Source organism: Cebidichthys violaceus, unplaced genomic scaffold (assembly GCF_023349555.1).
Source record: "Cebidichthys violaceus isolate CVI_PGR_0920_01 unplaced genomic scaffold, fCebVio1.0.p SCAF_8, whole genome shotgun sequence".
Classification (NCBI taxonomy): domain Eukaryota; kingdom Metazoa; phylum Chordata; class Actinopteri; order Perciformes; family Stichaeidae; genus Cebidichthys; species Cebidichthys violaceus.
The window spans coordinates 2,030,420-2,091,367 of NW_027176964.1; the positions used below are offsets into that span (position 1 = coordinate 2,030,420).

General features: G+C 40.4%; 6 protein-coding genes across 6 annotated transcripts in view; 5 read left to right on the forward strand and 1 right to left on the reverse strand.

Moving 5' to 3' along the window:
* Nucleotides 1-1,456, forward strand: part of cyp7a1 (cytochrome P450, family 7, subfamily A, polypeptide 1) — a 7,053-nt gene extending 5,597 nt beyond the window's left edge. Inside the window, exon 8 of the mRNA XM_068737925.1 lies at nt 1-1,456. This exon is cut by the window's left edge and continues 836 nt beyond it. The gene's annotated coding sequence lies outside the window, so the exon portion shown is untranslated.
* Nucleotides 1,457-12,037: 10,581 nt separating this feature from the next.
* LOC137892644 (zinc finger and SCAN domain-containing protein 2-like) lies at nt 12,038-14,391 on the forward strand. The gene is made up of 2 exons (XM_068737935.1): nt 12,038-12,312; nt 13,270-14,391. Exons 1-2 carry the CDS (start codon nt 12,138-12,140, stop codon nt 14,037-14,039), a joined length of 945 nt encoding a protein of 314 aa, XP_068594036.1. The 5' UTR covers nt 12,038-12,137; the 3' UTR covers nt 14,040-14,391.
* Nucleotides 14,392-18,605: 4,214 nt separating this feature from the next.
* LOC137892638 (uncharacterized) lies at nt 18,606-26,571 on the forward strand. The gene is made up of 5 exons (XM_068737924.1): nt 18,606-18,815; nt 19,973-20,973; nt 22,484-22,639; nt 24,855-24,953; nt 25,686-26,571. Exons 1-5 carry the CDS (start codon nt 18,647-18,649, stop codon nt 25,983-25,985), a joined length of 1,725 nt encoding a protein of 574 aa, XP_068594025.1. The 5' UTR covers nt 18,606-18,646; the 3' UTR covers nt 25,986-26,571.
* A 400-nt stretch (nt 26,572-26,971) lies between these two features.
* On the reverse strand, nt 26,972-33,913 carry blvra (biliverdin reductase A). The gene is made up of 7 exons (XM_068737939.1): nt 33,732-33,913; nt 32,414-32,537; nt 31,538-31,657; nt 28,692-28,789; nt 27,897-28,004; nt 27,463-27,631; nt 26,972-27,378 (listed from the first exon to the last, which is right to left on the reverse strand). The coding sequence occupies exons 2-7, from the start codon at nt 32,530-32,532 to the stop codon at nt 27,123-27,125; spliced, it is 870 nt and encodes a 289-aa protein (XP_068594040.1). The 5' UTR covers nt 32,533-32,537; nt 33,732-33,913; the 3' UTR covers nt 26,972-27,122.
* A 1,335-nt stretch (nt 33,914-35,248) lies between these two features.
* On the forward strand, nt 35,249-46,961 carry coa1 (cytochrome C oxidase assembly factor 1). Its single transcript, XM_068737940.1, has 5 exons — nt 35,249-35,294; nt 38,041-38,155; nt 40,593-40,744; nt 41,987-42,063; nt 46,622-46,961. Exons 2-5 carry the CDS (start codon nt 38,062-38,064, stop codon nt 46,737-46,739), a joined length of 441 nt encoding a protein of 146 aa, XP_068594041.1. The 5' UTR covers nt 35,249-35,294; nt 38,041-38,061; the 3' UTR covers nt 46,740-46,961.
* A 6,968-nt stretch (nt 46,962-53,929) lies between these two features.
* On the forward strand, nt 53,930-60,305 carry LOC137892643 (C-C chemokine receptor type 4-like). The gene is made up of 2 exons (XM_068737934.1): nt 53,930-54,308; nt 57,840-60,305. The coding sequence occupies exon 2, from the start codon at nt 57,854-57,856 to the stop codon at nt 58,940-58,942; it is 1,089 nt and encodes a 362-aa protein (XP_068594035.1). The 5' UTR covers nt 53,930-54,308; nt 57,840-57,853; the 3' UTR covers nt 58,943-60,305.
* The last annotated feature ends 643 nt before the right edge of the window (nt 60,306-60,948 follow it).

Consider the following 60,948-nt stretch of genomic DNA (forward strand, 5'->3'; position numbering starts at 1 on the left):
CTTGTCTGTGCTGGTACAGGCGTGTTTGACTCTGGACAGAAGTGTTTTATTTCCGCAACGCCTGACACAAGAACATTTTCTATTGCACATAGACCAACATATTGTAACTACTGAAACTATAGGGTTTCCCATGTTACCACAGTGGTATAAAACTGATGGAGAGCTGAGAGATGTTTTAAATCTTTTCCAGCGCTTCAATTTCTCTCTTACAAGTTTCAGCGTATCTCCTTTCTTTTTTGTCTTTCCTCTCTATCCTGTCCATCTCTTCTAACTGCTCATCCAGACCTATCCCACCCAGTACATTCAAATTCACAGCAAAGTCTGACATTTTGTAACAATTTGTTTGGCACAATAATACTACTGTAATGGGGTCACAACTGTGTTTTTACAAGGGCTTTCATCGCAGCTCGGCCAATCATAATCAAGGATTGATACTATATATTTATATTGTTACATCAAGAGGAAGGTCTAATTGATGTTTCCATGTCTTCTCCTCACTCCCAGGAGTAAAGTTCTTTCATTGATGGATGTAAACTCTGCTCAAGAAGCTAAAATTGCCATATTATCAAAAATGTACATGACCTGTGTCCTCAGTGACAAGGCATTTTTCAAGTTTTTGAAAGATGATTTTTACGTCAACAGTGCCAACAGTACCATCTAAAAATATAGTGTTCTGGGGAAATGTCATCAGTAAAGTATATTGTACATGACTTTTAGTAAATGGGCTTAACATGCAAAAACACTGGTGTTCCATTCATCCCTAGAGCTACTGGAAGTTCATATTTCTGCACTTTTGAAATACTACTACTTTAATGTGTGTTAGCATTGACTATCACAGCCAACTGTGTGCAGTGAAACATGTTCTGTGTATTTATCATAGCATATAGAAAAACTGTTAGCTCACCTATTCTGCTCTATCACCACTTGTTTGGTACTTTGCTATTTCACGTCAGCTAGTTTATTCTGCGAGGTGATATTGCTGAGTGCAGCATTACCAAACTCCTTTTTTATCAATGAATGCATGACTGTAATCAGTACCCTATCATTTACTGACTTCACCTTGAAGTGGAAGATAGAGACTCCATCAACTTTGGAGTTTGCTCTCTCTGGCTGTCTCACTCTCAAACACTGCTGTCCCTAAAGCTGCGTCTGATTGTTGGCCAATGCTAATCTATCTAACTGTAGAACAAGGCAGGTATTCAGGTGCTTCACATAAAGGGTAAAACATTCATAACTCTGGATACAATATTTAGACAATGAGTGAAAACAGTGAGTGAGTCTGAGACCCTTATTATTCTTGGGAGCAGAATGTAACGAACATGGAAGCGAGAACACCATTGTAAGCATGCACAGCTGTTTTAATTATATTGCCTGACAATCTGAAGGGTATTCACTGAACACTGATGTGTAAATGCTGTACAAACAGAAAATAAATCAATACATTTGTACACTCGTCTGTGTGGCGTTCAGATGTCTCTATTTGTTCAACTCAGTGCAAATACAACAGAAAAGCGTTGTCATCCTTTCTCTTTCTCTCTATACATATACTAATCATGTAATAAAGTAATAATGTAGATAACAGGGGATTGTGGCTGAAAGCTCCAGAAGAAATCCAATAATTAGACCTTGAGTTCATTGTTTGTCATAGAAACAGTTCAAAAGTATTCTTTCTTTAAACAATGTATAGTGATTACTGGTAACATGTGTTAAATGTAACAATTAATAGAAAGATTCAAGTTTATTTTTGGAGCACAGTCTACAAAAGCAATTGAAAGTACTTTACGCAGTGATTAAAAAAGTAAGTTATGACAAAAATACAGACAACTAATTGCGTAGGTGCAAACCTTTAATCAGCTTCCAGGCTGAATCCTGTTTTCACCCGATTTTTGTATTGTGGTCTGCTTAGTTGATAAACTGTAAACAGGTCATATTTATATCCAACAACACTGCATGCTCTGTTCACACCCTATTCAGTGTTCATAGTTGTGCATTGTGCAATGCTTTGTTCCTCACAGCTGGGTGTGGTCACATGTACAACAAAACACATGTGACGACTGTTTAACCCACTGAGGTCAGTGCAGCAAAGCTTCATTTCCATGATTTATTTTGTCCTTTGCTTTACATTCAAGCTGACTAAACACATATAAAGTAGAAAAATGGAAAAAGAAAATAATAATAGTATATCATATAGAATATGTTTTTACGCTTTAATAACTGACACTATATGGTTATTAATTATTTTCAGTTTATTTTTTATGGGACATTTCTTGCGGCCTGTTACACACTTTGCAGATACTTTACTCCTGTTACTCTGCTTATTAGCTTGTTGCTGCTTTATAGTTTATGTTAGCTTATATGTAACTCCATAACCTATGTTCCTGCATTAAGTTAATCCACAACTGCCGTAATTAACTATTAACTATACAATTTGTAAAATTGCTTGATGAGCTGTCATATATTTAAATTGAGAGCTTTTATTTTTCAGACAGACTGATGGGATGAGAAAAAAGGAAACTCAGGATGTAACAACAGACAGAAACTAAATTTAAAACACAAGATTGAAACTGTCAAATGAGCAACAGATCCTTTAGTACAAGGACCAACACTACAAAACGCTATTTATGATATATCAGCATTTTTTGTAAACAGTGTTAAAATGTCAGTTTTGATCAATTGACAAACACAAACTGTTCACTTCTGTATGTGATTTTGCTGTAAATTAAACAATCTCCACATCAATCAATTTGTTGAGTGTTCCGATGTAATCCAAACATATATCTATAATAAGGACGGTGCAGATTGTGTTTGATTCGATATTGGTTGTTGACATAGAACCTGAAAGGTCCATCTTTCTATCATAACTGTCCTAGTGGCCTACAATAAAGTAGCTGAGGAAAGGCCTGATTTTATTTTACCACCCTGTTCATACAGAAAAAACATGCCAGGATTAAACCACAAGGACCCCGGTCTGCTGGCCCCCCATTCACCTATGTTCCTTGAATCCCCCCACTCCCTAAGTCATGTATAGATTCTCTATACTGGATGATAATCAGAAAGTTCTTGAAGCTACTTTTTTGTCATCAGATTCCCTCCTCAAGACAGTACCTGGAAGTAAACAAGGGCCCTCATCATGTCAATGGATATTGTGCTTTAGTGGTTTATCTTTGCTCAGTTGGTAAATCAGTCAAAATGTATTGATGTGGAAATCCATGCTAGCTAACCAAACGTTTTCAAACTCTCTCTCAGGTTTAATCATTGATGAACGCTGACAAACAAGGCAAGGCCCATCTGGGGAAATCAGATGCCTATCCAAGATGGTTCCTCTGGATCTGGGACCAGTGGTATGTAGAGGAGCTTAAAACTTGAGTTTTGCAAAAACAAGTTCTCAAGTAGAAGTTAAAGTAGTCATCAAATTAACTACAGTACTTGAGTGAGAGTACAAAAGCAAGTAAAACATTTTATATTTTGAATTAAATTTGCAGATAAATCAGCAAGTTGCGTGCATATGCACATGCATGACCTGACTGTCAAATAGTAAATAGAAAGAGTGTCAACATGTTAGTGTCCATAACTTTGATCATTCCAGTATAGTCCTTTGTCCCACATCCCATCACACCCAGGTCTCTCCAATCACATGATGACAATAAGATTAGAGAAGTTGACAAAGCAGTACCTTTCTGAAAATGTCTAATATCAGATGACTCATTTAGGCAAATAAGGAGATAATGATGTCATGTATCGTCATGAATTCCCTGTTAAATATACATGTGTTCACTTCTTCACTTTGACCTCAGAAAGATCATCTGTGGTTGAAACATTAGTCATGTCCACATAAAAGAAAAGCAGTTTTTGTGCATGATTTGGTCTCCACTTTTCTATCTCTCTTCATCAGGCTTCACAAAGCATGACTAGTTAATGGACACCAATTGCATACCCATTGCATATAATTATGGTCACACCATAACTCAAGCGTTATGTTAGAAAAATTCACTCAAGGCCGATGTAAAAATCAATAATCAGGACATTTATTCTTGCAAGAAGGAGACAGAGTTGAAACACATACAGGTCATGTATCAAGGCTGCTCGAAGAACTGTCTCAATATATATACAAGATAACACACAAGTGCGCTGACAGAGTAATTTGCATATGTTCTGGATCTCGTCACACTTCATCTTCACACAGTGTAGACTACACAGAGTGCCTGGAACATCACTTCACACTTTGTTACAGTATAAAGATCACTTTATCGTAATCAGGAAGTCAGGGTTGCAATTCAGCTCTGCATAAGTATTTGACGTCTTCTACATGTTTATTATCATTCTTATGTACCCAGGTCGCAAGTAGCCTAAGACAACCAGCTGAAATACTCATTTAAGAAAGACAGCTGTGATACCTAATCAAAAACACAGCTGAGACAGTTAGTGTGGACAGAGGTTCACACAAAGTTTCACACGAGAGCACAGACTTTATAGAGCCTTGTATTTTAAACGAAAAGAACAGATCATTCTAAAAGTTATTTTTTCTCCAACACGTTCCTAGTGTTTTCCCTGTGTTCCCATCCTTAGTGCTCCTGTCAGTCTCTCTTCCTGTGTTTGTCTCTTCTCAGCTGGCTTGGGCGTGGTCCCCTGCTTCACCTCCCTAGCGTCCAGCTTCACTCTGCCTACACTCCTGCCTGCAATCATCACTCAGCTCACCAATCATCTAATCAGCTCTGCAGTGAATATATCCATGCTCTCCTTCCATTCTTTGCAAAATTGTTGTCTACTCTCCTGCGGTGAACAGCTGACGGCCAAACTGTGGAATCCTCCATGTGTTACTTCTTGCTCTTGTGTTTTTTCCCTGTCCAGAGTGGACAAGAAGGATGCAGAGTTATGCAGAAAACTGAATTATTGAGTTATAGGTTACACACACACAGAACACACGCAGAACACACACAGAACACAGAACACACACTACACAAAACACAAACAGAACACGGAACACAAACGGAACACGGAACGGAACACACACAGAACACACACAGAATACAGAACAGAACACACACTACACAAAACACAAACAGAACACGGAACACAGAACGGAACACACACAGAACACACACAGAATACAGAACACAGAACATGGAACGGAACACAGAACAGGGAACACACACAGAATACAGAACACAGAACACACACAACACGGAACAGAACACAGAACACGGAACACGGAACATGATCATGAAGGCATAAAATAATAAATAGAAGTAGCGTAATTCATGTATCCAAATTCAAGGGAGTAAACTCCTCTCAAGTAAAGTAAAAAGCATGCTTCACTACTCTGACCCTCAGTATTTTCAAAATCTGTTTTACTTGAGGACATGTCACGGAGTTAATGCGCCCCCTCACTATTTCAGCGTAGTCATAGTTAGCTAGCAATAATCTACTATTGCGAATGGTTATTATGTAACCTTCAATAACACCATTAGCCTGAAGTAACCTCTACAGTCCCGGCAGACTGACTGAGTGGACAAGAAGGATGCAGAGTTATCCAGCAAACTGAATTATTGAGTCACAGGTTATGTGTGTTGCTGATAACAAACACAGTGTCAAGTCAAGGCCAGCTGATCAGACACGTGTATCTATTCATTACTCTGTGGAGAATGTCACAGTCACATTGTGATGATGTAAAATACCTGAAAACAAGATAAGAGTACATATGTGTGAGCCATTATCAGTGAAGGGAAATGATACATAGTTTTAATACTTATAAAAAAATATATATATAAATAAAATAAATTGATATCTTCTTTATCACTTTGTGTTTTGTCTTTTTGTCTTTTCTGTTGAGAAGATAACAGACTTTTGTGGGTTTTGAGGCACTGATGGTCTTTCAATGTCATTTATAAATGCGTTGGCATAGATAGTCCTCACTTTAGATGAGGTCACACAAAATACTTAAAAAATGACTTGTAACCACCTGAATTAATCACAAATTGCAGTATTAATACGCATTTATAAAACATATATTAACATAGTCCCTAACCATTAGTGCATATCTAAATCATTATGAATGCATGAATAATGTACATCTAAATAAGTTCTTAATCATTTACTAACACTTTATAAAGGATGTTATTAATCATCTACAACTCCTTAATATTTGGTTTGTAATATATATAATACATAATTTAGAAATGGGGAATCTCTCATTCATAAAGTATGAAAACACAATCACCAAACACATAATAGACGAGCTTATTAATCAAGAATAAAACATTTATAACTGTTGTTACAAATTGCATACTAATGAGTGTTAATGTAGGAACAATGCTTTATAAATGATGCATTAAGTGTTTACTCATACTTAACTAATGCTTCATAGTTTGTAGTTATTATAAAGTGTTACCTAATATGTTTTAAAAAGATGAAAACCTTGTAAATGTATTAGAATCATGTTCAATAAGTTTTAATTTCACTATTGGGTAAACAGTATTTAACAGCTTATTCCATTTTTCTTTTAGCCTTCTATCTCCATGTCTCAGCCTTCCGTGGTTTTGGAAATGGATGTAAATTAAGAGAAAAATAACAGCACTGCTTCATCTAGAGCATGATAGATCTGACTATAACTACTTCTGTGCATTCTGTTAAATTAATGTGTTGCAGATGTATTCTGATGGTGTGTATGACAATGTTTAACCCTTATTTTTTCAGCCTTATAAATTATATTTAGGGGTGTAACAAGACACGTATTCGTATTGAACCGTTCGATACGACGCTCACGGTTCGGTACGCAATACAAAACCGAACAATACGTTTGAATAATACTATTGCAATTGGAAAATGCAGAAGCTTAAATTGTGGGAAATATAATGCACTCAACGTAACAGACAACGTGCCGTCTGACACTCCCACCACGGAAGACAAACATTCTACTCTGGTGAGGAACGTTTGTTCTGGGAGGAATGCTACGCTAAACTAGCTTACAGCAGCACTCACACTCTCCCCGCAGCGTTTAGGTAGCTACTCCCTACCGATTACAACAGGGCTAATATTTACAGCCGCGGATATGAGACTCTACTCTGGAGTAGAAAACCAGGCTGTACGAACATGCTTAATGCTATTGAACTACTCCTTCATAAGCCCATTTCTCCAGACCATAATTCCTGCTTTGTTAAAAAAAAAGGTCCAAATAGAGAATCAAATGTCCGAAGCACCTGATGCTGCTCTGACAAAAGACGGCACTGACTATACAAAGCTACCTGACTGTAACGCAGTGGCGGGCCATATATTTTATACCTGGGCCTTCAGTGCTGTCCTACTACAGTTGAACCTCCTCCTAATAACCTCATTACGACGCCAGCATTACAGGATGCTTCGTCATTAACGGACAATTTCAATGTAATTAACACAGTGACAAGAACAAACTCACAAGAAACAGTCACATGTATTTATATGACAACAAAGCAGGTAGAATAGCATAAAACCCAATTAATACAATTCAACAGGCCTCTACACATTCCAGCAAAACTGCGGCGCTAAAACACGCATTCCACCACACACTCGAGGGAACGGGCCATTCAAATATTATTCACATCAAAGGGAACAATATTAACTATATCATAAAAACAACTTGATAGAAAAATTAACACAGTAGTAACGCTACTGCAGATGTAAAAACAAAAGCAGTTCACTAAACAGAGAACACAGAACACAGAACACCACAAAACACAGAACACAAACAGAACACCGAGTACAAATGGAACACGGAACACATACAGAACACACTCAGAACACACACATAACACGTAACACTCAAAGAACACACAAAACACAGAACACACAGATTACAGAACACAGAATACAGAACACAAAACACAAACAGAACACGGAACACGGAACATACACAGAACACGGAACACAGAATACAGAACACAAACACAACACAGAACACACACACAAAAGAACACAGCACAGAACACAGAACAGAGAGCACAGAACACAGAACAGAACACAGAACACAGAACATGGAACACGGATCACGGAACAGAACACAGAACACAGAACAGAACACAGAGCACAGAACATGGAACACGGATCACGGAACAGAACACAGAACACAGAACAGAACACGGAACACAGAACACGGATCACAGAACAGAACACAGAACACAAACAGAACACGGAGCACAAATGGAACACGGAACACATACAGAACACACTCAGAACACACACATAACACAAAACACTCAAAGAACACACAAAACACAGAACACACAGATTACAGAACACAAAACAAACAAAACACGGAACACGGAACATACACAGAACACGGAACACAGAATACAGAACACAAACACAACACAGAACACACACACAAAAGAACACAGCACAGAACACAGAACAGAGAGCACAGAACACAGAACACAGAACACAGAACAGAGAGCACAGAACACAGAACTCAGAACAGAACACAGGGCACAGAACACAGAACACAGAACATGGAACACGGATCATGGATCACGGAACAGAACACAGAACAGAACACGGAACACGGAACACTGATCACGAATCACAGAACACAGAACACAGAACAGAACACGGAACACGGAATAGAAAAGAACACAGAACAGAACACGGAGCGCGGAACAGAGCACAAACAGAACACACACAGAACATGGAACACATACAGAACACAGAACACATAGAACACAGAATAAAGAACACAGAACACAGCACATTGAAGACATACAGAACAGAACACGGATCAGAACACGGAGCAGAACAGAGAACACAGAACACGGAACACACAACGCACACAGAAAATGGAACACACAAAGAACACAACACAGAACCGAACACATACACAACACAGAACATACACACAACACGGAACACAGAACACAGGACATGGAACACAGAAGACGGAACAGAACACGGAACACACAGCACACAGAACACAGAACGCACACAGAACATATTAACACACAGAACACAAACAGAACACAGAACACACAACACAGAAAACAGAAAACAGAACACAGAACACAGAACACACACAAGACAGAACAGAACACAGGACATGGAACACAGAAGACGGAACAGAACACGAAACAGAACACAGAACGAGGAATACGGAACAGAACACGGAACAGAACACGGAACACAGCACACGGAATGCACAGCACACAGAAAACAGAACACAGAACACATGTGTGTGTGTGTGTGTGTGTGTGTGTGTGTGTGTTATTATTCTCGCCTTGTTCCAGTCGGGATTAAAACAGTTGAAAGAGCGATTAAAAACTTCTTGATATACATGAAGCATGTGCCTTTAACGACACATTATCTCACTACTGAACGGAGATGAAGAGCCATGTTCTTCAGACACGCACCCTTGAGAGTCTCACCTGCGAGGATTTGGCATTTCTGTTTTTTTGCTGTATTGAAAACGTACCAAACACTTGTGAACCGTTACACCCCTAATTATATTATATACAGTATATATTCTCTTATCATACATTCAAATCATATATTCACTCATGTATGTCAGCGTTACTTTGCTCCTGTTACTTTTTTTATGCTGTGGGTGATTTTATTGAAGAACACCTTCTTACCACTTTGAATCATTTTTTGTATAGTTTTTTAATATGCCCCCAAGTCCATTTCACATGCCGGTGTTGCAGCTGAAAGAATAGGAATACATCTAAGCAACACATTCACTTAACGGAATACACACATGTAATTATATGAAGCAGTGATATTATAAATCTGTTAGTTTACACATTCACACAGTCGGTGATTTCTTGCCAGCTGTCCTTCCTGTATTTGTGATTTTAAACTTTGTTTGAGTCATTATGTGAGCCACACCCGAGTCCGACATATTTAGCTTGAGTGTTAGAATATCCTAAATATCATTTCAACAGGTGGATATTGCACATGTAACAGCTTTTTCTAAATAAGTACATAGAAGCTGTGTATTGAAAACATGTCATTGTGTCATTAAGGTCAAAGTGTCCATGGGTAAGGAGGAAGTTTGATGACACATTTTTATACATCATCAACAGGTTGACACATGTAATATAACTTTTGTCCCCTTCCACAGTCTGTATGTGTCTGTGGGTTTGTGTATGTGACAGGTGGACCGCATGGGCTGCAAAAGCTCCCCATATTTCTGGATGAACTGGAAAAGCCTTCACAGATGACCCTGAGCCCAGTGCCTGAAGCTTAAAACACACTGCTGCTTTTCTAATGTACACAAAATATTGTACTGCTCCATTTTCGAAAATTACATTGTTGTAGTCACGCACACACACACGTGTGCGCTATCAGACGTCACAGAGGCCATTTATGAACAACAATCATTCAACAAGTGTGTAGAAACTGATGTTCACTTGAAAGCAAAATCCATCCTTCTGTCCTTTTGGATGAATTTTTCAATACCCGATCATAAAGCTGATCCCTGGTTTTCAGATCCATGGGAACTTGCTTTTGACTTGCTATGGAAGCTAATTGAGAGTCAGGATTGTCCTGATGTGTTCCTCACATATGTTTTTATGTTTGAGTACGGAAAAAGACCGCACGCTGTGGCGTCCGCAACGAGGACAATGTCTCCAATTATCTTCATAACCAGCCCCAATATGGCCGCAGGTCTGAGACATTGTGGTTGAGACACTTGGAGGGCTCACAGACTGTTGGGCTTGTTGTAAGGTTGTTCTTTTATCTTGTCACTCTATGTGAAGGATTCCTGGGTGCTTCTGGTGACACACATTGCAATCCAAGCGAGTCCTGCAGTCTTTGCTTGTGTGGCCTACTTTCAAGCAACCAAAACAAATACCCTGTTCCTTGATAAAGTTTATTTTATCACAATGTCCTTTCACTTTAAACTGTGAGCATTTATCCAATGAGTGACAACTTTGTGAACAAAACAGACAGTTGTGAAGAGAGGAAGAACTTGGCCTTGTGTCCTGTGTACTGAGTGATGACTCCTTCTTTCACTGCAGTGACATTGGTGGCAAAGCTGCTTCCCTTTTTTCTTTGCCTCAAGTGACTAACGTTGGGGACCTTCAAGTTGGTGGGTTGTGAGTCCTGAATGTTGCAAAAAGTGGATGTGAGGCAATTCTGACTTGTTTTTCAATGAAGGCAACACAATCATTAAACAGTGCTCTCCGGCGACTTTGCTCTTGCAGATTACAAGTAACATTTCTCCACCTTTCCCTTAATTTATAAGGAAGTTTCAAGATGATGCTCCACATATTAGATGGTAGGTCCAGTTCCTTCATATGCATCATTTGCTCTGTTAGATTTGAGCATCCTCGAAGAAACAGGGAAAACGATTGCAATGCTTTAAGATCTTCACTTTTAACAGGTGTCCAGCTGAGAATCTTTTCCATACACATACGCAGATGTAATTTTGTTGTAATTTTGTATTCATTTCCAAAGTGCTCTGCTAGAAGATTTTTAGCTCTGTGGTATCCCTGATCTGAAGGTAGATGTTGACAACTGCACACCAAGTCTCTTGGCTGCCCCCTGGTGTATTGTTCGAGAAAGTGTAAACAGTCACTCCAATTAGTTGTCTTCTCCTCCACTCCATTTTCAAAAGCAAATTTGCAGACAGGATTGCTAAAAGATCACAAAATATGAAGCATATAATGAACATTCCATTTGCACTGATAAAAATAAAACACTATTTCTATTGGGAAAAGTAAAAACACATGTATGTGCACATTGGAATTTAGTTATAAATACTGAACACATGTTTCTGCAAATATATTGAAGAAAGAGTAAGTTTACCCTTACAGGGTGACAGAGGCTTGAATGGGATTTGGAAATGGAGATATGGTGTGGGGAAACTCAGAGAGAGGCAATAGATTCATTATTAATAATTAAGGATTGATAGAATATCGTTTTTGTTTTGTTTTTTAAATCATATTTAATTTTGACAGACGAAGGTAAACTAGATCCCGATCTACACGATCTGCTACGGTAGGTGGCGCTGCGCCCCTAGAAATAAGAAAAAGAAGAAGAAAAAGAAGAAGGAGAAGAAGAAAAAAAGAAAGAAAGAAAAAAGAAGTAGGCGCGTGAGTAAACGCTTTAGCTCAAAGTAACGACACGCGGTCGTCTTTGAGCTTCTTTTTCTCTGCTTTGAACACCGGTAGAAAATGTCGAGACTCCAGAGTGTGAAAGTGTTCGTGTGCCAGCGGCTCACTGCAGCCGTGGAGGAGATAATCGGCCACTTAGAGTCCACAATGACCGAGTATGAAGAGGAGATGGAGTGCCGCCATCGCAAGCTGCTGGATTCCGTTTCCACACGCGAGGAGAAGCTGCAAACAGCCGGTCAGTAAGAACACGTCCGCTGTGTCGGTGCTGCTGCTCTGAGTCAATGACACCGCGACTACAGGATACACGCTGAGCTGCTAGCTCAGGCTAACCACAGTAGTACTGTGATGCTAGCAGTAAACAACTAGTTGTTCTATGAAGCTTTGTTTACGTAGCCCGGCAGGATGTGCGGTCGTGCAGGTGTCTCTGTTGTGCTCACGCACACCAGGTGTTCTCAAACTGTTTGGGACCAGAGGTTTATCCAAGGATGTTTGTGTGTTTTTTATTGGCAATAGGACAATGTACATTAATTAACATGAGCACCTCAGTCAGTTATGTAAATGTACCAGATTTAGCCATATGCTGAGTTTCTCCTGCAGTTCCTGGCACGTGGATGGCTTATTATACACATTACAATTAAACATACAAAAGCACATAAGCACTCTTGCACCAAGCAATCCAGCATTCACAGCAGAGGGGAGGTCATGCAGCATGGCAACACACACAGCAGAGCACGAACATGGATGTGGATGCACCTCAACATCTGATCTAGCCACACGTTAAATGACTGACGAAGTATTAAGACATAAGGTGTATCAAACACTTAACATCACAACGACATAACCACCAACGTTACTCCAGACAATCACGACATCCTCATGGTCAGTTTTTCTAATATTTCTACACCCCATATAAGGTCAAGATGAATTTTATTGTCACGACCAAAGTACACATTTGGCACGTATGCAAATATATCGTTCTCACCAACAACGTATACAACGAGCGAGACACGGTTAAATCAAGTCACTAAGGAACTAGCTAAAAAGAGACAGGTATACAACACGACAAAGTAATCCCAGGTAATACTATAAACAGAAAGTATTAAACAAGATGGTAAGAACTACAGTATATCATTGACGGTGCTTATTGATAGTGATATGGAGTTTGGGTTAACTTGAACTTGATTTTCTGCAGATGTCCAGCTTCATTTGTTGATTAAAGAAGAGCAGCAGGATTTGAGGCCCAGCCTGGACCAGGAGGACGCAGTGCGCCCCCACATTAAAGAGGAACAGGAGGATTTCTGGACCAGTAAAAGCCAGCTACCAGCACTGCAGGAGGATACCTCAGAGCTCCCGTTCACTCCTGTCCCTGTGAAGAGCGAGGATGACCAAGAGAAACCTCAGTCCCTACCGCCTCATCAAAGACAAACTGACCAAGACAGAGAAGCAGAGCCTCCAGCCAGCAGCTCAGCTGAACACATGGAAACAGACGCTGATGGAGAGAACGGTGGAGGATCTCAACCAGACGGGGTTTCACCTGCTTTTAAATGTCTGTCTGGACCTGCTAAAAAGACTTCACAGTGTTCTGGTGCTGTGACTGAAGACCACGATGATGATCAGAAGGAGATCAGGAAACCTGAGACAGATTTAAGTGATGTGGGACATTATACTGGTGATAAATTGTTTAGCTGCTCAAAATGTGGTAAAAGATTTGGCCAGAAGCACCATCTTCAGACACACATGAGATGTCACACTGGAGAGAAACCCTTTAGTTGTTCTCTTTGCGGTAAAAGATTCTCTCAGAAGGGAAATCTGACACAACACATGAGAATCCACACAAGGGACAAACCAATTAGTTGTTCGGTTTGTGGCGAAAGATTTACACAAAAAGGAAATCTGACACAACACATGACGGTCCACAGAAGAGAGAACTTTGTTGGTGAGAGATTGACAAAGGGATGCTGAGAGAACTCGACAGCCTTTGTTCCGAAGCATTCAGTTCACAGTGACGGCAGCAGTAAATGAAGTTAGCGGCTGCTGGTTGAGGTTGTCAGCAGTAGTGAGGCAATGATCTTCTCACTGTCTTAAACTCCATCGGGTCATTCAGATAGTAGTAACAATCCATTTTCAATGTTCAGATGTCGGCCTGTCATCTGCCCAGACAATTGTTGTTGTTTTTTGCTGCAGTTTACGTTCCTTTTTATGCAAATTTCTAGAAAATGCAACTCAGGAATGCACTACTGTTTTATTTTTTAATTTTTTCATGAATTACAAATGAGTGTTAATGACAATAAATGATCCTTGAGTCCTTTATGGATGATCCGAGTCATTTTATCTGATTTTTATACTCTGAACATGGCGCTGCATCCCGTTCTCCTTACACATTTTTTTTTTTTAGTAGTATCAACATAGACATGCAACTGTCGCTCAGGACGTGATAAAAAGAATAAATACAATTAATTTGTCACTTTTCTCAACGAGGCTCCGAAGTGTTTTACAGAAAACAAAAATGGCAGATAAAAATCCAAACCGCAGCTGGAGCCTTTAGTCCACTAATCATACGTTAGTGTTTTATTTTGCTGACTCCTGTCCTTTTGAAATTGTTGACTTGCCTTGTCTTTGGCAAAGATGTAGTCCCCCAAACTGCTCCTGATGGCCAGCACCCAGCACCCCCACATCTGCGCTGTGAATGGGTTTTTGGATAAAAAATACAAAATAAATGCAGTCCATTTAAAAAGACAAATTCTAAAGACAGTTATTACTTCTTTTTTTTTGTAAATTCAACATTTCTGTATAATTGTCTATGGATGATGTCCTTGAGTCCCTTATTAAAGCTCAGGTTTACCTTTCAACATTTGCAATTAACTGAAGGTGAAAATAACTAAAACTCAAAGATGTCTGTTCACCTTTTGTTGGCTGAGAAAACAAAACGCTAAAGTTTTAGAAGCAGCCTAATTAGTGTTCACAACCTGTAACATAATAGTCAGGAATCAAGTTCAAGGTTACTTCTTTTTTTTTTTTTTTTTTATCTTAAAGTTACAAGGAACTTTAATTTTGTGCGGATTTAGGCGGCCCCAACAGACTAAAGTGTTTCTGAACACCAGATTGCCTTTAGAAAACCTCTCATTCTACTGCAGCAGTGTCTGATAGTCTACCCTCATTGACTGTGTTCTGGTTTGCCCGTACCTCCCTTCACTCCAGTAGGCTTAGCAACATGGCCTCAGGCAATGTGGCGTTGGCTCCCAGTGGGGACCGGTGGAGCATTGAGACGACCAAAATGTTAACTCCCAGACCAGACAACGCTGTGGCAGCGACCTAAAGCACGTCCTGCTTTATGGTCTGTTTGACTCTAAATGGAGCATGATTTACTAAATGAACATCATGCTGTATTGAAGAAGACTTGAAACTAGAGATTGAGACCATAAACTCATGTTTACAATGTTTACTGAGGTAATAAATCAAGAGACTTCTTTTTGCCACCACAGGAGTTGCCCCCTAATGGCCATTAGAAAGTATGCAAGTTCAAGGCACTTCTGCTTTGGCTTTTCAGAACTGGAGGTTTCTGCCTGTCTTCAGGGTATAACTGTTGCATAGTGGCCTTATTGTTGACAATATTAGACATAGTGATTTGTGTGCAAAGTGTTGTAATCTATAGCCTAGTGGACTGCCTTGGCTTGCATCCATAGAATCGTGTCGGCCTATGTTGTGCAGAGCAGGTCGTCCTCTAATCGGAAGATCAGGGGCTCATGTCGTCCAGTCCGCTTATGGAAGAATCCATGGGCAAGATACTGAACCCCAAATATCTCCCGGAGGCAGTGCCATCAGTGTGTGAATGTGCTTTAGTTTAGATCCTGAGGGCAGGTGGAAGTATATGCTGAAATGTTTATGTGGCTTCATATTCATAGGCCAAACTAAGCAAACGCTGAAACTGAGATAAGATGAACATAAAGCAGCAATAAGAAATGAAAACCGTGGTTCTGCTGCCTCTCTTAAATTCACAGGTATTGAGAGTCATTCCCAACTCTAGGGGTGACAATAGAGATTTCTTCTTAAATATATTTTGTCTACCTTTATTCTAGTTTTTGGTATGTGTGTTATTATGAGGATATTCATATTCTTTGTAGTCATAGAGTAAATAATAGAGAAGGTATGCTGTGTTGCATTCTGGGTCTACTCATCCTCTGCTGTACTTTGACATTAATTGTATCTCATGGAAATGTTATATGTACAGTATGTCTAATTTTATCCGGTACAACAATTACTGTTGACTTTTTGTGTTGCATTTGTTTTGGGAAATGTTGGATTCTCCGCTAATCAGCATCTGATTATTTAAAGGCAACCTGTGAAACGCATTGTTAGTCCTTCTTGTTGTTGATGTAATCTGTAAATAAAATGGTGTCCTGGTGTGCGCTGAAACTTTGGTTTCTTTTGGTTTATTGCGTATTACCCTGCACCAGCTGCACCCAGGAGAGAAGCACTGCTGTGCACAGTGGTTGTTGGTGTAGGGCCCATCTGGAGCTACAGTCCTGCTTTGTCTGCACTGATTGGAGTGTCTTTGAGGCTGCTGCTACAGACCTGGATGAGCTCACTGACACTGTGACATCGAACATCAGTTTTTGTGAGGACATATGTGTGCCGACTAAAACCTTCTGCACATACAGTATAACAACAATAAACCCTGGCTAAGGAGGAGGCATACAGAAGTGGGGACAGGATTCTGTACAACCAGGCCAGAAACACATTGACGAGGGAGATCAAGGCATCAAAGAGGAGCTACACTGAAAAGCTGGAAAAAAATCGGCCATCGGTCATCGGCCTCATCAGGGACGGTGATGAGTCTGCGTACAGACGGGAGGTTGAACAGCTGGTCCTCTGGTGTGGTCAGAACAACCCAGAGCTAAACAAGCTCAAAACTGTGGAGATGACAGTGGACTTCAGGAGGAGCCCCCCCCCCCCCCATACTCAACAGCGCTGTGTCTGCGGTGGAGACCTTCAGGTTTCTGGGATCCACAATCTCCCAGGACCTGAAGTGGGCCCCAAACATCAACACCATCAGGATAAAGGCCAGCAGAGGTTGTGCTCCCTGCACCAGATCAGGAAGTTCAACCTGCCTCAGGAGCTGCCGATTCTGTTTTACTCAGCCATCATCCAGTCTGCTCTCTGCTCCTCTCTCACTGTGTGGTTTGGATCGGCCACCAAACAGGACAGAAACAGACTACAATGGACTGTCAGGTCTGCAGAGAGGATCATTGGTTCCAGCCTGCCCTCCATCCTGACTCTGGAGGTGTACAACGGGCAGGCTAAAGTAAATACTCAAGTACAGCACTTGAAACGTTTCACCACCAGCTTGTGTCCCATCACACCCTGGACACAAGCTGTTCCAACTCCTCCCCTCTGGTAGGCGCCACAGAGCTCTGTACGCCAAACCCACCAGACACAGGAACAGCTTCTTTCCACTGGCCGTCACTCTGATGAACAATGAATCAGTCATACTGCACTACTACCTCCATTCTGCACAATCACCTTCATTCCATTGACACTGTTGTTGTATTGTTGTATAAGGCTGCGTTCATATATATATATATATATATATATACAGTATATATATATACAGTATATATATATATATATATATATATATATATATATACAGTATATATATATATATATATTGTACATAGTCGTTAAATGTTTATGCTTACATCTGTTCTACTTTTTTTTAATATATATATATTTACATTTTTTCCTGTTTATTTGTAAATTTTGTGTATGTACGTGGAGAGCAACGAAAAACCGGAGTCAAATTCCTTGTATGCGTACGCGTACATGGCCAATAAAGCTGATTCTGATTCTGATGACGGTGACATTAGATAATGTTTTGTGTATGGTGCAGCAGCCAAGACGCACTTAAACAAAATTGATAGAGTACAAAACAAAGCATTGAAAATGCATCCAGTGCAAGTTGGGCAATGTGGATTTTGGGATTCCAGGCAACATTAGGAGAAGTACCCTTTGATCAATGTAATTGGAGCCGTCTGCAGGGGCGTGGGAATGAAAAGACCAGACAGAGTGTATGCTGTGTTGATTCGGTAGCAGTAATTCCCAGTATACAAATTATAAAATCCAATAGGAAGATTTAATGTTGGGGATCCAGCAACGTTTATTTAGAATACGTAGGGGTGGAAGTACATTTATGCTTGGTCCCTGCTTTTATAGGCTCATATTCCTTTTTGTAGAGGGGTGGCTGAGGAGATGCTCAAGAAAGAATGATGACAGAAATATTTAAGTCAATGGTAAGACAGATGGGACAGGGATAACTGGGCTAATAAATATCAGCGTATGCAGAAAAGCATTAATGTGTAAGGTGTGTTTAAAGGAAACAGAAGGGAGGAGAACGTTCTAATTAGATGAAGGTACAACCACACAGGATTAATAACACATTGTCCCCGGCACGGTAGGTGGCGGTATGCACATTACAAGCAGCGGTTGCAACCCAACAAAAACAACAAACGAAGAAGAAGAAGAAGAAGAATATCGCTACCACGTTTTTCACAGCTGCTTTTCTCCTGAAAATGGCCACACTCAAGACGCTGAGAACTTTTATCACCCAGCGGCTCGCTGTGGCTGTGGAGGAGATATCCGGGATGCTGGAAACAACCATATCAAACTACGAAGACGAGATTAACCGCCAGCGCAAACTGCTGGAAGATGAGAGGTCTGAGTTCCAGATCAACAAAGCAGGTTTGAAGAAGTTTCTTTCCGACTGTGTTGACTCTGCTGGTCTCGTTACATGCACATCTCGGTTCTTTACTGTTTATCAAGGTTTGTTATATTTAATCTAACTGACTGAAGCTGGAACGGTGGTTCTGCTGTGTTTGCGAAACGACAGTTTAGCTTCCCGCGGCTGTTTTAAGCCAACCCACAGTAAGGGCGGAAGTTGAGCATTTACAGCCTTCAGAGTAAAAGCGTAAAATAAAACTGAGACCAACAGAGTCGCTGTCGTCGGTAATTCACCAAGAGCTCAGTAGCATCAATCGAAAATGATTTTTTTTTTTTTTTTTTTTTTTTTTATTGGATTGCTAGAATCCTACACTGCGAACTGAAGCCAAGCTGTTATCTTTCACAGTGCCACCGGAAGTAATTCTGAACCTAAAACAACAACATGTCCGCACGAGGTTTGTCTCTGCTAACCTTACAGGAGAAATACATTATATGGACCCTGAACATGTCCATGTTTACAGAAGCAAAATGAGGTGATATATTAGTTAGTCCATGTGGGATGGAGAGGTGACTATATTTAGCAGATGAGCATTTTTGGGTGAAGCAATTTGTGCCTCTGGTTCTGCCCATAGACTGGATTCTGTTGTAGGAATAGACTGAACATAAGAAGTGGACGTATCATTGTGACGTCACCCACTGGTTTGTGATCAAATAACCACTAAGATGACAATAATAAGGTAAAAGGATAACATTAAGAACTTTTGATTGGTTTACATGGACTGAGGGACAGAGCTTTGAAGCCCAGAATGTTATATGGCACCTAAGTGCATTCAATGGGATTAGTTTTGACAGATATTATTGTATGTCATTTTTCCGAAAAGGAAACCCAATTAGTTGTTCCATCTAATTTTTGATGTTGTATATTCAATGTTGCTCCTTAACAATGCAAAAACAATCAATAGCTGCAGCGGCATACTCCCTAATGAATATTTCTAGTACCCAGAAAGACAACAAGTAAACCAACTTTATAAGTCAACTTGGTTGTTTCAAAAGGCCAAAAATGCAGTTTGTAGTTACCTGTTTTTTCTGAGAAAGAGGGATATAATATTGGGAAGCGATTTAAAAGAAACACCTTTAACTCTGTCAATATTTAACAGTTTCTGTTTTTTTTTTTACAGATATGCAACAAGCAATGAGATTTCGAGTCATCATTGATCATGACATCAAGAAGATAACTTTCCAAAATGGCCTCCCCTCATCTGTGGAGGACTTCATTAAAGTGTTAAAACAAGCTTTTTCCATCACCACAGAAATAGGTCTTCAGTACAAAGATGCTGACTTTGATGACTTCTTCACGCTAACCGCTACAAAGCACCTGAAGGATAAAGACACGCTTAAAGTAGTGCACGTGTCTCCGTTCACAATAATGACCATGGTCCCTCGGGAACGCAACCCTGACACATCCGACGTGTCTTCTGTGGATGATATGCTCTCTGTGGATTCACAGGACGCTCTGCTTCTCAGTCCCCCTTCAACTGACAGGCAGAACCAGTGGCCCGCTGTCTTTCCCATTCCAACCTTCTCCTACAACACTGAGATGGCGCTGAGGCAAGGCAACGAAAAGTTCCTAAAAGATGGAATCCCGCTGACGACACCAAGGGACAAATCGGACATCCTGGAGCGTCTGGCGGAGGCCATGTTTTCCTACACAGCTTATCCCAATGATCATCAGAGGACTGCAGTGGCACAGGCACTGATAGAGAAGCATCCCTGCTTGAGGGAGCCCGGCTCCTATAACGGATGTTACGGGTGGCAGCAAAGCCTAAAATTCAAATGTGCAAACTACCGGAACAAACTTAAAGCACACGGAAACCCTGAACTTCTAATAAATTCACTGAAACACAAGCAGGAGGGCGACAGGAAACCTAACAAAAGCCTCAAGAAACCAAGGAAATGTGAGGTGAACTACCTCCCCCCACATCCAGCAGGGGAAACGGACGACAGCCTGGAGAACCTGAGACTTGGGCTCATTGCAGCGCGCACCACAAAAGGCAATGGTCAGATGATGAACGACATGATGTGCAGGACGTACAGCTTCAGAAGAAGGGAGGTGGTCTGCCAGGCCATGCAGGTGTCTGAGCTAAAGGAGAGATGGCCTGTCCTCTTTGATCCAGTACAAGTAAGTAAGCTAACTATAATCACACATTACTCTTGTTGTGTAGAACAGTGGCTCTCAAACTGGAGTTAGGAACCTACAATTGTTTGTGAAGGTGGGAAACTGTAGAAATGTTCATTATGCATAGGGATGGGTATCGTTTGGTTTTTTTCCGATACCGGTGCTAAAACGATACTTTTAAAACGATACCGGTGCCTGAACCAATACTTTAAAAAAAAAACACACAAAACAACAATTGACGACATTAAAGAAAGACTTTTTTTTATTGCCAAGGCAATTTGTTTTCTTCAAATTGAACAATATATTAACTGTTAACAGTATACTTAAATAAAAATAAATAAACTTCAGCAATTCTTTTGCAGAAATATGAACATATTTGCCAAGGCACCGAAAGGAAGCACCGAACATATTTCAATCAACTCAGGCACCGAAAGGAAGCACCGAAATCTGCTTTGCGTTTCGGTCCGGTATGGCACCGGTTTTCGGTACCCAACCCTAATTATGCATATATAATACTAACAAGAGGCTATTTGATAATGTTTTCAATGGCCTTCTATTGGTTGGGGAATTTAGACAGGGTTACAGCACAAAAACATCCAGAGAGCACGGACACAGGCTGAGGCTGGAGTTCAAGATCAGCCGTCCCCCTAGCGTTAGCCTTTAGCTTATTATTAATGGTTTCAATTAGCCGACAGCATTGAAGTCCAAATAGCAATCACCAACTCTGTTGTGTCTGCAGTGTGTGTGGAGCCCTCAGGGCCACGGTAAGCTGCCGGTCAGCAGTGTTAATGCAGTAACAGAATGCTGCAGACCATTCCTGAAGACTGGGTAGCGACGCACAGGAGATTTTATAAGGGTCGCAGAAAACATAGAATATATCCCACTAAATGCCACATACTGGTCCCTTTTAATGTGCATGTGTATAGATTTCCAATAATGCATGCATAACACTAAATAGTGATTTGTCAAAGTTTGAAATGTCTGGTTTACCTGTTTTTTAAGATGTTTTAAGGTGATGCGGAAATGGTCAGGAACAGTAAATGATTCACAAATTCGTCCTTCTCCCGATTTATAGATGAGGCCTATTTGGAATTGGGTTGTGATGGTTTATTTTTAAAAGCGGGTCTACAAGAGGAGACATGGAGGCACAACATAGGGAAATCAGAGGAGCGACGCATTAACCAAAGGAAGATGGAAACCATAACCACATAACCTCTGGTTGGTCTAAGGACAAAGAGGCACATTATTTACATATTTATTCTGTTTACTCGGTACTGACTAGGAGGGGGTTGGCTTGTTGTGGGTCAGATCCCCTTCAGAACAACCCCTCCAGGAGGGTTCTGTTGTACTGGGCCTGAGGAGCAGCTTTCTATTACATGGGCTTAGTGGGGATCAGGTCCTCTGACTCCCAAGCTCAACAAAGTCTGTTCCTACTGCAGCAGTATTGCTACATTATATGGGAACGTGTCTGTGTGACTTTGTACGACTTCTGTACTAAACCTGTGTCTTCCAGATAAATGAAGAGTTCCGGAGGTGCACCACGATCCCCCTGGAGTCCACCTTCACCTCGCAGCTGGACAGGTACACGCCAAAGTTCCTGAAGCTATTCAACTTAAAGGGAGGAGCTGTTGGACTGCGCATGAGGAACGTGTGGATCGACCTGATAAAGGTGAGGTTAAAGTGGGAGAAAGTGACCACGGTCAAATAATAAAGTCAATCTAGATTTGTTTCAATAGATAAAATATCACATTAAGACACCAAGATCTTAAGGAAAAACATGAACAATATCAAAAGGGGGCGACTAGCTCACTAGGCTAAGTGGGTTGTCTGGGAACCGGAGGGTCCCTGGGACGCTGAGCTGAGTCGAAGGGTCCTTGAGCAAGACACTGTCCCCCTAGCGGCTCCCCGGGCGCCTGTCATGGGCAGCCCAAATGCAGAGAAAAATGTCCCCCTCAACGGGATAAAATATAGTGTAATAAAAATAAATAAAAGCTTTTGACATTTGGACAATTCTGCAAGTGTTGCATTTTCGTCAGTCGGATGGTGAGTACTTCTGTTCTGGAACGTGCTCAGAACCCCCTTAAGGTCAATATACAGTGCTGTGAAAAAGTATTTGCCCCCTTCCTGGTTTCTTATTTTTTTGCATATTTGTCACACTTAAATGTTTCAGATCATCAAACTAATTTTTATATTAGACAAAGATAACCCGAGTAAATACAAAATGCAGTTTTTAAATGATGATTTCATTTATTAAGGGAGAAAAGCTATCCAAACCTACTTGGGCCTATGTGAAAAAGTAATTGCCTCCCCCTTGATAAATCATGAATGAACTGTGATTTTTTTGGAAAGCTGAGTTCAATTTCACTATCCACACCCAGCCCTGATTACTGCCAGACCTGTTGAATCAAGAAATCACTTAAATAGAACCTGTCTGACAAAGTGAAGTTGGCTAAAAGATCTCAAAAAGCGACACATCATGCCGCGATGTAAAGAAATTCAAGAACAGATGAGAAACAAAGTAACTGACATGAATCAGTCTGGAAAGACCCCAGAACAACATCTGAAGAACTGCAGGCCTCACTCGCCTCAGTTAAGGTCAGTGTTCATGACTCAACAATAAGAAAGAGACTGGGCACAAATAGCACCCATGGGAGAGTTCCAAGGCGAAAGCCACTGCTGACCAAAAAGAACACAAAGGCTCGTCTCACATTTGCCAAAAAACATCTTGATAATCCCCGAGACTTTTTGGCAAATATTCTGTGGACTGACGAGACAAAAGTTGAACTTTTTGGAAGGTGTGCGTTCCGTTACATCTGGCGTAAAACTGACACAGCATTTCATAAAAACAACATCATACCAACAGTCACACATGGTGGTGGTAGTGTGATGGTTTGGGGCTGCTTTGCAGCTTCAGGACCTGAACGACTTGCCATAATTGATGGAACCATGAATTCTGCTCTCTACCAGAACATCCTGAAGGAGAATGTCCAGCCATCAGTTCGTGACCTCAAACTCAAGCACACTTTGGTTATGCAGCAGGACAATGATCCAAAACACACCAGCAAGTCCACCTCTGAATGGCTCAAAAAAGCAAAATGAAGGTTCTGGAGTGGCGTAGTCAAAGTCTGGACTTAAATCTGATTGAGATGCTGTGGCATGACCTTCAACAAGCCGTTTCTGATCGAAAACCATCCATTGTGGCTGAATTAAAACAATTCTGCAAAGAAGAGTGGGCCAAAATTCCTCCACAGCGACATGAAAGACTCATTGCCAGTTATCGCAAACGCTGGATTGCAATTGTTGCCGCCAAGGGTGACAAAACCAGTTATCAGGTTTAGGGGGCAATTACTTTTTCACATAGGGCCAAGTAGGTTTGGATAGCTTTTCTCCCTTAATAAATGAAATCATCATCTAAAAACTGCATTTTGTATTTACTCGGGTTATCTTTGTCTAATATCAAAATTTGTTTGATGATCTGACACATTTAAGTGTGACAAATATGCAAAACAATAAGAAACCAGGAAGGGGGCAAATACTTCACAGCACTGTAGCTAGGAGAGCCATACATCCTCTGCACAGGGTCTGTAGTTGAGTTTCATGAGGCTGTGATTATCCTAAATCTTACTATGAATGAACACTAGTGGGCCCATTGGAGCCACAAGCTCTCCAGACAACTTGTACAATTCAGTTGCTGACTTTTTAGGAACCCCCTTGTGCTGAAACCCTTTTTAGAACAGGCAACAAATATATTGACGTTCTTTTAGCATTCATGGTTTCATATGATACCAGTACCTTTACTCTAAAACTGAGCCTACGGTTGTTCAAGACCCACTGTTCCATGTCGTTGTCAGCTTATGAAATCTGATTGTGATGATTACCTGCAGGACCCACATGCCTCAGTGGTGAAGAAGAGGGACGTGACTCTGAGGTGCCTCATTGAGTACTTGGGGGAGAACGTGCAGGAGCTCGTCTCTGACTGCTTTGTAAGTACTGTCTTCATTACTGTGTGGTGCTCTGGTGGCACACTAACGGCTTCAGAAATCATCTTCAGGGTCCACCGTTCATTAAACATCACCGTTAGTTCTGGACTATGAAAATACGGCATGCACTTAAAAACATCGCAACACTGAGAATGTAAACACAAACACTCCCATGCACTTCAACATACTGTTTCCATAAGGAAGCTAAACCGGTAATAATCCTCTCTATATCTATTTTATGTATTTCAATTCATTTTGATTCATATGGAACAACAAAATGTTCAATATTAAATTAAAGACATCTGAAATAATCATAAGAAAATGACATTTTGAGATAAAAGCAAACATATCTTTTATGAAATATTGTTATTAAAGAAATAACTAGTAAAGTTTGAATTGCTTCAATTATTTTACAAATCATTTATTTGTTATATTTTTCAGAATGATTTAAAGTTATTTAGTGTGGATGTTTGCAGCCTCTGGATTGAGTCCCTAGAGAACCTGGTCTGACAGTCTACCCGGCTCAGTCCTGGTTCTCCGGTGTCTCACTTGGGCCAGAGTGCAGCTGTAGTTATTACAGTTATTAATAATACAATCGTTGAGTCTAATGTAAACCTATAGCGCAGCCTGGACACTGTAAGAAAGTGGAACCATTTGAATAGTTTTGTCTCTTTACTCTCAACACACTGAAATACATGTTGTGAAGTGGATTACATGAGTATCCATGTTTTCTAGAGCACAGACGAGGATAAAGTGCACCAGGACCTTAAAACGCAGAGCATGAGGATCTATGTGTGTCAGCAGCCGGACGCAGTGGGCATCATCATCAATGGCACTCCGGTGCTGACGGGTCTGGATAGCATGTCCAGAGCCTGCTGCCTCCTCCTGGGCCTGACCTATGCCTTAAATCTGGATTATCCTCCCAAACTTGCCAAAACGTTTGAAGTCTTCCAAAGACTGTTTGTGGGACTTGATACGATGCAGCCGAAACCAACATGCAGGTACATCAGCCTGAAGAACAAACTGCTCACATGAGCCACCACTGTGTGCGTTAGTGCTATATTCAGGAGCTGTAACGGTGTATTTGATATGGATTGTAATGAATGTTCATTGTTTGTAATAACTGATAATGGGCGAGTTCAAACATCGAGCGGTACTTCAGAGTTTTGAGGAACATTTTCAAATATCCAGAGCAGTTCCAGCTGTGACACCTCTGTAATGTGGTTCCCCTTGTCGGTCAGTTCACGCAAATGAGCCCCAACAAAGACTCCACCGGGTTTGGTTATCGTGCGGTTCTTGCTGAGAAGGCGTGTTGTAGAAGCTCTGAAGAGTTTCAGGTGAGCTGCATCTTTACTTATCAGACAGGTTACTGTAAATCACAGCTTTGTATTTAGATGTACTCATTGTTCTATTTGAGGTCAAATAATACTGAAACTTTTTAAAGTTATAGAACGGCTGCTTTTATAAGTTTTGTAAGCTGATTTGTGTTGAGGGTACTGGGGAGACTGTCCACTCTGGTTTACATAATGTAAATGAATAGTTGTTTCAGTATATTAGTGCATGTTTGATAAACCGTTCACTCAACTTGGATTACTCTAAAGACAATTCTGAAAAATGTCAACGGTTGTGAAGACAGTTTTTATTTTTTCACTTTGATGGGTTGGTGATTGAAATGATTAACATAAAATGAATTTGCTAGATGATGAACATATTATGCTATTGTGATGCTTCTGTGCATCAGCCACATGGAAGCTGAGTGTCACGCTGCAGCTCAATCAGTCACACATGAAGAGTTTATATAACAGGTTTATATTCAAAGTGTCATGAAGCCGTACAACTACTGGTAAAACGATACTGCAAATAGCTTCGATGTTGTGTATAAGACGAGCTCTAGTGTGTGTCAGTGAGATACAGTAGATTCTAGAGAACTGGTTCGTATGTTTCCAGTCGTTCTCTCAGGCACCCATGTGGAAATATGTGCGGCTCATGTCAAAGTGTTCAGTTCAATTACTGCTTTCAACCAGTATTCATTCTTTTTTTAATGAAAGATTAAGGAATAATTTTTAAAAAAAAAAATTCAACATACAATGCAAAAACTTAAGGGCATGGTGATGAAATATGAAGATACGCTCATGTTTAAAATTTGAGGGTTATTTCATGGAGACTCCACATTTAACTTGAGCAGACTTCTCGTATCCTCTCTGCTAATTGCAAACAGTGTAGCACCCTGGTTCTCTCTCTCTGGAGCTCCTCGGCACTCACTTGGCCCGCCAGCTTGGCAGAGAAGTGGATCAGGTCCTGCATGAAGAGGCCCACACCCCCTCTAGGTGCCGGTGGGATCTGGGTCAGAGTGCAGGAGTCAAAGCGGAAGTTGATGTTCTTGGCCCTGGGGAGGTCCGGCCCCCGCTCCTCAATCCACGTCAGAGGTCTAGAAGGACACCGATTAAATGAATGGTTAAAACCGTCTCCACAGCCGGCCAATGTACAAGGACACACACACACACCCTCTCACCTGCCGTCAGCAGTTAGCAGTGTTGCAGTCATCTTGCTGTAGTTGTTACTAGAGTCTTCCTCCACGGTTGCTACAGAGACCGACAGCTCACCGAACAACTCGACCAACCAGGTGAGGCGAGCGATGCCACTGAATGCTGGGAAACCAAATCCAGGCTTCAGAGCTCCACCTTCAACAAATGACAGAATGCACACGTGATCACATTTCCCTATTGAGGTTTAGCTGGAGTTCCAACCCTAAAATGCCGTCTTTTCGGACGACTGTCACATTCCCCTGGTGTGACTGTCGGGAGTGTTTTCAACAGTGTGCAGCATGACATGATAAACTGGAAAACACTCCAGCACTTAAACATCACATTACTCTCAACTCCCATTTGAAGACAGATGAATGTTTTGGTGAAAGCTGTGTCAAAGAGAAACAGTCCCGTCTCTTACCTGTGAAATGAAGAGTACCTTCCTGCAGGATTTTACCCTCTACCGCTTTCTTCAGTTCTTTGTAGTCTTCTGTCAGCAGCTCAATGTGCTCCTCGTGGAGAATCACTCCTGAGACAGACAGACAGACAGACAGACAGACAGACAGACAGACAGACAGACACTAACTGTTGGTTGGGTGTGTGTATTTGCAAAAATGTCATTGAACCCAAGCACTGATCTGAGGACGTAGTCATTGATGAAGTGCAATCAGGACTGTGGAATCTTAACCCAAATTGAGTTTGTTTTTGTAATAATGTAAGATGTTCATTACCCCACAAACATGTCATCAATAGTACAGAGTCTGAAACAAATTGATGTACTTCCACTGCGGAGGAGACTTATTACTGCACTGAGCACCACCATTGGATGGTCTATGCAGCTCATCCAGCCCAGCTGGTCCTCCACCTTCCTACGTTTTCTGAAGCTCCTCACACTGCACTGGTTCTGGTTCCTTGGGGCTGCTGAAGTCCTATCCAAGACACCGGTGCTGAGAATGGCCCTGGTCAAACTACAACCCCCAGCAGATCCGCTAGGCTCCGCTACCGTCAGTCAGCATGGATTACCTCACTATCGCTCTACAAAGACTCGACTGTTTGCTGGCTCCACAATGAGGGAGCAGCAGAACCACTACCCATCTTCAGACTGCACTGTGGCCCAGAAAATGAGAAACAAAACCTTTTTTTCTTATTGTTGCACTGGACATAGATCAGCAGGAGCACATGGGAGAACTTACATACTGTTAGAAATTAGCATCACCTTTTGTCTGGGCTAAATCCCAGAGCTCCACAGCAGCCTTGTAGTTCATGGTCATGGGATACTCGACACAGACGTGTTTTCCTGCCTGCAGGAAAGTTCTGATGAGACAAGAGGAAGGAGTTCTCTTTATCAAAATTGGTATGGAAAAAGAGAACCGATCAGCTCCACAACATGTGACGTTGCCTATTTACACGTTGAGCAGCATTAGCTAGGGTCCTTGGTCGTTTTTCTTTATGGATTTTCCCCCAAATTCACCGTTTTACATTTTAATTTTCCTGAATTCTGTGTTATGCAATTTAAGCACATTTGGCCATCACAAAATGTGTGGTGAACATGTGGTGGATGGACTAAATTTTAACAATTAATAAGGCATTATCTAAAATTGAATTAATGTCGATGAATTTGATGTAGCACTAGTTTTCTTTACCAAAGAAAGTCATTCAGTAGTTATAAAACAAGCATTCCATGCTCTAAATCAGGGGTGTCAAACTCATTTTCACCTCAGGCCACATCAGCATCATGGTTGTAACTGTAAGACTCCCGAACACAGACATGTCAAACTCAAGGCCCGCCACGCCATTTTATGTGGCCCGCGAATCCGGCAGCAAAAAAAAAAGTTTTTATTAAAAAAAAATTATGAAAGTTAGACTTAAAATAAAAATATCCCCATGGTCGAAATAATGAGATAGCATTTTGTTGTCTGTGTGCCGACATATCACAACAGGTGGACAGGAGAGGCATCAGCCCCTAAAGCAGTTTTCCAACAAGTAATTGAGTTGAAAATGATCGACAAATAATCCCAAAATGTCCACGAAGAGAACAATTGATGCAGAGGGAAGAAAATGTTATGAAAGATGGGAAAGCGAATACATGTTTGTGCTTCAAGGAGAAAAAAACAGTCTGTCTTCTGTGCTATGAGGCAGAGTCTGTGATGAAGGAATACAATCTACGTCGGCATTTTGACACCAAACGCGGAGCTAAATTTAGCCTCCAAGAAAAAAAAATTAAATTATCCAAGAATTAAAAGGCAGACTGCAATCGCAGCAGAATATATTTACAAAAGCTAGAGCCCAGTGCATGCTAAAGGTCTGTGAGCCGGTGAGCTCCGACCAGATACAGACTTTTACAAATGTCAGTTTGTGAAGAAACACCATCGCAGACCGAGTTCAGGAACTAGCAGGCAATCTAACAACACAGCTAGCTGAAGAGACGAGCAGGTACTGGTCTTTTTCATTAGCTGTTGATGAAAGCACAGACAACATGGACACATCATACATCTATCAGTGTTTATAAGAGGCTGAAGGCAGACCTGACCGTCAGTGAGGAGCTCTTGGATGGAGCTGCATGAACGGGACATTAGTGATGCAGAGAGAGGACAAGAATAGCTTTGAACAAAGTGAATGTAATAACTTGTGCTTGATGATATTTATCTTTGTTATTTTCTTTAAAAGTTTGATCTTTGATAGAGTAATGTGGGTTTCTTAACCCTAAATTAAAAGGATTTATGTTACAATAACAGAAATATAATTTTACATTTATATAACTGCATGTACAATCTTTTTACACTTGAATAAACAATCAAATGCAGAGACCATTATTTAACAGTATGTTAGGGAGTAGTTACATTTATACAGTCTTACAGTTACAACTGGCCCTTTGAGGGCGACCATAATGCTGATGTGGCCCAGAGTGAAAATGAGTTTGACACCCCTGCCCTAACATATTGTTAAATAACGGTCTCTGCATTTGATTATGGGTTTTTTTTAATCCGGAATGAAAAAATAATCGTAAAAGAATATTTAATACATTAGTCATCAGAATAATCTAATGGAAAACATAAACGTGTGAGATTTATTGATAGAAGAATGATGGTTGGGAGCAGCCTTAGGCTCAAGTGGTCTAGTGTGAACGCGCTGCCCGTCTCAGAGGCGTCAGCGTCGTCTGTAGCGGTCTCCAGTCTTATTAGTGCTCCTTGGACAGCAGCTTGACATTGTGTTAATCCTGCCCCTGGCGCTGATTGGCTACTTGTTAGTCCCCCCCCGCTGCTCTTATTGGTCGATAACTTTGTAAATAAGAAACCCATAGACTGTATGTAAGAAGTCATTGTGACGTCACCCATTGGTTCACCATTATTAAGCCTCGAGTTTGTTGATTTCGCCCGTCACCATCGTGGACTACGGCCATCGCCATCTTGTTTTTTTTGCACCCGATGAACAGAAAAAACTATATTTGGAATATGGAGTCGTGACTTCGAGACGCCGGATACGTCTCAGGTAGCGTCAGCAACCTGTCAATCACAGTAGCCCCGCCCTAAAGCATACCCTGCTTTATGGTCTGTTTGACTCTAAATGGACCATAATGTACTAAATGAACATCATGCTGCATTGAAGAAAACTTGAAACTAGAGATTGAGACCATAAACTCATGTTTACAATGTTTACTGAGGTAATAAATCAAGAGAGAAGTAGAGTCATTTTCTCATAGACTTCTATACAACCAGAGGAGTCGCCCCCTGATGGACACTAGAGAGAATGCAGCTTTAAGACACGAAGCATCGGCTTCACTCGGCAGAACCGGAGATTGCCGTCTGGTTCATGCAACAATACCAGACAAATGAGTCGACTTGAACGCGGTGGAGTTGACTGACTGATAAATTGTTCCGGCTCTCATGAGCATACCTGATCCAAAGGGCGCTAGGCACTGAATGGGTTATTTATTATGAGAATGATGCACATCATATACTTTATAACTGAACACCAGAGATTTTGGAACGTCGATTAACTGAACATAACTATTTAATGAGACACAGATCAAGTATAGAGACTTTTTGCAGACTTGCACATTACCTGACGTTGTCCTCGTGCGACGCATTCTCAGTGCAGACGAACGCCACATGAATGTCTTCTCTACCCACAGCTTCTTCTACTGAGATCTGACTCACACCCTGCTGAGGGTCCAAGCTTCTCCTGTTGACAGAAACACAGTCAGCTTGATAACGACAGGAATGCTACTTTGATCAAAGACATTGGCGTCTTTCAAGATGATACAGTGAACTTTATCCGACTATGCATTATAACACTGCTCCTACCATTTCACAAACAGCATGTGGTGAAATAGCTCTATTTTGAAAAAGCCAGATAGGGTTTGTCCATATTAATCATACTGTATTAATAGAATAGCGGGTCTGGGTTAATAAAATATACTGCATGTGTTTTAAGTACTAGTTCTAAGACTCTTTTGGACCGTAAACTACAATGATCGAATCACAGTTTGTAGTTTATTTGGCCCACCTATAGAAATAATGGAATCCAACAGCCCTGCAATAAATTAAGTTTTATTATGTTTTTGTATGTAACTATAAAGCAAGGAGTCTCTGTAGTGTGTGTGTGTGTGTGTGTGTGTGTGTGTGTGTGTGTGTGTGTGTGTGTGTGTGTGTGTGTGTGTGTGTGTGTGTGTGTGTGTGTGTGTGTGTGTGCTCATATCTAGAGAACTGTTCATTCACTCTATTTCACACTTGGCTGGTGTATTGCTGGACAGTAAAGGACATGCAGTGTTGAAGTTGGTGCAATGTTCAATATAAACTTTTAAAAAAAACAAGCGACAGCACTCAGTTCACCCTTGCTGCCGGTTGGTGGATGTACCAATGATAGAACCGCCTCCGCACGGCTAGGACAGGAATGCTTGTGTTTATCTGTGCATGCTGACAGTCGTGTGTGGGTTACCTGGATATGAACCCTCTGACACTGAGTTCTGCTGCAGGACTGCCAAGCAGAGGAGCCAACATATCTCTGATCCTCACCCAGCCTGCTGTGCCGATGCCGACAACCACCGCCCCAAACATTCTGACTGAAAAACAAAGAAATAATAAATAAAAGAGAAGAGATGGAGAGTAAAGTGGGTTAAATCAGGTGTCCCGGATATATGAAGAATATAATTATGGATAGCCAAGTGAACCCTTTTATCTCATAACTTTCCCATTTGGTAAATCATGTGCGGGTAAAACTGGAATTAGAAGTTAGAAGAAGCTAGAAATTAAAACAAGTATAGCAGAGCATCATAGCAACATCAGGCTTAACAATATGAATTCCTCAGTAGCTGACCATTTATTAAAATAGTATCATCTTATTTCATCTGGGCCCAGCTGAACTAAACCTGCCCATCAGGGCTGAGAGTTTGGGTTGCAGGGAGCACTGTTTAAACAGCGTTATGTGAGAACGCGGTGGTGGACCTGGTGCACTATGAGAGCTAACTTAAATCATACATCTATGAAGAGCTTTGTGCTCTCTTAAACAATTGAATCATAAACATGAAAGTGTGAGGAATTTATTGTTTTTGAAGATATCCTTTTATGATTATGCTTTTTTTTTCCAGGGGCTCGAGATGTTTGACAATTCACAAAAACTAGCAGTTATTAGACACTTCAGGACGTGGCAGGTTGGGATAAAGTTACTGCTTTGTTGACAAATGCTCTCTTTAAGAACACATTACAGTTTTTCACATATATATTTTTTTCGCCATTTTGATGATTTTCATTTTTACAACACAAGATAAAACGTCTAAAAAGTGCTGGTGTCTACCCACAATTAAAAACCTGAAATCATAAAGTGCACTTCTGATCAGGGTTCACACGAGACACATCCAGTTCATGCAAAGCCTTTAGTGGAACACACTGTGTGTAAGAGGGACCGCCAGAGTCACATTTGGTGACTCCGCGACATTTTGATGAGTCAATGATGGGAACTATACACGTTACATAATGTGTAGCTGTCTGCTATAGCTGATAACTACACTATAGATTCTTACTCTGTAGGCTCAACCCAGCAAAAGAAGAACAAAGAAATAAAAGCATTTTAACAGCAAGTCACAGCTTGAAATCAGAAAGCCAAACTAGCCAGCAGTGTCCACACGGACCCCGGTAATATGAGGACCCCGTACCAACGTGAACGGCGACAGTTGGAGGTGACTTGCAGCGAGCGGAGTAAAGCTCGTAGGTGCCTTTTGTTCATCGACGTTCAGCGGAACACGTCGCTGTTCGCTTACCTGGTTTTCACGGAGCTCGTTCGCAACTCACAAGAAGAAGAGTTCTATCTGTTACAGTTGTCCGTCTGTAGATGCTTCCTTGCTAGAGATGACATAACAGGTAGCTCGCGCTTGCCGGCGAGAGGGTTAGACGCGCGGAGTGTATCACTCACCCAGTCGGCCGTGGTTATATCACTTCCACGCGCACGCGCGCCTCGCGCCGGATTCACTACGGCGAGTAGTGAAGTTTGAGGCGCGCTCGCTGTGCTGCAGCGGTGAGACCGACCTAGTGCTGGGAAAGGGGCGGAGCTGGGTTTTTAGGTCCCTCCTCATTAATAAACCGGACTGAATAATCAGTTCAATTTAGGAATTCAATAATGGGTGTAAGAACCATTTTGTTAGTTTTGTTTTGTACAACCTCCCACCACTTGGGGGCGTAGTGCCGGTGTAAATTAGGGCACAGGTTATTATAATCAGTGGGGTCATTGGATACAGGTGTTGCTGAACAGAGGGGACCATGCAACAGTTAATGAAGATACAGGTTATGATTTCTTTAGTATATGTGGAGGACATGGATTCAGACAGAGAAAGTGGTTGTCCTCTGTTTATGTTCCTAAAATAAAATACATATGTTGGAAACTGGACTTTGTTATTTGGCACACGTCTAAACAAACAAATCAGCAACCGTGGTGACTTCTTTGAGAAGCAACGGTCACTACAATCAAGTCATTAACCACCAGCCATTTTTTTAAATGTATTTGTTATACCGGGACACAACATGTTAAGAAAAACCACATACAGTCAACTCATGCTTGCTTCTTCTAAGATCATAAGGAATCAGTTAGAGACTCATGGAGTTCTCTGGGCTGTAAACAACAGATAAGAAATATAAGCTACCTGCCCCTCTGCTGTTTGAAGTGAGGCTGGAGTTTTAAGAGTGCATGATGATGTCAGATTAGGGGTATTACCTCATTTTATTGGCCTACTTGTGCAAATGTATCCTGAAAAAGTTAGTTATTTCTTAAAAGTAAAGCAAATTGAAAATGAAAAGCATGTTTTATATGTTATCACTATTATTAATAATCATTGTAATATGTGCACCCTGTAGGAGACTGTCGTATTGATAACCCTGTTTATATAAAGCCTACTATACTATATATTTGTCAAACGTTTGTTTCCATTCCTTTCATATAGAGACACGTGTTGCTACAGTAGTACTCTATAAATAACAGTAGACTCATTTTGTTTTATAAAGTCAGAAGATCCATTTATTTATTTAATGTAGAATATTTAAACGTGCAAACAGTAAATTGTATATATAAATATAATATATATATATATATAATATATATATATATATATATATATATATATGTATATATATATATATATATATATATATATATATATATATATATATATATATATATTACTACTACGACATATAGTACAGACGCCGCCTGCCCGAAAATGAGCGGCACACGCCTGAGAATTAACGGAGCGCACCCACATCCAATTGGCGACGATCCGTGTGACGTATACGGATGTAAACAGAGCCGCGTCCTCTCGCCGCTGTGAAACAAGGTGAGAATGTTTTTAGATTCCGTTTTTAAGTGAGCAACATTTGTGGGAAACGTGCACGTTAAGACACCCAACGTAGAGAGAAGGCGTGTCGCAGGTAGACCACAGCTGCAGACACACCTCAGAGGTGACACACTTCATCAGTTCAATCAACTTGAGTGAGATTCAGCAAGATGACATGCCTCCTCTACAGTGCGAGCATCAAACACGATGTTCTCTGGTTATAAACAGACATGTTGGTTCCAGGTAGCTGCTGTTCTGAAGCGGTTTAGTGAAAGCTCTGATGACCCTCAGGGTGACTCTGTGAGTCCCTCTCATCCAGAACCATGCGCTGTTATTTCCTCTTTGATTCAGGTCGAATCAAAGAAGGTTTACATGAATGTCAGAATAAATCCTGGTTGGATATGAGTTTGTTGCTCTGAGAAATCTAAAGGTGCCTCTTTATGAGCTGTCAGTCATTTCTTTAAACAGCATTTTGTCCTCAATTCAGTGCTTGAAGTGGAAAAAACAATACAGCCTACTCCCCTTATTCACATATTAGGTGTGTATCAGCAATCTCTTGTTACTTAGTTCTACTTATGTATTATGTCATTATTCATGTTCTACTGCGTCGGTCATAAGCAGTTGTGATTTTATTCTTATTTTATTAATCTTGGGATATGCATATTCTATAGTAAACCTATATAATATAATACTCCTATAATATAATTCCAATATAATAATAATTCAAACTTTATTCAAATACACACGTTGTACAATACTGCTCTCCTCAAGTTGTTTCTTCCCGGAATCTTTCACCTTGATATCCAGACTTTTTATGGACTGCATGCTCCAGGGCATTATGGGAAACGCCTGATCAAAGAGCTGATTGGCTCTTAGATTTGACAACAAACACCACGTTTTGTAGAAAATCCTATTTTTCTGTGTAATTGTATATTTAACGCTAGATTGTTGGCAATTAGTCGCATGTTGTGCAACAAAGGTTTAATCTAAATACACATCTTGTGTGATTGATGATAATAAAGCTTATTTATACAACACATATCAAAACGAGCATCAAAGTGTTTCACAGACAGACATAAAAAAAAAAAAAAGATAACATACAATGCAGATACACGCACATTTCCACATGAATCTATATTTGTTTGACGTGACTCCCACTGAGCCGTGAGTTGCTTTTTTAATGTCACAAACTCAATTTGTATGAAAGAACTACAATTCCCTCTCCACTGATACAGAACTTATTCTCAGTTACTTTCAGCATGAGCACGTTTCATTGCTAATGATTGACAGTTCCTTATGAGGCGTTTGACACTGCGGCGTTTGACACTGTGAACCATCAAATCCTCCTCTCCACCCTCGAGGGGATGGGTGTCTCAGGCTCTGCACTCTCCCTGTTTGCATCCTACCTGACAGGTCGATCCTACCAGGTGACCTGGAGGGGGGCCGTGTCGGAACCACGCATGCTGACTACGGGGGTTCCGCAAGGGTCAGTCCTGGGCCCCCTTCTCTTCTCGCTCTACACAACATCTTTGGGTTCTGTTATTCGCTCGCATGACTTCTCCTACCATTGTTATGCCGATGACACCCAGCTGGTCTTGTCATTTCCCCCCGGTGACACCCAAGTGGAGACGCGCATCGCTGTGTGTTTGGCTGACATCTCAAAGTGGATGACGACAAACCACCTCAAGCTCAACCTAGACAAAACTGAGCTACTGTTCCTCCCGGGGAAGGGTTGCCCGCACCTGGACCTGTCCATCACCATTGATGATACCGTGGTGACGCCAACTCGGACTGCGAGGAACCTGGGTGTGACCCTGGATGACCAACTGTCATTCTCGGCAAACATTTCATCCGTTACACGCTCCTGCAGATTCCTGCTCTACAACATCAGGAGGATTCGTCCCTTCCTCACTGACGAGACGGCGCAGGTTCTCATCCAGGCTCTTGTCATCTCCCGCCTGGACTACTGCAACTCTCTACTCGCCGGAGCCCCGGCGTCGGCCATCAGACCTCTGGAGCTTGTCCAGAAAGCCGCAGCTCGCCTGGTGTTCAATCGCCCCATGTTCTCCCACACAACTTCCTTTCTCCGTTCTCTACACTGGCTACCTGTAAGAGCTCGCATCCAGTTTAAGACTCTGGTGCTAGCCTACAGGGCAGTGAAAGGAACAGCTCCTTCGTATCTCCAGGCCATGGTCAAGCCTTACACCCCCGCCCGACCACTTCGCTCTGCTGCCTCGGGGCGATTGGTCGCCCCGTCGCTCAGAGGTCCTGGCGGCCGATCGACCCGGTCACGGCTGTTTTCTGTCCTGGCCCCACAGTGGTGGAATGAACTTCCCACTGACGTCAGGACAGCAGAGTCGCTGCCCATCTTTCGGCGCAGGCTGAAAACCCACTTCTTCAGGAAGTGCTACCCTGAGCCTTCCACTCAGCACTTATTGTATTCATACTAGCTTGTTGCACTTATTGTATTCGTATTACTTATAGCACTAACTGTTTTTCTTGTTTCTGCACTGTACTTTGGCTCTGAGTTATGCTCTGCTTCATGCTCTTAGATGCTAGTTTGGAAAAGGAAATGTACTTATGACTTCTGGTGACTAGTAGTTCTTTTGATTACCAATGTTGAATGCACTTATTGTAAGTCGCTTTGGATAAAAGCGTCTGCTAAATGACTGTAATGTAATGTAATGTTATGAAAAAGATCAAATGAAACAGCTGTTCTGTGTTGTATGCATTGTTCCCATTAAAGTGACCAGACCAGGAAGAGGAGATGAGGGTTTCCACCAGTCAGCTGCAGCAGCTCACCATCTTCACCACCGTGCTGACCGGGGGCGGGATCGGCACCATGTACTATCTGCTGCAGAGTGAGTTCACATGAGCTGTGTGTGTGTGTGTGTGTGTGTGTGTGTGTGTGTGTGTGTGTGTGTGTGTGTACTTAGTAGATATATCGATATGGTAATATGTTTTATTATTTGCAAACTGCCAAATATTTATATTTTTACTAAAACATGCAACGGCTCTAACTTGCTGTATTTGAACGGTTGAAAAGAAGAGACTTAGCTAGGCTACCGTCTTTAGCATAGAGGTTGAGAGGCTCTCTGAGCCCAGGACCTCACGGCTCCAGGAGGGTCCGACTGGAGGTCCCATAAACAACACAATACTACGGTTTATATTTCCACAGCTTTCAACTGGGTCCATACAGCCTGAATGTATACACATCTTGTGTGTGAAATGTCCTCACTACGCTGTATTTTTATAAACTATGATAATCTGGTCATTGGTCACTTCTCTCGCCTGCGTCGAGGCGCCATCTCACTCCCTAGTCCTCTGTGTATAGAAAATGAATACCATTTATAACACAGACACAGTCTTCTTTTACTTATTCGCTAACTTCCTAGCTCACCTATAGTGTGATTAATCGTCGTATCAGTGCTTATTATCTCCAATTAATAAACAACCAGTTCTGCAAGACGTGAACATTGTGGCGCTAAATTGGGCGTGGCACAAAAACACATAAACTGTATAATCGCAGGGAAAACCCTGTTTCTTACAGAATAATAAACAGATTACAAAAAGCAAAGGAAAGGCACTTTCCCACTTACTCAGATTTGCCGCTGGATATGACCTAAAATGATGACATTACATATTGTAACTAATAATGTTTAGAGGAGAAGTAAGTTGACATTTTGCCATGTTGGTTGTTTGTTACAGTAGTTTATTCAGTAGGTAGTCCTTTTATGCTAAATATGTCATATAATAGGATACAGAATATGTCATATCCTATGCTGTATCCTATTGCTGCTTGCAACTAAATAATTTCCCCTCGCGGGATCAATAAAGTTACTATCTATCTATCTATCTATCTATCTATCTATAGGGTTAAATAAGTGCACAATTTATGAATGTTGGTGAACCGTTCAAACTCATAGCAGTTTGTTTTGCTTGAATTAGAAGAAAATCACAACTAAAGAAGTTAGGGTGTCGCAGGGTGAGCTTTAAATTAGAGCGGGTCGTCCTTCAATCAGAGGATCGGCGGATCGATCCCCGGCTCCGCTAGTCCGTGTCCTTGGGCAAGACACTTAAGCCCAAATTGCTCCCGTAGCTGCGGTGTGTGAATGTCAGTCAGTCCTGATGAGCAGGTGGCACCTCGCATGGTAGCGCCTGCCATCAGTGAATAGATTGGTGTGTTTTGGTGAATGGTGTCATGTAATGTTAAAGTGCTCTGAGTGGTCGAGAGACTAGAAAAGTGCAATACAAATACAAGCTTTGAGTTGTTATTCCGACTTGAGGTCGCGCTCACTTCACTTTTTTCAGTCAGGAACTAATGTTTCCGCTGATTCAGAAAATGAATAAATGCAACTCAAATGCCCTATCCCTGTTCTGTTCTGTTAAATGCTCATGAGAGAATTGAAACGTGACTGTTTGGGCTTCTGGTGTTTACACATCAGTGGGCGCTTAAAGGCAGGATTGGTCATAATCTGTAATCTGGCCCAGATGTAATGATTGGACGGATTACCTGCCTGCCTGTGTGTATTCTGCCTCTGCACTCATTGCCCATCACCGGAGACTTCCACAGGCTGCTAGCTTAATAACTGTGACTGCTAACAATAGCCATGTTTGTTATTTACATTCATAATGATATGTTTATGTTCATTATGATCATTTTGGGGGAGTGGCCTGGCGTCTTTCTTGCTAGATTTAGCTCCTTTTATTGGTAAAGAGTTGGCCACACTGGGATGGGCTTTTTAGTTGGATAATTTTTCAAAAATCTAGCGTCCTCTTGCTAGTTTCTGAAGTTTACCAACCTGGCCTTTAAGTACATTTGTTGCTTTTACTTTAATTATAACTGCTTTAACCTCTGGTTCGCACATACTCAACTAGCAGGCTCTCTTATATAGTTGTGTTGCGAGCAGCTGAGCTTCTGTTTCCCGGGGTGAACACAAATAGGATGGAACCACTCCTCTCCAGGTTGTCCCGTAGCAGAGAGTATTAGCCTAAAGATGAACCTTTCTCAGCTTGTCCATGTCGCACCGCAGGGAGCCTTGGCTCAGTGGATGGAGGTGGTAGGCTGCTGTTTGGAGCTTCTTTTCATGGTGAATGTTGTGCCTCTGGTGTTTGAGTCTGGATAAAAGTTACTCTTCAACTTCTGTCAGAGTTGCTACATGTCAACTCACTTTTCAATTCCAGTTCAAAGAGTACTAGTAGAAAGCGGTTAAACTCCTCTGTCATCTGTTTGCAGCACTTTAACATATTATTTTATTTCACTTATTTTTTGTACCTTTCTGTCTACTATCCAATCAGAGAAGTTTGTTGAGTCGGACTACCACCGACTAGCTCTTCAGAAGTTGGAAGCATGTCCGGTCGCCATGGAAAGCCTGGGGGCTCCACCTTTAAAAGTCCACAACATCCATCTGACTGACAGAAACAACCGCATAGATCAACACACTGCACAGGTACACAGGTGTTTAGTGAGTCATCAGAATGATGTGGGCGATGCTGTCTCCTGTGTGTTTGTTTGGTGATCTTGTCCTTGTAATTGTCCTAAACTTCCAAGTTGGATCATTATTACGTAGGAACACGGGTCATGATGTTTGGACTAAGTCAGTGATTCTCAACTGGTGGGTCGCGGACCCGTTTTCAGTGGGTCGTGGACCTTTGCCTGGAAAAAAATTAATTATTGTGCTTTTATTTTGAAGGTTTTTTTTAATGCAGCGGAGTTATTCACACTCCTTAACAGTATTTTGGCATTAATGCCTTGTAATGCTAATACACCCCCGCCATTTCACAGTGTAGAAGAACACCCACAAAGTTTGTTTTCATGCTAAATGAGCGAAGCTCAAGTAGGACACCGACTACATGAGGTTTGGATTTTCTTACATTGAGGACAAAAACCTCAGTGTGTTTTGTGCAGCGAGGTTCTGGCACAAGAAAGCATGAAGCCGTCAAAACTGAAGCGGCGTTTGTTGGGTCAATCTGCAGCGGATAAACTGAAAACTAAACCTCCGTCAAATGACACTGTAATTAGGTGACTGAAGACATGTCGGATGACATCAAACAGACCACAGCTCGATATAAGGCAAGCTGTCATTTTGCATTAGAAATGGATGAAATCTACAGACATAACAAACAAAGCAGTTTTACTCATGTGTGGGACGGGGACTTACAGGAACAATTTCTCTGCACAAAAGAGCTCCCTACTACTATGATGCAGAGGACATTTTCAGCTCAGGTTCAAACTGCACCATCTTTTCATTAAATACATTTGAGAAGTTGAACATTTGGGTCGTGGCTTGTCATTAAGGGGTGATGGTGGGTCCCGCAGCCAGACCAGTTGAGAACCACTGGACTAAGTAACTCCTTTTATTGCTTTTTAATGTAGTGGCTGGGCAGGCCCCCTGCTTTACACTAATATCCTCTTGGAATACGTGTTCATGTTCCTACTATTGTGAGAGTATGTCTTTCATTTGTTGTCCACTGTAAGCTTTTGGACTTGTGTATCTTTTGTTATTGTGCTTGGCTGACCAAACTAGTTTCCACTCTTAGGATTGATAAAGTTATCTGTCTATCTGGCAGTTAAACATGTGATTGGTGTGGGATTCAGGTGATGGGCGGCTGTACCACACAACCATTATGTGAAGAGCTCTGGTACCTGTCTACACACGTGCAGATTGATTTGAATTTGCATTGTGTTGCAGATAAAGATCCCTGTGACTGGTTCACAAACTGGAGGTTATCTGTATACTTCTTCAATTCAAGACCCTGACACGAACAGGTGAGTACATTCTGAGTTAAAAGCAAATCACAATTAAAGGTCACCTATTATGCAAAATGCACTTTTTCATGGCTTTTAAACATGAATATGTCTAGAGACCCTCAGAGTGTCAGAAAAGAACACTTTCAAAAAGAGCTGATCAAAATATGGTCCTGTTTCTACGTTAAAAGAGGTCCCAAAGCGTTGATGTTCAGCTATAACAGTAATAAATACAGAGTGTGAGCATGTTCTGCTCGGACCTAATGTAGAATCTGTGTCCTGTATTGGGCTTTGCAGTCAGCTAAACTCTTCATCATACTCTTCCTCCAAGGAACAGACCAGTGTGTTGTATTTGGACAGGTTTAATACGAAGAAGTGTGAAACTACAAAACAGACAGAAAATATACAAGCACATATTAGTTTTCATCAAACTTAAATACTGTATAGTGATACGAAATAATAGAAACGTACATTGCTGTGCCATCTGCCTATATTCAAATCAGTTACATGTTGCACATGTCATTATATTTACAACAAACTAACAAAATAAACCCTCAGAAATACCTAAAGCTATAAACATAAATCATACTCACTGGCATTGCCACTCAGAAGGCCAGAAAATGCAGGATGGATAAAGATATTGGTGTACAGTCACTCTAGTACAACGGGGCCATGTTGTCACAAAATCAGGAAGAGGAATACAACGTTACTTCCTGTCACATGTCACACATATCGCAGGTGAACACTGCATTAGCTACACTTAACACTAGGCGGCAGTATTTGCACAGTGTGGGCGAAAACTGGCGAAAAACGTAAGACCTTATTTAAACACTAGGTGGCATTAATTCCTTAGAACAAAATACAAGTCATTACAGAGCACATAACATTTATCTTTGAGTCAAACTTAATTTGAGTACAATATGAATTGTATAATATACTATATATAATATTCTTTACAGTATTGTGGAATTGTTTACCGTTGAAACATTTCACATCATATTTGGCAATAACTGTCTGACAAGTAAAACCGTGTCACGTTTACATGAGATCAGTGATTCCACCTTCGATCAATATACCATTAACATGATCACTTTCGTACGTTTATCAAGTGTGTTCTTACCAGAAATAATCACCTGACTGCTGTTTCACATTCATTCTCCACCGCCACACTGATCACTCTGTTTACAATGCAGTTAGCTACATGCTAACATGTTACCTCGGTAACTCACTTGGATGTATAAAGACAAATAATCTCCTCACATCACATGCTGTCTCCTTCACTGGACTCTGTCGATCATTTCTCACAAATGTACCCGTAAAGACAAACGTGAAGCGAGAGAGTATGTCCACTGAGTTTATGCATAACATAAATATCAAGTTAATGTGAAAGAGAGATATGAATAGCATTATTTACCTGGGAAAAATATCAGAGAAAGCTTGGCTCAGAAGCGCTGACCAATCAGAACAGACTGGGCTTTTTTGTGAGTCTGGCTTAAAGAGAGAGATGCTAAACCAGAACTTTTTTGACAGAGGGTAAATACAGGCATACAGTCTGAGAAGAATGAAAGTGATTTTTGAACATCACAGCATGCAAACATGTTTTAGTAGAAAATAAGAATACAACTATGAACCTAACAATTTGATGAAGTCAAAAAAAGAAAAGCAGGAACATAATTAAATCCGTCTGCAGTGATCTCTGAATGAGTATAAATGACTTGCATTATGTGTTCTCCATAGCTGCTTTATACAGTTTGAAAAGCGTCTCCTTCAGTTAAATCTCTGCAGTCATCTTAAGGCAGCAGAACACATGTGGTGATGAATCTACAGCCTTTTATTTGAGAATAACTTGATACGGGTCAGTTATAACTTGATACGGGTCGGTTATAACTTGATACGGGTCGGTTATAACTTGATACTGGTCGGTTATAACTTGATACGGGTCGGTTATAACTTGATACGGGTCGGTTATAACTTGATACGGGTCGGTTATAACTTGATACGGGTCGGTTATAACTTGATACTGGTCGGTTATAACTTGATACGGGTCGGTTATAACTTGATACGGGCCGGTTATATCTTGATACGGGTCGGTTATATCTTGATACTGGTTGGTTATATCTTGATACGGGCCGGTTATAACTTGATACGGGCCGGTTATATCTTGATATGGGCCGGTTATATCTTGATACGGGTCGGTTATAACTTGATACTGGTCGGTTATAACTTGATACGGGTCGGTTATATCTTGATACTGGTCGGTTATATCTTGATACTGGTCGGTTATAACTTGATACGGGTCGGTTATAACTTGATACGGGTCGGTTATAACTTGATACGGGTCGGTTATATCTTGATACTGGTCGGTTATAACTTGATACTGGTCGGTTATAACTTGATACGGGTCAGTTATATCTTGATACTGGTCGGTTATAACTTGATACGGGTCAGTTATATCTTGATACTGGTCGGTTATAACTTGATACGGGTCGGTTATATCTTGATACTGGTCGGTTATAACTTGATACTGGTCGGTTATAACTTGATACGGGTCGGTTATAACTTGATACGGGTCGGTTATAACTTGATACGGGTCGGTTATAACTTGATACGGGTCGGTTATAACTTGATACTGGTCGGTTATAACTTGATACGGGTCAGTTATATCTTGATACGGGTCAGTTATATCTTGATACGGGTCGGTTATAACTTGATACGGGTCGGTTATATCTTGATACTGGTCGGTTATAACTTGATACGGGTCAGTTATATCTTGATACGGGTCGGTTATAACTTGATACGGGTCGGTTATATCTTGATACTGGTCGGTTATATCTTGATACTGGTCGGTTATAACTTGATACGGGTCGGTTATATCTTGATACTGGTCGGTTATAACTTGATACTGGTCGGTTATAACTTGATACGGGTCGGTTATATCTTGATACGGGTCGGTTATAACTTGATACGGGTCAGTTATATCTTGATACTGGTCGGTTATAACTTGATACGGGTCGGTTATATCTTGATACTGGTCGGTTATAACTTGATACGGGTCGGTTATAACTTGATACTGGTCGGTTATAACTTGATACGGGTCGGTTATAACTTGATACTGGTCGGTTATATCTTGATACTGGTCGGTTATAACTTGATACGGGTCGGTTATAACTTGATACGGGTCGGTTATAACTTGATACGGGTCGGTTATAACTTGATACTGGTCGGTTATAACTTGATACGGGTCGGTTATAACTTGATACGGGTCGGTTATAACTTGATACTGGTCGGTTATAACTTGATACGGGTCAGTTATATCTTGATACGGGTCGGTTATATCTTGATACGGGTCGGTTATATCTTGATACGGGTCAGTTATATCTTGATACGGGTCAGTTATATCTTGATACTGGTCGGTTATAACTTGATACGGGTCAGTTATATCTTGATACGGGTCGGTTATAACTTGATACGGGTCGGTTATAACTTGATACTGGTCGGTTATAACTTGATACGGGTCGGTTATAACTTGATACGGGTCAGTTATATCTTGATACGGGTCGGTTATAACTTGATACGGGTCAGTTATATCTTGATACTGGTCGGTTATAACTTGATACGGGTCGGTTATAACTTGATACTGGTCGGTTATAACTTGATACGGGTCGGTTATATCTTGATACTGGTCGGTTATATCTTGATACGGGTCAGTTATATCTTGATACTGGTCGGTTATATCTTGATACTGGTCGGTTATAACTTGATACGGGTCAGTTATATCTTGATACTGGTCGGTTATAACTTGATACGGGTCGGTTATATCTTGATACTGGTCGGTTATATCTTGATACGGGTCGGTTATATCTTGATACTGGTCGGTTATATCTTGATACTGGTCGGTTATAACTTGATACGGGTCAGTTATATCTTGATACTGGTCGGTTATAACTTGATACGGGTCGGTTATAACTTGATACTTTGCCTGTTTCTCATTGGCTCATTAATCATGCATCACTGCATCTTTTCCAACCTTTAAGCTAAAGTGGCGTTTCATATTTGATTCTATCCAGAAATATAGAATGATGCAAACACTGTATCACATCAGTTATGATATATTGTGACCAATTACACATGAGCATTGGCTCAGGTGTTTCAGAGCTAGAAGACCTGTGATGTGACTAGGTGAGAGTGTATTTAGGAATCACTACATCCTCTGATCTATTTCCACTTTTTTCATTTAAATTGTATTAATTTAAACAACTTGTGTGGTGACATAAGGGGAATCATGCAAACTGATGATGCTTGTAAAGTGACCTACAGATTTGAATGACAATTATGTGACAATTATATGTGACATTGGGAGTTTTATGCAAAGCATGCGTTTTGTGCATATTTGATTCCACAAAACCTTTAGGTCGTATGAAACAAAAACAGAATCTATCCAGTAATCCAGATATGTGGAAATCGAACAGACTCAACTCCTTCTGTCTATCTTTTGAAGATCAAAGTTTATGTCACATTGTCAATTTAGCATTTTAAGTGCTTTGTACCCACCATCCCTGACCTGTGTTTTTCCCTGCAGGTGGAGTCTGACGCAGGCAGTTCTGAAGCTCCGGGAAGGACAGACCATCGACCTGCTGAACCCTCCTCCAGCTTCAACAGAGCTCACAGAGGGGCTCGACACCGGCGGCTGGCACTGACCAACTCCATTTAATGACGGCAATGCTCCCACAGCTGTTGAGTAGTAACCAAAATATTAGTATATTTACCAAATGGCAAATCCTCAGCGTCAAACAGCGGTTACCCATGATGCACCGCTCTGTGAGTGTCACTGTGCTTCTAACCAACTGCTCTAGATTGTTCTGTTTCCTCCAGGATTGGTTTTGATTAAATAACATGATGCAGGCATGTTGTTGCACTGACTTATGTCGAGACTTTTCTTTTGTTTATCCTTTCAAAGTATGATGTGCCACAGGTCCAGACATGCAAACCAGGAGAATAAAAGTCAGATCACAGTTGAACATGCATGTACTGTATCAAGGAGTATTTCACCTTCTAACATTATGAATTACCCTCTAGCCATCTATCAGTACACTTTTCAAACAGATTGCCCTTACATGCAATATGACACAAACATGTAGGTTCACTGACTTAATTTACCCCTTGCTTCCTGCAGATGTAGATAAGAGAAATCTAGTCACCTAACCCACATAGAAGATGTTTGTGGCCTTCTCTCTAGTAGATAGAGACTCTCCTGTGAGCTTCTTGTTTTCAAAAAGCAGGTTATTTCTTGGTGATAGAAAGCTCAGTTTCTGTGTTGGACTTTTTCTCCTGGTATCCGTCTTACTTAAACATTTGCAAAGCAGCAAAAGCAAACACAGCATGCTCTGTGTGTTTTGTGTTCTTGAAACTTTTCATACAGTTAAGATATCTTGAAGAAAATATGTTTCTCCCTAACCCTTCAATGAAAAGAGTCAAAATACAAAAAAAAACAACCACATTTAAAACCAGGATTTTACCAGACTTCTAAGAGAATGTGAGCAGGCATGCTTATGGAAGACTTTAGATGCTTAACAGCAAAGCAGTTGTCATTATTAAAAGAACATATTTTGAAAAGTAAAAAGAGGTAGAAACAAGAAACGTCAGAGCACTATGTCCTTACAAACTAATATTTTGATACTTGAATAGCTGTCGGTATGCAGAACTAGTGAAGAGTCGAAAAAACGTACGGAAGAAATAGAGGAATAGAAATTTGGATCTCAGTAGCTCATTGGAATATATAAGGCTTCCAGCCTTGTTGCTAGCAGGCACACTGAATACATGTGTGCTGCTTTATTAGCATTCACATAAAGATTAAACTCTCACCCTGAAACATGCATTTGTAGACATCTTTTACCTTTCTCCGCTCAAAGAGGTTGACGTAAAGCTAATGGTGGCTATACCTACTATATTAGCTGAATCTGTTTATCCAGCCGATTGAAAGTTATTTCAAAAGTTATGTGATTTTCAGAGTTATTACAACTTGTTAGAAATTGTCAAGTTGATGTCACGCTGATGGTCATTTCATGTCATCTCCCAACACTATGCATGAATCTTCAAAATGTACAAATGTAGCTCCTACTGCCTTTGCTTCGCTTAAAGAATTTCAGAAAAGAGAGAAGGGCTTTGATTATTCAAAGTGATCAGCTGAGAACACAGCTGGATCAGCTGTTGGATCCATCCGCAATAGTTTAGGGGGGGGGGAAGTGGAATAAGCAACATACAACATGTGAAGGACCAGGGTACTCAAAGCTGGGAGAACAGGTAAAGTGGGAAAAATAAGGATTGTATTCACCCAAAATATGTACAATAATTAGGATGGGTGAAAAAATCAAGCAAACGTGACAAATTAGAAGAACTGTACAAACTTAACATAATTACACCAGTGGCGGGCCGTGCATTTTATACCTGGGCCTTCTGTGCTGTCCTACTACAGTTGAATAACTTAATTATGAGCCACAGCTACGGTTATTATTTGTTTCTAGGGGTGTAACAATACACGTATTCGTATTAAACCGATCGGTACGAGGCTTACGAACCGAACAATACGTTTGAATAATACTAGTGCGTTTGGAAAATGCAGAAGCTTAAATTGTGGGAAATATGATGTTTTCGGTGGACTGCGCTCACGGAAGAGACAACGGGCTGTGACATCTGAACCCAGAACAGAAAAAAGCACAACAAAAAACAGCTGAGGCACCGCTAAACTAGCTTAACGGGAAAACTACTGTGGCAAACCCCGCGATGACCGGATGCTTCGTCATTAACGGACAATGCATCAATGTAATTAACGCAACAAGAACAAACTCACAAGAACCAGTCACATATATTTATATGACAACAAAGCATGACACATCAATCCAGCGCTAACACGCTAACACACTGCGGTCAAGTGAGCCGGCATCCGCGGAAAGTCGGTCACGTCAGCCGGCGTTTGAAATGTAATGCTCGTCTATTCGTGGCGCTACGGTACGGGTGCTTAGATAGCCCAAAAAGCCCGGAAATAGACCTATATTTAATCAATCATTTGCCCAATTTGTTAAAAAACAACCTAATTTTGTACATTAAATGAAATCCAACAATAATAAAATCTGAAGTTACACTACTGTACTATCTTAAATTGAAGCTTAAATGGAATTCATATTCATAATATCCCCATATTTGACAGGTTATAAAATCAAATCTATAAAAGGTTATATTACACTTTCACTGCATTGTTGTTCATGAGGTCCTCTACTATGTCCATGTCTAATTTCATGACATTTTACTGTACAATCGTTGAGATAATTAAAGGCAAAGTTAGCTCAAATGGAATTCATATTCATAATGTCCCCATATTTGACAGGTTATAAAATCAAATCCATAAGAGGTTATATTACACTTTCACTGGATTGTTGTTCATGAGGTCCTCTACTATGCCCATGTCTAATTTCATGACATTTTACTGTACAATCTCTGAGATAAATGAGGGCAAAGTCAGCTGGAATGACATTTTGATATTAATAATTTCCCCATATTTGACAGGTTATACAATCAAATTTATAAAAGGTTATATTACACTTTCACTGCATTGTTGTTTATGAGGTCCTCTACTATGCCCATGTCTAATTTCATGACATTTTACTGTACAATCTCTGAGATAATTGAGGGCAAAGTCAGCTGAAATTACATTTTGATATTAATAATTTCACCATATTTGACATGTTATAAAATCAAATCTATAAAAGGTTATATTACACTTTCACTGCATTGTTGTTCATGAGGTCCTCTATTATGCCCATGTCTAATTTCATGACATTTTACTGTACAATCTTTGAGATAATTAAAGGCAAAGTTAGCTCAAATGGAATTCATATTCATAATTTCCCCATATTTGACAGTTTATAACATCAAATCCATAAGAGGTTATATTACACTTTCACTGCATTGTTGTTTATGAGGTCCTCTACTATGTCCATGTCTAATTCCATGAGATTTTACTGTACAATCTTTGAGATAACTGAGGGCAAAGTCAGCTGAAATGACATTTTGATATTCATAATATCCCCATATTTGACAGGTTATAAAATCAAATGCATAAGAGGTTATATTACGCTTTCACTGCATTGTTGTTTATGAGGTCCTCTACTATGCCCATGTCTAATTTCATGACATTTTACTGTACAATCTCTGAGATAATTGAGGGCAAAGTCAGCTGAAATGACATTTTGATATTAATAATGTCCTCATATTTGAACTGTTAAATAAACAGTTCCTAAAGAGGTTATATTACAGTTTCAATAGATTCTTGTTCATGATCACTCCGATTATGTCCATTAATGTAATTTTACTGTAATGTTTCGATTGTCTATATTGAAAATCTAGACATTAAGCTTAGTAAAAGCCTTGGTCTTTTGTATCATTTAGGACATATATAGCTCTACCTCCCTCCTTAGTGTAGTGGTGTTTAAAGGCATTGTTGTAAAACTAATGGATTTGGATTTGGATTCAGTTGGAACACATGCACATTAATTGCTTTCTAATTGTCAAGTTTCAAAGAAAAACTTTTAAAGATAAAAACACAACATGAAATGCAAAACATATCTCACCACCCTCTTCACACAGACAGATATAGCAAGAGGGCATATACAAAGAGACAAAAAACATAACAAATACTGTATGTGGATTTAATTGTTGCACAAACAGCATTTCCAGTCAGTATTCTTTATTTTTAAAAGCAGGGATATTTTTCCATCGGCATGGAACCACCTGTTACAGCTGTCACACTGAATCTGAAAAATTTAAACAACTTAGTTTGAGAAAGACAGACTTTCCTTCAAACAGGAATTCACCTCAAAAGCAAATTTTATTCAAATTTGAAATAGTTTTCATTATTTAATCAAATGGGACATTGTTATTGTCATGGTCACAGCTTGTAAAATGTTATTTTGATTGATTGACAATCAACAATAAGACAGGTCCTATTTAATCTGAATTTGCCAGCTGCCATGGTGCAAATGCAAGGAAAACAGCAAGGCAGAGTATATGGACATAGAGGCTTCATTGTCCATCACAGTCTCAAAGAACATTTGCTATCATCTGCACCAAGACACTCTGATATGTCCATATACTCTGCCTTGCTCTTTTCCTTGCATTTGCACCATGGCAGCTGGCAAATTCAGATTAAATGAATAAAAGAATACTGACTGGAAATGCTGTTTGTGCAACAATTAAATCCACATACAGTATTTGTTATGTTTTTTGTCTCTTTGTATATGCCCTCTTGCTATATCTGTCTGTGTGAAGAGGGTGGTGAGATATGTTTTGCATTTCATGTTGTGTTTTTATCTTTAAAAGTTTTTCTTTGAAACTTGACAATTAGAAAGCAATTAATGTGCATGTGTTCCAACTGAATCCAAATCCAAATCCATTAGTTTTACAACAATGCCTTTAAACACCACTACACTAAGGAGGGAGGTAGAGCTATATATGTCCTAAATGATACAAAAGACCAAGGCTTTTACTAAGCTTAATGTCTAGATTTTCAATATAGACAATCGAAACATTACAGTAAAATTACATTAATGGACATAATCGGAGTGATCATGAACAAGAATCTATTGAAACTGTAATATAACCTCTTTAGGAACTGTTTAACAGTTCAAATATGAGGACATTATTAATATCAAAATGTCATTTCAGCTGATTTTGCCTTCAATTATCTCAGAGATTGTACAGTAAAATGTCATGAAATTAGACATGGGCATAGTAGAGGACCTCATGAACAACAATGCAGTAAAAGTGTAATATAACCTATGGATTTGATTTTATAACCTGTCAAATATGGGGAAATTATTAATATCAAAATGTCATTTCAGCTGACTTTGCCTTTAATTTTCTCAAAGATTGTACAGTAAAATCTCATGAAATTAGACATGAACATAGTAGAGGACCTCATGAACAACAATGCAGTGAAAGTGTAATATAACCTTTTATAGATTTGATTTTATAACCTGTCAAATATGGGGATATTATGAATATGAATTCCATTTAAGCTTCAATTTAAGATAGTACAGTAGTGTAACTTCAGATTTTATTATTGTTGGATTTCATTTAATGTACAAAATTAGGTTGTTTTTTTAACAAATTGGGCAAATGATTGATTAAATATAGGTCTATTTCCGGTCTTTTAGGGCTATCAAAGCACCCGTACCGTAGTACCACTAATAGACAAGCATTACATTTCAAACGCCGGCTGACGTGACCGACTTTCCGCGGATGCCGGCTCACTTGACCGCAGTGCTAACACGTGTATTCCGCCGCACACTGAAGAGCACGAGCCATTCAAATATTAATCACATCAGAGGGAACAATATTAACCATATCATAAAAACGACACCATATGTAAGGATAACAGGTACGAGAACCCAAAAGCACAACTCTGAGACAAAACACAAGTAAAGTTCCTTTTACTTAGTTCAAGTAGGGTCAAAACCGGGAGGTCCGTCAAACAGCCAAACAAATCCAATAAGGGGCAGACAGAATCCAAGGTCGAATAACAGGCAGACAGGGTCGGAACAGACTGATCAGGAACGATAGCTCAGGTACGCTGGAGAGCTTGGCAATAGCACACAAGACAATCTGGCAGGGAACAAGTGCAAGTGAAGGGACCTAAATAGTGAGGGCTAATGAGGGAATGGGCTGCAGGTGAGATGGGGTGTGGAGGACCAGGTGAGGGGAATGAGAGGCGTTTGGGTGTGAATGGTAGGATCTGAAATGACAGGAGAGTTAATTAAACAAGCAGACAGGATGAAAACAAACTAATATGAAGGGGAATTCGTGACACCATAGACAAATGAACACGGTAGTAATGCTACTGCAGATGTAAAAACAAAGCAGTTCACATGCTGTTCACTTAAAGACAAAGTCCATCCTCCTTTCTTTGATTACAAAGAGTTTAATAAAAAATAGAATCTACACCAAGCAAAACGCTAAAAATGTATGTCATATAAACATGTCAAACTAAAGATCTGATTGGTTGAATACTATGACAATCAACAGTATCGTCTCCATTTACTTTAATCTGCAAAGTCTACCTAGAGGACATCGGGCCTCTCTCCTTACATAGAGACATAGAGGCTGAATCTGATTGGATAAGAGCTCTACTTAAAACAAGCTGCACTGGAAGCAGAGCTGCAGGCTGGAAGCAGAGCAACAGAGGAAGACAGTAGCTATGCAATGAGAAAATAAGATAATGGAAAAAAAAGAATGTAGTGTATTTATGAAATATTATAAAATAGCTATAAATTCACAATTCTATTTAGGCCAGCAGAGAAGGCTTTGCTGGCCCTGACGGCCCACTACTGAATTACACTAAAATATAAGAAAAACTCTAAAACAGTCTCTTTCAAGAAATCATGAGCCGGTTACTCAAGATAATCCTGACCCCATCCTAGTTTTAGCGTAGTTCATACTTGCCGTTGTAAAGCCGGCGTGAGGCGCATATAGGCTCCACACAGGAACAAGGCAATGCAAAATGGCGGAAGGGCTTATTCCAAGCTTACTAAAACAATTCTTAGTTTAAGGCAATTATACACTAATGACAATATAGTTATGAATATTATATTCCATTTCTGATAATATATCTCCCTAAATCATATACATTGGACCTTTATGTCATGTCTACCAGTTTGTACCTTTTGCTTGTGTGTAAAACCTTGTTTGGGATGTAAGCCTGTAGTTTATTTCTCATACATCTGCCACTCATGCTTGCTCACTCATTATTTCCTTGATGTCATTGTTCGGGGCTGTCAATCATGATATCAGCTGTTTAGATCAGCTGGTCTCTTCTATCCAATAGCACAACAAAACAAAGACATGGTTAGCCTATCATCTTGCTGCTGTCTCTTTAAATATGATTGTCTCTCTACCTTCAATACGTTCATGCTGCTTTTATGCACCCCTCCACCTCCCCATCTCCTCCCAGTCTTCATCAGATTCATCATCTTCATCAACTCATCATTCTATCAGCCTCATCAGCCTCCACCAGTGTCTGGACTCCATGAGGAGGTTTATCTTCTGCTGCTCAGGGCAGACGGCCCTCCATTACAAATCTCCCTGTAGGACTTCCCCTTCAGCAGAGGCCTCTGTCACTAAAACTGTTGAGCTTAGTCAGCTGCAGTGAACGCTCCGGAGTCATTCAGTTCTTCCTCATTGTCCTCCTCTGACTGCACTACCACCAAGCTGCACTGGTGAGTTCAATCAGCCTTCCTCACACTGATATCAAGAGGGGGTTTGTTTGCTTGATTGATTTTTTTTTTTTTTCCACTATAATCTTTATTTAATACTATGTGCTTCTTTATGTAATGCATATATGCATACTTTGCTGGTTCATTCTGTTTTGAAACTGGCATATTTATGGTCTTTATTAAATATCACATGACCGTGGAGTTTTCATCAGATCAACCTCATACAAGTTACTGAAATGACATGAAAACTACTTCTTCATAGTCTGTCACAGAGACAAGCAACAGTTTGATTCAAACTAACTTTACAGTCTTAACAGCTAATGTAAAGCTGCAGAAAGGCAGCTTTCTACTTTGATGTTAAAAGTAAAAGTAAAACTATAATATCACATTCATAGGTCCTTGAGAATAACTATAAAACACATTATGAACATTATTTAATGTAAAATAGGCAAAACTGCTGAGTAGTGAATAAGGCACAAGCCCTAACAAGATATGCTAGTTAATGGCATAATACTACACATATTATACATTTCTTAGATATTTTACTCATAAGGATTACATTTGATTGTTAATACTGCCATTGTCTGGATATTTGTTCCTGATGATACTGGAGGTAATAGAAATGAAGGATAATTAACTTTAACAGTTATGTATACATACAGCATTAACCAACCACACATTATGATAATAGATTAAAAAAAATGTGTTATAATTTTATTTATATACTTATCAATAAAAACTGTAAGATCTTCGAAAAATGCGTAAATAACATTGATAACTACAGATTGTATTGCTAATTATCAATGAGATTTTACCAATCTTAATAAGCAGTGTCAAACAAGTGTACAATAAAATAAACTCTAAACCACAAATAAATGGATATCTTATCATGAGCTCTACATTGCTCTGCTTGCACTACTTGCGCTATGCACAAACTGCCAAGAGGAAGTTGAAGAACCACTTCCTGTTTTATGTAACTATAGTTGATGCAGATCTTAAAGTAAGACTGGTCACTTCAGGAAAGTAGCAACTATTTGTGGCGCAATCAATTCTCCCAATGGAATCGTCGCGATTAAAGGATCCACTTGAGGTGCAATCTTCACAAATGTCCCGCATAAGGTTCAACACTGGTTCATTTTGACATGCAAATGTTTGCAGTTGAGAAATGGCAAAAGGTGGGGAGGGGACAGACAGAGAGGAAATAGAAGGAAATAGATAAAGCTATCATAGATTATTAGGGTTGTTGTGACATTCACTTTTAGCTAACCTGTCAAAGTACTTTTTTAATGATTTTATTGCAAGACAAAACATTAACAGAACAACATGAGAAGGTGTGTGTGTGTGTGTGTGTGTGTGTGTGTGTGTGTGTGTGTGTGTGTGTGTGTGTGTGTGTGTGTGTGCGTGTGCGTGCGTGCGTGCGTGCGTGCATGCTTCCCATTTCTGGGAAGAAGTATTGCACACCAGTTCAGAGAGACAGGATTTTTTTTACTGCTCAATCGGCAATTTCTGTTCTCCATTTTGAGAGAGTAGAATAAGGAATCAACGTAAGAAGACGCATTAGTCATTGGTCAGTTATTTCAAAACACAACTGTACTTGTATCTTTGAAAGCTGTTATTCCGTTATTATACGTTTCTTGGATCCTCATTAGTATTCACAGCTGCTCTTCCTAATTTCTACAGGTGAAAATAAATTGTAAAATACATGTAGTCAATAATAAGAAGCATAGTTATAACCCAGTAAAACACCATCTATCCACATCTAATTCAGCTCTATAAAATAGAAAAGCAGTTTACCTGATGATTGTGTTTGTGTAATACATGGGCCCTGTTCTTTTTGGATATTAAACTCCATCTTGGCCAATAAAGTTGATCCAAAAAAAATTGTTCAGTATACTATGTTATTCCCCGCTTGAGTCTTCTACTCAAGTGGGGAAGGAGCAGGTGAAGCTCTGCTTATTGACTCCTGCTCTGTAGAAGTACCATTGTTAAGGACCAATGATAAGTTTGGCCTCCTTGCAAATTAGCTTCACTTTTTATTTGATTTATCTACTCCAGACTGATCAGTGTGCCACTGTAGAACAGGATAGTAAGGGTAGGATGAATATATAGGATGGTCCTCGTGCTTTAGTGTCGATCAAAACATAGGAAGTCAGATTGTAAAGTCAATAACATACAGCACAGCAAAGCAAGCCCATAGCCGTACGTTTTATTAGTACAGGAGGGAAATATGGAAGAACACATATTAACAATGCAGTCAAAACTCTTGAAATTGCTTATTGTACAGAGCTGCCCTACTCATGCCTGAGAATGATTTGTTTGTGTATAGATAAGGGGACCTTCAGGTGGGCAAATATACCTTGCAGTGATATAAAATGGCCTGTCAGTACATATAGCGCTGTCCACAATAAAATCATAACCTTCACTGTCTAACTAGGCTGCTAATCACCTCCAAATCTATCATCAACCAATCACTATAGCACAGATAACAGCATATCAGCTCAACAACAATATTAACAGGATTGACAAACACATGGCTTTGGTAAGGCACTAGAATGTGTTTTAAACTGGAAATATAACTGAACAGCAAGCTTAGCGCCAGAGAAAAGTCAATACTGATGTTCTGTTTGATGAGTGAGTTTAAACACTTGCCATTTCCTGACACCTAACACATTTGCACTGCGGTGGGAGCAGAGGGGCAGATGAGATTATGTTTGTGCTGATTAGGTGGCACAATGCCAATTTTGGTGCTCGTTTTAGCATGAAATTAGAACCTCAGATAGCTCATTGCAGACGCAGGATCATTTCCTCGGCTTTAATTGACACCTGCACACAGACTTCTCTAACATGCATGTTTAAGCAACTGATCAGGATCATGTCAGGATCATTTCTTGTCAAGTCAGAAACCTCCACGCTGCTGAATGCAGCTTTGCTTTTGGTAGTTGAGCTGCTTCCCTCTGTTGTTCAACGGTTGCTTGCAGCTAGGTTTTTAGTTTCTTACTTTAGCTTGGTATTTTTTTAGATTTTTCTTTAGGTTGTTTTGGGGGATGAACCTGGTGCGACAGCCCACTGCTTGGCTAACTCCTGGCTTCCCCCATCTTTTATTCTTTTTGGATGAGATCTCCAACACTTTGAGTATGGTAACATTTCTCCAGACCATAATAACCCTATTGTTTGTTTGACAAGAAGTCCAGAATGCAGTGGTATAAAGACACAAATGTGCGAGCGTATTGATCAGCCTTTACAGAATGTTGAATGATATAATCTTAAAAGGAACATGTGTACCAAAATATTTAAATATTTAGCAAAGGTCAGGTTCATTTACTATTTAGAGTTAACTTACATGACATTTTAACATGCAGCCACTTACATTTGGCCACCCATCTTACAGGAGAGAAAAAACTGGCTTCTATGTTGTGTCTGAGAGTGTAGCTGAAGTCCAGTACATCTTATGTGATAAGGACCAGCAGTGTTTTATCAGAAATGTATTCAACTACCAGCCAACAGACTAACCTTTATATCTTTATTGTCTCACAGGTGAAACCCCAGCCATGAACTATGAAGACCAATATGAGATGTTCAAGGGTCTTTTCGATGACGCCTATAACATGACTGATCTTACCTATGTGGTCCCTGGATTTGTCCGGTTATGTGAAAAGCAGGCTATCAACAAGTTTGGTGCGAGTTTCATCCCAGTTTTCTACTATGCCAACTTCCTCCTGAGTTACCTTGGTAATGGGCTCATCCTCTTCATTATCTACAAGTTTGAGAAGCTCTGCACAGTGACAAACATCTTCCTCCTGAATTTGGTCCTCTCCAACCTTCTCTTTGCTGCCAGTCTCCCCTTCTGGGCAACCTACCATATGTCTGAGTGGATTTTTGGGATGGTTCTGTGTAAGATGGTCAGCAGTGCCTACTTCATCGGCTTCTACAGCTCCATCCTCTTCCTCACACTCATGACATTTGACCGATACCTTGCAGTGGTTCATGCAGTGTCAGCTGCTAAGAGCAGGAAAAAGGCATATGCCATCGTTGCCTCAGTGGCAGTTTGGTGCATTAGTATTGTAGCGAGTGTGAAAGAGCTGGTTCTCCGAAATGTGTCAAAGAGTCCGTTGAATGGCCTGATATGTGAGGAGTCAGGATACACTGAGAGCATCATGGAGCGCTGGCGTCTGGTCAGTTACTACCAACAATTCCTGCTCTTCTTCCTCCTCCCTCTGGCCATGGTGATGTACTGCTACATCAGCATCACTGTCCGCATCCTATCCACCCGCATGAAGGAGAAGTGTCGCGCCATCAAACTCATTTTTGTCATCATCTTCACCTTCTTCGCCTGCTGGACACCCTACAATGTTGTGATCCTCCTTCGAGCTATTCAAATCTCTCGCTCCAGTGACGGTGACGACTCGTGTTCGGATGAAGAAAGCCTGGACTATGCACTGTACGTGACCCGGAACGTAGCCTATTTGTATTGTTGCATTAGTCCCGTGTTTTACACATTTGTGGGAAAGAAGTTCCAGAGCCACTTCAAAAGGCTGATGGCTAAGAGGATCCCCTGTCTGAAGAGACACATGAGCATCAGCAGCCAGAGCACCAGAACCACATCCCAGAGGACCCCGCACTCTGCTTATGAGTACTAGACAGACAGGCAGACACCAAATTTCACTCCAAACATGGAGTTCACTCTTCAACGCTGTAAAATCTAATTTTCAGTTAGAAACAATCAAGCAACCTATATTCTATGTAAATATATAGGGGAGCAGAGAATGAAGTTGCTCTCTCTCTCTCTCTCTCTCTCTCTCTCTCTCTCTCTCTCTCTCTCTCTCTCTCTGTTGTAATCCGAGCTTCTCTCTGCTCTGTTGACAAAGCCGGGCTGGCCTCATGGGCTTTTAGTGCATGTTCGTGCACGTGAGCGTGCCGCACTAGCTTGCACATGACGGTTACAGCTGATAATGTTCCGGTAGCGTAGCGCCCACCCCCTCAGGTAAACACTGTTAGCTCTGTCATCACTTTTAACATAGTTTGCACTGCTAGCACTGTTAACACTGTTCGCACCGTTAGCTGTAAACTGCTGGCTCAGCCGTTGCCATGTTGAGAGCCGTCAATAGAAATTCTCCCAATCTTGTATATAGCACCTTTAACTTCCTTGGGTAAGTTAATCAGTTTCAAGACTGCAAAACTACGGACTGCTTAACATCTACTTCTTACATTCAAGTTGTTAGCTTTTATCATACTTTTCTTTTTTTAGCATGTTTGTGTTTGTGCAAAATTTCTCAAGAAAGCCTTTTGAAAAAGGTTACATGATGACGGTTTCTTATGCTTCTTATGAGACTCATACTGCTGTTAAATAAAATTCAAGAAAAAGATACAACAAAAGAAATATGGTTTTCTCAGGTGGCTGATAGGTGACTCTTATCTGACACGATAAGGGTCTTAAAGTCTAAGACTAACTTATATATTTTTCTTCTGTCAAAGAATCCAACACAAAAAGCATGTGTTAGACTGTCTCTCACTACATTCTGGCTCTGTACCCTAACTGTGGCCCTCATTCCCAAACATACATACAACTCACAAATGAATATGTTCTCTTTTAAAAGGGCTTAAAGGATCTGTGTAGGATGCAGTGGCATCTCACAGTGAGGTCAAAAATTGCAACCAACTGAACACCCCTCTGGTCACACCTTAGCAAGCGTTATTTGAACACCTGCCCCCCATACCAGGATTTGTCCAGGAACCTTAATGTCAGTGTGAGTTGAGGCAGACCTCCAGCAACCCAGTGAAGGACATAGAATGTTGTGCAAAGTAATTGTTAAACATTGATTTTCTTGAGGAAATTTAGTCCATGATTTTAAGCATCTGCCTCCGATCTGCTCTTGGTCTGGTTCTTAAATGAGTGTTTCAATCTTGTTGAGTCAATGTTGAATGCAAAGTGTATGTTTGTAGTGTGATGTATTTGACACATATTGTATAAGTGCTTTCAAATAAACTTAACCCTTAAATAAATATGCCAGTCAATGACATCTGTTGTTTTATGGGAACTATTTTTTTTCTAATTTGAGTGAATGTTTAGATCAGTTCCCTTTTATGACAGAACATCTGGAGCAGTTTCCTGTCAGCTAAGCACATTCCTCTGAGTCAGTGTAGTCAAGTCTGAGCAAACAACATAAATGTATGATAACTTAAAGGTGATTTGGTTTGAGGCATTACACTAAAATCACATCTTAGAAATTAATATTAGTTTAAGTTACAGTGTCACAAATCGACATAATAGAATTACAACACAGTCAATGCATATGATATAAATGATTCATGTAATGACAGTAGTAAGCAGAATAATAATGGGAAAATTACGACTACTAATAAATACAGCAGCAGTTGATATAATATAATAATAAAGATGATACAAGCAATAATGGCAGCAGTGATAGTAATAGAAATGTGACTAACAATAATGGTAGCAGAGGGTGTCAGCAGGGCCTGGACAGGAGGCACGCCCACGGTCCAGACATAACCACCATCCATGGAAACAATGGCATTTTAAGGGGTAGCTTATTCAAAAACATCAGATGCTGAGGTATCCTGACCTTTTGTCCCTAGTATGGGTCAAGCTCCAAACACACTGGATCATACACTTCCAATAATGCAA

Bases quoted from the DNA above. Each gene is read 5' to 3' on its own strand.
- LOC137892644 (XM_068737935.1), top strand. From the start codon at position 12,138: ATGTCGAGACTCCAGAGTGTGAAAGTGTTCGTGTGCCAGCGGCTCACT. The intron at 12,313-13,269 runs GTCAGTAAGAAC...GATTTTCTGCAG, and splicing joins GGAGAAGCTGCAAACAGCCG to ATGTCCAGCTTCATTTGTTG.
- LOC137892638 (XM_068737924.1), top strand. From the start codon at position 18,647: ATGGCCACACTCAAGACGCTGAGAACTTTTATCACCCAGCGGCTCGCT. The intron at 22,640-24,854 runs GTGAGGTTAAAG...GATTACCTGCAG, and splicing joins TGTGGATCGACCTGATAAAG to GACCCACATGCCTCAGTGGT. The intron at 24,954-25,685 runs GTAAGTACTGTC...CATGTTTTCTAG, and splicing joins AGCTCGTCTCTGACTGCTTT to AGCACAGACGAGGATAAAGT.
- blvra (XM_068737939.1), bottom strand. From the start codon at position 32,532: ATGTTTGGGGCGGTGGTTGTCGGCATCGGCACAGCAGGCTGGGTGAGG. The intron at 27,632-27,896 runs GTAAGAGACGGG...CATTTGTTGAAG, and splicing joins AGGTACTCTTCATTTCACAG to GTGGAGCTCTGAAGCCTGGA. The intron at 27,379-27,462 runs GTGAGAGGGTGT...GTGTCCTTCTAG, and splicing joins CTGCTAACTGCTGACGGCAG to ACCTCTGACGTGGATTGAGG.
- coa1 (XM_068737940.1), top strand. From the start codon at position 38,062: ATGAGGGTTTCCACCAGTCAGCTGCAGCAGCTCACCATCTTCACCACC. The intron at 38,156-40,592 runs GTGAGTTCACAT...CTATCCAATCAG, and splicing joins CATGTACTATCTGCTGCAGA to AGAAGTTTGTTGAGTCGGAC. The intron at 42,064-46,621 runs GTGAGTACATTC...TTTTCCCTGCAG, and splicing joins CAAGACCCTGACACGAACAG to GTGGAGTCTGACGCAGGCAG.
- LOC137892643 (XM_068737934.1), top strand. From the start codon at position 57,854: ATGAACTATGAAGACCAATATGAGATGTTCAAGGGTCTTTTCGATGAC.